Consider the following 71807-nt stretch of genomic DNA (forward strand, 5'->3'; position numbering starts at 1 on the left):
GCTACAAATGTGGCAAACCTGGCCACTTTGCCAAGGACTGCCGCAACAAGAAGAAGAAGTCGGCTGCCACGTCGTTGGGAAGGAGTTCAAGGACTGAGAAGAAAGTGACCTCATTGCTGTGGTCACTAAAGAAGATAACATTGTTGATAACAAAGGTGACTGGTATATTGACACCGGCGCTACTGCACATGTTTGTGCATGTAGAAGTATGTTTCAACCTACAACAATGTTGAAGGGAGGAAGATCAACAAGGGGAATCAAGGTTCGTCCGAAGTCCTCGGAGTTGGAGATGTAATCCTCAAGATGACGTCTGGCGTCTCAATCACTCTGAAGGATGTGCTGCACGTCCCGGACATTCGCAAGAACCTAGTGTCAGGATCAATACCAGTTAATAAGGGGTTTTAAACTTGTATTTGAGTCCGATAGGTTTGCATTGTACAAGTTTGGGAAGTCCCTCGGAAAAGGTTATGTAACCGATGGACTTTTCAAGCTTAGTGTGGATACACGCCTTGTCCCAAAGCCGTTGGCTAATAATAATAATGTATCTACTTCCTCTTACTTGACCGAGTGTTCAAATTTGTGGTATTGTAGATTGGGGCATGTAAATTCAAAAGCCATCAAAAGATTAGTAAATTTAGATTTACTAAAGACAATTGAAGTGGATAACCAAGACAAATGTGAAATATGTCTTGAAGCTAAAATGACTAAGTTACTGTTTCACTCGGTTGAACGGAAAATAAAACCCCTTGAATTAATTCACACGGATATATGTGATTTAAAGATGTTGCAAACTAGAGGTGGTAAAAAGTTCTTTATCACTTTTATAGATGATTGCACAATATATTACTATGTTTATCTTTTAAGAAGTAAAGATGAAGCAATTGAAGCGTTCAAAAATTATAAGAACGAAGTTGAGAATCAACTTGGTTGTAAAATCAAAGCGATTCGAAGTGATAGAGGAGGCGGATATGTAGCCCCGTTTAAGGAGTTATGCAACACAAGTGGTATAATTCATCAAACAACTGCTCCATACTCACCACAATTTAATGGTGTTGCAGAATGCAAAAATCGAACTCTAAAAGAGATGATGAATGCGCTGCTACTCAGTTCAGGATTGCCCCATAACGTGTGTGGGGAAGCTGTTTTGAACTGAACCGGCGGTTTGAACCGTTGAACCGCCGGTTCAAACCGGCAAACCGCCGGTTCACGGTTCATGCATCTTTCCACCCTGAACCGGCCCGTTTGAACCGGCAACCCGCCAGACGGTTCAAACCGCCGATTCCGGTCCCTGTTCCGGTTCATGAACCGGAGGGCCCGAACCGGCGGTTAACCGCCGGGCCGGTTCGGTTTGTGCACGCCTAATGTGATGCAGTACTAAGACGTGGTAGTAGGGTCAGAACACAAAAAACATTTGGTCCTGACTACATTATTTATGTTGGATGAAGAACCAACATCAATAAAAAACCCTAAACTGCAGTGCACAATCTTGAGATTCATCAAATGGATGTAAAGACTGCGTTTCTAAATGGTGAATTACAAGATGAAATCTATATGGAACAACCCGAAGGGTTTGTTGTACCTGGACAAGAGAAAAATGTATGCAAACTCGTAAAGTCCCTATATGGATTGAAACAAGCGTCGTTGCAATGGCACTTGAAATTTGATAATGTGATGTAGGCATGCACAACGGTTCCGAACCGCCGGTTCCGGTTCATGAACCAGCGGTTCACGGTTCATAATATGCATGAACCGGAACCAGCCCGCCAAGGGTCCCGGCAGTTTCGGTTCCGGTTCAAAAAACCGTCGGTTCACGAGGCGGTTCAAAATCGCCGATTTTTTGCATGGACCGGCGGTTCAACCGAAAATTTAAAAAAATATACTTTTTATTTATAAAAATTGATTTTTATACTTAAAAACAATTTTTACAAATAAATGAATACAAGAAATTCATAATAGCCCATAGATATTTGATGGGCTTGTGAATTTATGAAACCATTCTTGGTTATTTCTCTTTTATAGAGACATCCTTGAATGTTTTATGTTTCACTTTCAATGTGGGACAAAATCATTCTTGGTTGTTTCTCTTTTATAGAGACATCCTTGAATGTTTTATGTTTCACTTTCAATGTGGGACAAAATCATTCTTGGTTGTTTCTCTTTTATAGAGACAACCTTGAATGATTTATGTTTCACTTTCGATATGGGACAAAATATATTGAATTATTTTCTTTTATAACTACATGTTTAGAGTATTCATTCATCTTTTTCCAATGTGGGATACAAAACTTTCTTTTATCTTCTACTTTTCTTCATGTTTTGTATAATATATATAAACAAAATTATTATTCAAATATATTCTTGATTGATAAAAATAAAGAATTATTGAAAAATATGATTTGTATATAGAAAATATTTATTTGTATAATAATTATTGTAAGGTTTATACAATTTGTATAAGAATTATTCTTTCAATGTGTATAATATTATTTATTAGTTAACATATACAAAAATTTATAAACCTAAGCAAATCATTAATGATAAAGAACTAATGAATAATAGTTTATGTAATAATATTTATTGTTAAATTATAATAATAGAAGATAGAGTATTAATATAGATGAAGAATGATGGACGATCTATAATACTACTTTTAAATAAAGACTTTCATCCTACATTGAAATAAAGAGTAACACATCCAAAATGTGTAACTATAAAAGAGAATAATTCAATATACTCTCTTCTAAATTAAATAAAATCCAATATACTCTCATCCAAGTATTGGCATTTTAAAAATCAAATCCAACTTTAAGTATGGAGTATTTTTTTTTGTCTTTTTAGTCTTTATTATGTATAAAATGTGCTTAAACAAATTTCAAACAATAAGGTGAAAATTACAATTTTATTGATAATAAATTTGAATAAGACTAAAAATTACAACTTATAATGAATATATTTTATTTACAAAAATTAATAAACACTACTTAAAGTTAAACCTTTTGATTTTTAAAAGAGTAAAGGTCAAAATTGGTCCTGAACATATAGTCATTTTACGATTTTGGTCCTAAACATTATCTTTTGGATTTTTTGGTCCTGCACATGTGGACATTTGATCATTTTGGTCCTCCGTCAATATTTCCGTTAAAAACTAACGGTCAACATTATCTTTTGGATTTTTTGGTCCTGCACATATGGACATTTGATCATTTTGGTCCTGCACATATGGAATTTTGATCATTTTGGTCCTCCGTCAACATTTTCGTTAAAAACTAACGGTCAACGGCCGATTTTTGACTAAAACAATGGGTTGGGTCGGGTTTGGGTTATACGTTAAGAAAAAAATAATATTTTCTTAAAATCTAAGCATAATATTTTCGTTAAAATCTAAGCATAATATTCTTAAAAAATTAATTAATATTTTTTAATTAATAAAATTAAAGTATAGTATTTTTTAATTAATTTTTTCACGAATTTGAAGAAAATATTATGCTTAGATTTTATTAAAAATAATTTTTTAATTATTTAATTTTATTATATAGATTTAATATTAATATACTTTAATTTTATTATTTTGATTAAAAAATGATTATTTTAATTTGGTAATTTTTTATTTTATTGTGTAATATCATGTTTAAATCGTATAATAACATCATGTTTTAGTCGTTATAATATTTTTAATCAACAAAAATAACTAAAAATTAAAGTTTTATAATTTTTTAATTAATAAAAAATAATTATTTTTTTCTTAACGTGTAACCCAAACCCGACCCAAACACGACCCGACCCAACCCATTGTTTTAGTCAAAAATCGGTCGTTGACCGTTAGTTTTTAACGAAAATATTGACGGAGGACCAAAATGATCAAAATTCCATATGTGCAGGACCAAAATGATCAAATATCCATATGTGCAGGACCAAAAAATCCAAAAGATAATGTTGACCGTTAGTTTTTAACGAAAATGTTGACGGGGGACCAAAATGATCAAATTTCCATATGTGCAGGACCAAAATGATCAAATGTCCATATGTGCAGGACCAAAAAATTCAAAAAATAATGTTTAGGACCAAAATCGTAAAATGGCTATATGTTCAGGACCAATTTTGGCCTTTACTCTTTTTAAAATATCAATACTTAATATTGGACTTGAGCATTTAAATTGGAAGAGAGTGTATTGAATTATAGGGAAAACACTACTTGAATTATAATGTATTGAATTATAGAGAGTGTATTTCAACTTATAATGAATATATTTTATTTACAAAAATTAATAAACACTACTTAATATTTTATTTATCATTAATGATTTGCTTATGTTTATAGATTTATGTATATGTTAACTAATAAATAATATTATACACATTGAAAGAATAATTCTTATACAAATTGTATAAACCTAACAATAATTATTATACAAATAAATATTTTCTATATACAAATCATATTTCTCAATAATTCTTTATTTTTATCAATCAAGAATATATTTGAATAATAATTTTGTTTATAAATATCATACAAAACATAAAGAAAAGTAGAAGACAAAATAAAGTTTTGTATCCCACATTGGAAAAAGATGAATGAATGCTCTAAACATGTAGTTATAAAAGAAAGTACTTCAACATATTTTGACCCACATCGAAAGTGGAACATTAAACATTCAAGGATGTCTCTATAAAAGAGAAACAACCAAGAATGATTTTGTCCCACATCGAAAGTGGAACATAAAACATTCAAGGATGTCTCTATAAATGAGAAACAATCAAGAATGATTTTGTCCCACATCGAAAGTGGAACATTAAACATTCAAGGATGTCTCTATAAAAGAGAAACAACCAAGAATGATTTTGTCCCACATTGAAAGTGGAACATAAAACATTCAAGGATATCTCTATAAAAGAGAAATAACCAATAATGAGTTTGTCTCATATCGAAAGTGGAACATAAAACATTCAAGGATGTCTCTATAAAATAGAAACAACCAAGAATGAGTTTGTCCCACATCGAAAGTGGAACATAAAACATTCAAGGATGTCTCTATAAAATAGAAACAACCAAGAATGAGTTTGTCTCACATCGAAAGTGGAACACATAACATTCAAGGATGTCTCTATAAAAGAGAAACAACCAAGAATGCATCCTTCCACCCTGAACCGGCCCGTTTGAACCGGCAACCCGCCAGACGGTTCAAACCGCCGGTTCCGGTCCCTGTTCCAGTTCATGAACCGGCGGGCATGAACCGGCGGTTAACCGCCGGGCCGGTTCGGTTTGTGCACGCCTAATGTGATGTTATCAAATGGGTTTAAAATCAACGAATGCGACAAATGTGTTTATATTAAGAACACTGATAACGGACACGTTATAATGTATCTTTACGTTGATGACATGTTAATCATGGGTAGTAACACTCAAGTGATTAACGAGACAAAAACCATGTTAAAGAGAAACTTTGATATGAAAGACATAGGTGTAGCCGATGTAATTATTGGAATGAAATTTCTAAGAACATCTGATGGAATCATCTTAACCCAATCTCATTATGTTGAGAAAATATTGAAGAAATTCAAGGCCTATGATGGCGCGTCGGTTAAGACTCCAATTGAACTCGACGTTCACTTGAGCAAAAACAAAGGCGAACTCGTTGCACAAGAAAAATATGCACAGGTCATTGGGTGCATTATGTATTTAACTAATTGCACTCGACCTAACATTGCTTGTGCCGTGAACAAGTTGAGTCGTTATACGAGTAATCCAAGCAAAGACCATTGAAGAGCTCTAGTAAGGGTTTTGAGATACTTAAAACATACTCAAAACCATGAGCTACACTTTTCGAGATACCCCCGGTACTTGAAGGGTACTGTGATGCTAATTGGATATCCGACAATAAAGACTCACTTTCAACAGGTGGATACGTCTTTACTATTGGGGGTGGTGTTGTCTCGTGGAAATCCACGAAACAGACATGTATAGCCCATTCAACCATGGAATCAGAATTCATAGCTTTAGATAAAGCTGGGGAAGAAGCCGAGTGGCTTAAGAACTTCCTTGAAGATATTCCAGGTTAGTCTAAGCCAGTGCCTCCAGTGTTGATTCACTGTGATAGCCAAACTGCTATCAGAAGGGCAAACAATGGCTTTTATAACGGTAAGTCTAGACATATATCTTTCACAACAACCATGGCATGAGATGTATAGGATTCTTCCTTAACCGCTCTTTGAGTTGAACGATTGCACCAGCCATTAGCGCTCTTCTTTCCTTGCGAGCAGGAAGCACACCAGCAGGAGCTAAAATAAAAGCCATTCAAGTTATCGGAGCATCGCTCACTACCCGACAATTCACTGTGAAGGTTGCTGGTGTGCTAATGCCGGTCGCTAATCACTCAGTCCCAGTGTGGCTGATCATCCTCTCGGTGGGAAGAGGGAAATCCCACTGCCCGATTTATTCAAATGAGTGTCGACGACATAATACCGTGAGACATTTGATCTGTAGCATCCCAAAAATTCCTGCGACTTTTTGTTTTAATATGGATGTCGAGTGGAAATTTTTTCTTTATGGAATTTATTTGTTCCTATGTGATAGAGTTGATTATGTGAAATAAATTGTCTTGAGTGATGTGGAATGAAATGTTATATACTTTATATTTTCCAATGTGGGGAAATAATTAAATGAGATCATGCATTTTGTTCTAGCCAAATTCATTGGGAATTTTCGGCCCCTTCAATTATTGGAATAAATATTTTCTTCTTGGATTTAATTAATTATTTTGGGATATTTATCCAATTTAAATCCAAATCGAATTATCCCTAATTTGTGCTACCTGAAATTCGAATCATAGCCTAATCTTGTGAGTTTTCAAAAATCCTATATTCTAATTAGGAGGATGAATTCTTTTCTTTGATTTAATTGGTGCCTTGTTGATTCTCATCTTTTATTTCAAATCCAATTAAATCATGCCACATTTTGTTTCCTCACCCTAATTAAATTAAGATTTGAATTATTTCCTTGTGGAGATTAAAGCCAATTTTTGGCCCTCCCTTATTGTGGAGGAAAATATATTTGTTTCCTATTTTGTGGAATTCCTTCTATTCAAATAAGTGCCAAATTAATACCTATGTCTAATCCATTGGGGATGTGAATGATAGATAAACCCTAATTCGAAATTGTGAAGCATGAAAACTGTGGTGTTCGGACGGTAGATTCCGACGTGTGTTTGACCGACCTAACGATCTTATTTTGGCACAAATTTTTAACTGAATAAAATTTGAGATGTCTTCTGTGTTGTGTATAAATTTCAGCCTTTTTTGACGAAAGATGAATGTTTAATGAATTTTTGAAGTTAACTGCGTAGTTCTGTCAGAATTTGTATTCTCGTCCAGTGAGTCTCGTTTTTTATTTGACCGACCTAAAGATGTGATTTTGATGTGAAATTTTAACTGGATGATCTTTGATGTGTATACTGTGTTTGGGTAAATTTCATCCCCAACGGAGGTCGGATGGATTTTTAATGATTTTTACAAAACGACTGCGCAGTTCTGCCAGATTTCTGTCATGTTAAAATAATACTTGTTGTCAAGTTTGAATGAATTACATGATGCATGTGTGATTAAGGAACGTATCTTATGGCGTGGTTATGTGTTACACGTTGAGGTATACTATGGTGTGTTTCCTTATGTTGGTGAACGTTTGGGATGGGTAATTTAAGAAAACGATGAAAGGAACGATAGAACATGCATGATAAATTGTATGGATGGAAGGCTGATTGTGTTGTGGTGTTGACAAGGGTTGTTGTGCGTACGTGAGCACAAGGAACGAGGGTTGCTTTTGAGTTGTGTATTGCGTTGTCTAAGCAAGCGAGGTGGGCATTCTTTAACTAAACTCTTTTATTCTTCCAAAGTATGATTATGGAGCTATAAGGGTGGTTTAAAGTGTTATGTCATGCCATGGATTGTTTTGATTGAGATTGTGTGTCTGATGCCTAGTTCGTCTGAGTTTACTCGGTTAGGCTATATGGCTATGTGTGAAATGAATTCGGGTCTGAGTAGGACCGCAAACCCTATCAGGCTGTGTACACTGGTGGGATCGGGAGCCGTCCTTGCTAGTCGGCCGGTCTCGTGGGCGAATAGTGTGGCCACACTTTCGTCGCACTGTGGGGAATGATGATGTGATTGTTGGATTGTTGAGAAAGTGGGGAGATTGATTGTCTGGCCAGACTATGAAATGTTTTAGTGTTCTCGATGATATTTCTTAACTACATGTAAAACTCGAGTTCACTGGCATGGATGACATAACTGTTATAAAATGTTTTCGGCATGAGCCCATTGAGTACAACAAGTACTCAGCCCTGCATATGTTTTCTTTATGTGCAGGTTGAGCGGGATGTTGCAGCGGATGTTGAGTGAGCTTTAGGAATTCCCGGATGCGTCGTGTCTTCATACATGGGCGTCATCCTATGACTCTCTTTTGATAACTTATTTCGGCTGCTACTTTTGAAACTGATGTCACAAGAGTTTACTTTACTTCGTACGGTTTTTATTATGTCAAATACTTTGAGACTTTAATTCGCTGCTTATTTCGTTAAACTAAAATGTTTTTGTAGACTAAAACAAATGTTCTTTTGGGAGTTAATTAGATTTTTGCATTAAGTGTCAACTTTTATTGTGTCCCACATTTCTTCCCCGCTTCTTAGTCCTTCCCCTTGGTCGCGATTTCCCCGTCCTTGCTATCCTTAGTAAGGGCGGCCGTGACATGATCACAACATGGGTGATTACAATTGACTATGTGAAGTCAATAGATAATCTAGCGGATCCGCTAACCAAAGGGTTAAACCGTGATTAAATGAACAAGTTGTTAGAGAGAATGAGTTTGAAATCCACAAACTAAAGAATTGTCATAGTGGTAACCCAACCATGATTACTGGAGATCCCAAGAACTTGGTTTAATGGGAAAACTAAGCTATGAGAGTTCGTGTGAAACACTCATTTATATTTATTCCCTATAGAGCAATAGAGTGTTGAAAAACTTACCTTGTGCTGAGGCTAAGTCTATGACTTTTAATAATTCCTAAGGATTTCGAGGAGATTGAGTTCTCAAGGAGACCGAGTAGGGCAACATACTCGACTAGGAATCACCTATGTAAGTGTGAAGTGTGGCCGCTTCAAATTACACACTTATGAATCTAAAGTTGTATCTAAGGCCGCAAAAGGCACAAAACGTGAGAACGGATGATGTTGAGGTATTTAAGTGTTAACATCATTGTCTCGGTGCACGCCGTGGATGGATAGTTCAAAGCATCGCACTACTAGGCCGCCTGCGTATCTGATGGTGTTGACTATGAATGGTTCAAAGCAAACAACTACCTATCCTTATGCTTATATACCTCTCGAGGGTTGAACTTGTGTCTGCATACATGTGCATTTGGCTATTTCCACTCATGTGGGGGATTGTTGGAATCTTATGTTCGGTCAAGGACTTTGACCAAGAATAATTTCAATGAGATATTTAATTTTGTGAAATTAAATGATATAGCGTCGATCTACGTTCAGAGTAGATGACTGTGGTATATTCATTTTCTCAAATCCGATTCCCGGTGAGTGAGAAAAAATGGATTAAAGTTGTGTAAAATTGCAATCTAATTAAAGAGCTATGAGAGAAGTTATGGGATTAATTAAAAGAGTTAATTATCCCACATTGAAAGTAACAACCTTATTAAACTAGTATTTAATAAGAAGGATTATTACATGTAATAATTATTATAGTAGACTAAGATGGGCTATAGAGCCCACACGCGCACGCCGCGTGCCTCGTGCCCGTGCCCTTGGACTTGGATCTTGGCAATTGGTCTTTGGGTGTTCTTTGGGCCTGTTCGTGTTGCTCGGTGCTTGGGTTCGACCTAAGGCTTTTTAGACCACCACCGTTTCCACGTCAGCGAGCCAAGGGGGATGACACCTCGTCAGTATGACGCGGTAAAAGCCTGCGTGGCTGACACGTGATGAAGACCACGTCGTGAACGAACCTAGACACCTCTCAGCTCTCGTAACGCCTTGTAACGGTCGGCGGTTACAGCCTCGCAATGATGACAGCCATCATGGCTGTTTAGCCCCTGCAGTGGACTGTGCCTATAAATAGGCTAGCTATTCCATGCATTCTACACTAACTCATTCACAAGCATCACAGCATAAGCTCTCTCTCTCTCTCTCTCTGCATTGTCTTTCTGTCGAATCTCTGCCCTTTCCTCCATCCAGTTCGCCGGAGCTCTGCTATAGCGGTGCTTCTTCACCAGAGAAATAGCCGATTTATCTTTGGAGACGAAACGCCAATCCGAAGAGAACTATCGGGGCGTATCTCGTCTTGCGGAAAGATGCCTCCTCGACTCGACTTTTTCCTATTTTACGGTTACTGTTTTGAATTTGTCTTTGTCGTTTCAGTTCTTCATTTTGTATTCCTTCTTTTGGGTTGTATTACGCCTAGTTTTATCTTTTGTAATCCAGAAACCAACAAGATATAAGAAACATGTTTAGTTGCACCCGTATCTAGTGAGAGATCTTGTAATAAACATGATTGGTTGCACCAGTGTCCAGTGACGGGGCTAGGTTGGGCTGAAGGCAATGTTATGGATGGCGTATGGCGGCTTATGGCGGTGAGCCCAAAAACCACCACAGGGATATGGCGTATCAGTATGGCGGGATATGGCGGTCGATAAATAAATTAATAAAATATTAGTAATATATGTATATATAAATTCAAAAAATTAGAAAATAATAAAAAATTGTAATATATCAAGTTATCAACTATTAAAACAATAAATAAAGCATAAAGTCATAAGCAATTATATAATATGCCTACCATAATAAGTCTTAGTTCAACAATCAAAATATAAAGTCATCATCACAAATTCATAATACATATCAAATCTAAATTAAAACCATCCTCAATCATCACCATCTCCAACATAGTCATCCTCCACAAGATAGTTATCCTCATCCTCATCGATATCATCGTCCTCCAACGAAGTAGATCCTTCTTCTTCATCCCCAACTTCTTCATCTTCCAATTCTTCATCCACAAGCTCTCTTTCTTCAACCACTGTCGCCAATCTGCCTTTCCCTAATTGGCCTTTTCCTTTTCTAGATGTGTTTGTGGTTCTTGAGGCTTTCCTAGAACTTGATGATGTAGAAGCTTCTTTTCTTTTCTTAGACCTAGTATATGTGATAGGCTCTCCAATCCCCGACGACTCGTACACAGTATCCCAATCAAGTGAATCTCCATAAAAAAAAACTCTATCACTGCCTTCACCATCAACACCATCCAACTCTAATTATAAAAATCTGATCTAATTAAAAATCTGACCCTAATTCCTAATTAAAATGGCATGCAAATTAGAAAATTGATAATTAAAAGGGCATGCAAATTAGAAAATCTGGTACAATTTCGGTTACCTTCAAAATCTGGGCAGTGGGCTGCACTAGACGGACCGGCGGCGGCGGGCAGCGGCGACGTGACTAGGGCAGTGGGACTGGGGGCGCAGCAGGTAGGGTTTGTTTGAGAGGGAAAGAGATACTATGAAAAAACCCTAGATTTTGACTTAATTGGCATTTTATTTCATTATTTGGGCCGGGTTTTGGCCGGGTTAAGGGTTAAAAATCATTTGGGCCGTGTTATTTGGTAATTGGGCTGAGGTTTGGGGCAGCCCAACCAAAAGTGACGCCATAACTGCCATGGCACCGCCATGGCGCCTCATTCATGGCGGCAAATGGCGGTCGCCATAAAAAAGTTTTGTGGCAGCTCGTGGCGATGGCATTTTTTCCGAAACCCGCCACGCAATGGCGCCACGGTGGTGCCATGGCCGCTTTTTAATAACATTGGCTGAAGGGGTCGGTGGACTTCACCGCAGCCCTGAAGAATCCCAGGAAACGCCCTCTACCGACTGCTGACCCAACGGAGTCCGGGAATCTATTACATCCCCAACCCAACAGCGCCAATCCTCAATTCAGCTGAAGCAGAGCTGCCCCGATTCTATTTTCTTTTAATTAGACTTAATGTTTTGGGCCATAGCGTTGTTAATTAAAAGTTGATGTTGATGGTTGATGATGTGTTGCTTAATTTGTAGGAGACACTACCATTGGAAGGGACCTTATCAATTTTGATTTGATAGCTTTTATTTTTTTTCATCTGGAATTCATTCGCCATGATTAACAGTATCATTTCTTTTTGGTATAAATTTCTAAAAAATATGAATTAAAAAAATACATGCAATAAAATATGAATAGAAATGAGTAAATAAATGCAAGACCTATGATAAAATGAGTCTACTATTGCCGGACTGAGGTAATAATACAAAATTAAAGATCTTGTTTCACATAACTTCCTACACAATCATAAAATTCCTATTATTAGAGCGAAATGCATTCAGTATATTCATTTATTTTAATATATATATATAAAAATACTCCATCAAACCAAAAGAAATACTGTAACTTGTGGAGTAGTCAACTATTGAAGTAACTTTCAGGCTCAAAGTTGATTCAAGAAAGATGTCAAATATCTTCAGGCATACAGCCCGTTAAAAGGCTTGATTTAATACAGTCTAGTTATGAATCATAAGCATGGAGACTCTAAAAAGTTTATCCTCAATGAAAAAAAGAACAGTCAGCCACGAAACAAATTTGAATTCTGTATATCAAACTTATTAAAAATCTAGAGTAGCATATGCAGAGCATAGAGGCTTTTATTTTGATCTCTTCCCCTCCTTTTTCTTTATAACCTCATCAATGTACATAATACCTTTGCCTTTGTAAACCTCAGGAGGCTTACAACTCCGAACAGCAGCAGCAAATTGATGCACCCTATCCTTGTCAATCCCAGTGCAGCATACTACGTTGTTTTTGAAGCAGAATACACGAACTGCAGGGGGCACAGCCAATTCCACTTCATGGCTATAACCAAGTTTTAGGTAAAGGAGACGCCCTTCAGCCTCTGCTCTAGCTTTGAAACCGACTCCGACAATCTTAAGAAAGCGGAAGAACTTGGCCTCCATGTATATTATCAATCGCCTACCAAGTCGAGAATAAGTATGAACAACAGTGTACAAAAGAATTTTTTTTTTTTACGCAAGTTGACTGCTGATGATGCCTATTGGGGAGAGAGCTGAAATGAAGCATGAGAAATGGCCTTTTCATGAGGCTGCTGGTGCATATGAAATTTAATATACTATTTCATTTAAACAAGGCTTTGTTTTTGGGCACACACCGAAAATAGAAAAGATGTGTCAGTATATATACACTTATACAGTTGACACACACACAGAGTGACCAGCATGTAAAAATTTAACTGCAGCAATTCAGATTAGAGGGATACACTTGTATAGCCTAATACATATACTATCTAAATGCTCCATCATTTGTTGTTCTAAACTATTTAAACTGACATGGCCTACACAAAGTTTGCATAGGCCATGTAAGTGAAATCAAACCTAGATTAACTTAAATTGTATACTGCTAGTTTTTCATAATGTGAAATGACAGTCTACTAGCCTTGTACGCCAGGAAACTTGGTATCAGTTATGTGCAAGCCTAGGTTTATTATGGTAGCCCAAACGGTTGGTCGAGTTTGACAAAAACTGCTTAAAATTCAAGACATCAGAAAAAGTTTGTATTCTTAGGCCCATTAAGGATTTACAAACTCAGAACTTTTTGGTCAGTCTAGTGACGTGCGAGTGCTCATTGTTAATGTAGAGAAGATATCTTCAATGACATGGTGCGATGATTTATAAACATATAAGCAGAGTACTCATGAAGATATAACAGTAATTTTCAGGATTTCTTTTTAATACTGCCTCCGTTCCCTCATAGTTGAGTCATTTTTCCATTTCGGGAAGTTTCCTTATAGTTGAGTCATTTCCATATATAGTACTAACTTTTTTCTCTATCTTACTTTACTCTATCTTACTTTATTCTCTCTACTCTATTCACTTTCTACTTTATTCTCTTTACCTTTTTCTTTCACTTACTTTTTTATCTATTTATTTAACACACTCAACATCCTTTTCTTAAACTCCATGCCGAAAAGTTTCGCCTCAACTATGAGGGATCAGAGGGAGTACCACTTTTGGTTGCCCGGTTAAAATTTTCATATTGTGAAGATATGATCTTGGTTGCAGACAATGCCTCGAGTGCTCAAAGACTGTTGCAATGAATTGGAGTATTAGATAACTATTCTTTACATTGTTTGAAGTTATCCCTAATTGGTAATTTAATGCTAGACGGATTTCTTGTTTAAAACCATATCCTTTATCAATTTGAAATCATTTCAGTTTGTATTCTATTTTTATAAAATTGTGATATTGCACCAACTTGAGAAGTTAAGGTGATCATTACAACATTCTCTTTTCTGTTACAACTTACAACTGAGAGCTAAATATTTACCTAAGGAAAGACTCTGCAGTCTAATAAGCATTGGGAAGGTTAAAGTGCTTCTAGCATATTTTATCAAGCAAGTTTGTCAGTCAAAAATACCAAAGCTTCGCAAAGTACAAAAAATCAATTTAACCAATTAGGTTCGCAAAAGGAACAGGAAGAGCAGCAAGCAAAAGCATGTTCTTGCTATGATTTCCTAACAGTAGTGGCAGTAGAGGCTTAACCGGAGAGCTGCTTCCCAGTAATTGATCTAAATCAAGAAGATATAACTGAACTTACAGACCAACAACTAGGCTATTGATATTCAAGCTCCCTTACTTCCCTACTGCCTCAAATGAGATAATTCAATAAATTATTGAACATTGCTTAACCTAACTCGAGAAGTAAATCAACAAGTTGCGTCCAGCTTCCAAACCATTCCGTTTTAATGAAAACCCATCTATTGTTAACAGAAAGCTTTTATCAAACAGTTAATCTGCATATAAGTTTCGCACTAAATCTACGAGCCATCGCAACAAATGTCTCCGTATCAGCACATTTTAAGTGGCCTTCACATCAAACGCACACACCAAACAAGGGGATTGTGAATTTACCTAGAATCCTGTGTATGAGTTGGAGGAAATTCCTGAAAATAATACAGAGATTCTTTGGTAAAGAAATAAAATTTGAGAAGTTGAAGGAAAATTGGAATATGGTAGATGTTAAACTATGCAGCTAATAAACTCTTAGGAGCCAAAATATTAAACTCCGATGTCGATAAACAACTTAGTTAAGAGCAGAGGGAGAGAAGAGCATACTCGGCGGCGGCGATACGCGATAGGAGGCAGTCGGAGAGCGGATGAGAGGAAGAATTAGAGCATTTTCAATGTACTGTAAAATGGGGAATTTGCAAAACCTTACCCACCTCAATTATACTAATGTATTTTAAATTGGAGGCTAAATTGCTAAAAAGTCACAAATTTGGGGAAAGTTTAGTTTTTCCCACAAACTATAAAGTTGCGCATAAAGTCATGAACTTTATCGGATCGTGCAAATTTCCCAAACTACCCACCTGACGGCGTATTTCCGTTAAAAACTTATCCCACGTGGCATGCCGGAGGCGTAAATTGGCAAAATTTCTAAACTCAGGTAATATAACCTCTTTTTGGCTGATTTCAAAAGCGCAACTCCAATTCAATCGACGGAAAACGTAATTGATAAAAGTGAAATCGTCGACAAACGGTTTATGGATGAAATTGACGACGTGTAAAGAAAATTCAATAAAAAAGAGCATAAAAAGACGTCGTTTTGTGCCCAGTCAGAAATTTTGCCAAGTCACGCCTCCGGCATGCCACGTGGGATAAGTTTTTAACGGAAATATGTCGTCAGGTCGGGTAGTTTGGAAAATTTGCACGATCCGATAAAGTTCGTGACTTTAGGCGCAACTTTTATAGTTTGTGGGAAAAACAAACTTTTCCCAATGTTTGTGACTTTTTAGGCAATTTGCCTTAAATTTAATTCAAGTTTTCCTACGTATTAAATATCTCAAATTTTTTAATTTTAGAATAGAATGTGTATTATAAAGTTTTTGAATTTTTTTATTTTTTATAAATAGCATCATATTCCACCAGCTTTTTTAATCCAACTTCATTTACATTTTTAAGACTTGTTCCAAGTTAAAGTTGAGAATATTAATTTGATGGTTTCAACATATTATCATGTATTATGTCTAATCAAATCATAATTGCAAAAACCTCTCCTTCTCTCAATTTCATTTTTCACTCTCTTTCCTCATTAACCAAATAAGTATATTTGCGAGATGGATGAATCAGAATAGATACTACACGATATACTAAAAGTAACAATATATTCCGTTTTATGGTATATATTAATGTTGGCATATACACGATATACCATAAATAATTGTATATAACAAAAATTTGGTATTCTTACTGAAATCTTCGATAAAGTACCATATTATACATAAAAATCAGTATTTGATATATATTTTCAGTATTATAAATTCTAGTATTATATACTAGTATTTCGGTTCTACCCGTACCCATAAATATGATCAAGTACAAGTGTGCAACTTCATTGGTAGATTTTTCTTTTTAATCTAATAAGTCGAGATTCAAGTTGCCATGAAGTAAATGGAGAATCATTATTGATTCAAGAGACATAATGATATTGGTTGGCAATAATAATACCAATCCCAATAAATGGCAAGCAAAGGCCCTTATGCCACCTACTATAAGACCATCCACAATAGGAATAGCCCAGCAATAGCCTAGCCACTGTCACATCATCAGCACTAAAAATCCTCCTGCCACATCATCAAAACAAGCAAATAGCCCAGCAATAGCCCAGCCATAGCCTAGCCACATAATATCCACATCAGTATTAACAAATATATACAAAATGAAATAATTAACAATCACACAATATACGGAATTAAATTTACGACACAAAAACAAGAAAATTCACTAATATTAATAAAATTTAAAAAGTACATTAATTAAAAAAAATACATAATTAAAAAAAACTAACGGCGGTCAATCCTCCGTGCCCATAACTATTCAATTAAATCCTTTTGGAGTCGAATATGAGCCGTCGTTTGGCGCATGTCGGCATGTGCTTGTAGGAGGCCGGCTTCATCGTGAGGTGCCCCACTCCGTACGTTGGGGGCGGCCACGCCGTGGCTTGGACCGGCTTCATTATCGTCGTTGACCCAATTGGTCAGTTCGCCACCTTCATCTTCGACAATCATGTTGTGCATGATAATACAGGCGTACATTATATCAGCAATGCATTGGACATTCCACAAACGCGTTGGACCCTTAATTGCCGCCCATCGAGACTGGAGCACACCAAATGCGCGCTCCACGTCCTTGCGCGCCGACTCCTGCCGTGCCGCAAAGTAGGCCTTCTTCTCATCTCCTGGGCATCGGATCGTCTTCACAAAGACGGGCCACCTAGGGTATATCCCATCCGCCAAGTAGTAGTCCATATCATGTTGGTTGCCGTTGGCGACAAAACTAATGGCCGGACCGACGCCCTGGCACTGCTCGTTGAAAAGTGGCGACGAGTTGAGGACGTTGAGGTCGTTGTTCGAACCAGCTATCCCAAAATACGCGTGCCAAATCCAAAGCCGGTAATCGGCTACGGCCTCCAGGATCATCGTGGGATTCTTTCCCTTGTAGCCGGACGTGTAGAACCCCTTCCAGGCTGCGGGACAGTTCTTCCACTCCCAATGCATACAATCTATGCTGCCTAACATACCCGGGAACCCATGCTGACTCCCGTGCATCCGCAACAGATCTTGGCAGCCTTCGGGGGTAGGCGTTCGGAGATACTGATCACCGAATACTTCTATCACTCCCAGACAGAAATTCTTCAGACATTGCAGGGCAGTCGTCTCACCGATGTGGAGATACTCGTCCCACATGTCTGCCGCGCCTCCGTAGGCCAACTGCCGGATTGCCGCAGTGCACTTTTGAATAGGTGTGTGGCCGGGTCTGCCAGCCGCATCGTGCCTGAAGCGGAAATACAGATATCGAGACTCCAATGCGTTGACAATACGCATAAACAGGTCTCTGCTCATCCTAAAACGACGCCTGAAAAGGTTGGCGTTGAACCGAGGCTCCTGTGCGAAGTAGTCTTCGTATAGGCGCTGATGTGCAGCTACGTGATCCCGATCAATCACACTGCGGCGGTGGACCACTGGGGGAGGTCGAGGTATCGTCGGCTGCAAGGCCATTTCCATCCATTGGTTTATCGCGTTGGTCGTATAGGCGTCCAACGCTTCGGCCATTCGACGTTCGTACTCCTCAGCATCCCCATCGCTACCACCACTACCACCACCATCGTTACTCATTTCGCGTTGTTGCTCTTGTACAGAAATTAAGATAGAGAGAGTACTCGTTAAAACAAGTGGTGCGAATGAAAATGACGAGCAAAGCGCGTATGTTTCGGAAAAAAAAAATTTTAATTTCGCGCTAGGCGGTGCGCTGGGCGATCCGGGCGCTGCAATAGCGCCGAGCGGATCGCCCAGCGCCACGCGACCGCCCAGCGCTGCGCGGTTTCTCTCTCCATTCGCCCGCTGGGCGACTGCAATAGACCGCCCAGCGAACCGCCCAGCGCCGGCGCTCGGCTGGGCGGTCAGCTGGGCGGCATTGTGGATGGTCTAATGGTACTTAGTCTGAACAATGCCTTATTCAATAACATGTCTCCACATAATTGTGATGTTCGTGCAAACCCCTTTCTCTCAGTATTTGTATGCATTTACATCATTTAAGTATGCCATGGAATTGGATAAGGGGACTCCACCTTGTTCCTTTCTAAGTTTGGGGGAAACCCATCAAATTGAGTATCATTTAAGTATGCCATGGAATTGGATAAGACCATCCACAATGCCGTCCAGCCGACCGCCGGCGCTGGGCGGTCTATTGCAGTCGCCCAGCGGGCGAATGGAGAGAGAAACCGCGCAGCGCTGGGCGGTCGCGTGGCGCTGGGCGATCCGCTCGGCGCTATTGCAGCGCCCGGATCGCCCAGCGCACCGCCTAGCGCGAAATTAAAATTTTTTTTTTCCGAAACACTATATATACACGCTTTGCTCGTCATTTTCATTCGCACCACTTGTTTTAACGAGTACTCTCTCTATCTTAATTTCTGTACAAGAGCAACAACGCGAAATGAGTAACACTGGTGGTGTTAGTGGTGGTAGCGGAGGGGTTGCTGAGGAGTACGAACGTCGAATGGCCGAAGCGTTGGACGCCCATATGACCAAAGCGATAAACCAATGGATGGAAATGGCCTTGCAGCCGGCGATACCTCGACCTCCCCCAGTGGTCCACCGCCGCAGTGTGATTGATCGGGATCACGTAGCTGCACATCAGCGCCTATACGAAGACTACTTCGCACAGGAGCCTCGGTTCAACGCCAACCTTTTCAGGCGTCGTTTTAGGATGAGCAGGGACCTGTTTATGCGTATTGTCAACGCATTGGAGTCTCGATATCTGTATTTCCGCTTCAGGCACGATGCGGCTGGCAGACCCGACCACACACCTATTCAAAAGTGCACTGCGGCAATCCGGCAGTTGGCCTACGGAGGCGCGGCAGACATGTGGGACGAGTATCTCCACATCGGTGAGACGACTGCCCTGCAATGTCTGAAGAATTTCTGTCTGGGAGTGATAGAAGTATTCGGTGATCAGTATCTCCGAACGCCTACCCCCGAAGACTGCCAAGATCTGTTGCGGATGCACGGGAGTCAGCATGGGTTCCCGGGTATGTTAGGCAGCATAGATTGTATGCATTGGGAGTGGAAGAACTGTCCCGCAGCCTGGAAGGGGTTCTACACGTCCGGCTTTAAGGGAAAGAATCCCACGATGATCCTGGAGGCCGTAGCTGATTACCGGCTTTGGATTTGGCACGCGTATTTTGGGATAGCTGGTTCGAACAACGACCTCAACGTCCTCAACTCGTCGCCACTTTTCAACGAGCAGTGCCAGGGCGTCGGTCCGGCCATCAGTTTTGTCGCCAACGGCAACCAACATGATATGGGCTACTACTTGGCGGATAGGATATACCTTAGGTGGCCCGTCTTTGTGAAGACGATCCGATGCCCAGGAGATGAGAAGAAGGCCTACTTTGCGGCACGACAGGAGTCGGCGTGCAAGGACGTGGAGCGCGCATTTGGTGTGCTCCAGTCTCGATGGGCGGCAATTAAGGGTCCAACGCGTTTGTGGAATGTCCAATGCATTGCTGATATAATGTACGCATGTATTATCATGCACAACATAATTGTCGAAGATGAAGGTGGCGAACTGACCAATTGGGTCAACGACGATAATGAAGCCGGTCCAAGCCACAGCGTGGCCGCCCCCAACGTACGGAGTGAGGTACCTCACGATGAAGCCTGCCTCCTACAAGCACATGCCGACATGCGCCAAACGACGGCTCATATTCGACTCCAAAAGGATTTAATTGAAGAGTTATGGGCGCGGATGATTGACCGCCGTTAGTTTTTTTTAATTATGTAATTTTTTTTAATTAATGTACTTTTTAAATTTTATTAATATTAGTGAATTTTCTTGTTTTTGTGTCGTAAATTTAATTCCGTATATTGTGTGATTGTTAATTATTTCATTTTGTATATATTTGTTAATAGTGATGTGGATATTATGTGGATAGGCTATGACTGGGCTATTTGCTTGTTTTGATGATGTGGAAGGAGAATTTTTAGTGCTGATGATGTGGCAGTGGCTAGGCTATGGCTGGGCTATTGCTGGGCTATTCCTATTGTGGATGGTCTAAAGGGGACTCCACCTTGTTCCTTTCTAAGTTTGGGGGAAACCCATCAAATCAAGATACTCAATGCATCTGGATATATGGTGCAGAGTGAGACAGACTAAGGGATGTGTAATATATATTTATTCAAAACAACATTATTTTAATTGCCACCTTAGTTTCAATTTTGCCATCTTAAAATCGATTCACGGAGTGTGCAAAATCAGCAAATTTCACTAATATCCACTTTTTGTATTTTGCAAAAAGTGAAAAATGACTAGTTAGTTTCCTTAGATATTGATTCTCTTGGGGCACCCGCAACGCGTTACGCGGTCCTGCATTCCGTCACGGAGGGACGGGACGACGGCGACGCGTTGCGGCGCCCTGTCTCGTCCCCAGCCCGTCCTGATCCCGTCCCGTATCCCGTCACGGCGTGACGAGTGACGAGCCGTTTCGCCACGCGCCGAGGCGACGTGGCGCGCCCAGGCGCCATGCGTGATGCCCACTCGTCGGCCAGCGAGTGGCCATCGTCACACTGACGCAATAAATCATTTTTTAAAAAAATTCAAATTTTAAAAAAAAATAAAAATAAAAATTGTAAACGGTAATATTACCGTTTAATTTGCCGTTTTTTATTATTTTTATTTTTTTACTCTATAAATACTCCTAATTCATCTCCATTTCACACACAACTACACACCTTCTCTCCCCAAATCATCTCCATTTCCTCTCCAATTTTCATCTAACATCTCATCACAAAATGTCCGGCGACGGAAACTCCGGCGGTGGCGACTCCGGCGGGTGGGATCTCAACGCGTTGGGCGACTGGGCGAGCATGTACAACACATTGGGTGGTTACGGTTCGTCGACGCCAGGGGGTACCAACCACCCAATTTTGAAGTGGATGCATACGCCCGTCCCTCTGCCCCGCGGTATTCGCAGGGATTATCCCAGATTCGGGAGGATTATTCCGTTGAACCCACTCCGGGAGGAGGCCGAGGCGGGGGAGGAGGCCGAGGCGGTGGAAGCTCTAGGGCGGAGGCGGAGGCGGGCGAGGAGGAGGAGGAGGAAGATCTAGGTCGGCATCCGTACAACAACAATGAAACGATGGCGGTGTACAACGCCTGGATCGGTGTTTCATACGATCCCATCGTCGGGAATCAACAAACCCGGAAGTGTTTCTGGGAAAGGTCTCCGAGGCCTACCACCAGATTAAGCCGAAGGGGTCCCGCCGCCGCACATATAAGATGATTCGCGCTCACTTTGACCGAGTCGACAGAGAGGTCAAAAGATTATGCGGCATCTACACGAACAAAGCGGCTCAGTACCGAAGATGATCCACGGGCGCCGACATTCTGAGGTCGGCTTTGCGCGTCTACTACGACGACACCGGCAAACAATTCAAATTTGTTGATGTTTGGCAGGTCGTCAAGGACGAGGAAAGGTGGGCCGGCGTGTCCGCTCCAGCTCGGGCTCAACCTCCAAGCGCATGAAGCACACGGCGAGTGGCCAATACTCGTCTGGTGACGCCGGTGAGGGCAATGGCGCACAAGAGGGTGCCTCGCAGGAGGTTGAGGGCACGGCCGGCGATGCCGGGGGATCCTCCCCTGGGCGCTGTCGGCCGCAAGGGACCAAGGCGGCGAAGGCGGCTAGAGCGAGGAAGGGCCGAGGCGAATCAAGCCAGGCGGGCTCGGGGGAGGGGGAGGCTCGAACTCCCTTATGGCCATGTACATGACCGCCACAATGGCGGACACTTCCTGCTTTACGCCCGCCCAGTACCATGCCTGGTGGAACGGAATTGTCTTTATGGCAGCACAACTTGGCCTTCCGCCTAGCACCTCCACCGCCTTCGGGAGATGATTCGCCGGCGGAGTAGTGTTTTTATTTTCTATAAAATTGAATTTAAATTATGCCACGTTTATTTTTTTATGATTTTAATTGTATGTTTTTTAATTTTTTAAATTTTAAGTTGTATTTTTATTTCATGTTGTAATGTTATTTTATTGTTAATGAAATGTGTTTTTTATTAATTGAATTTGTTGGAAAAAAATAAAAAAATGAAATTGAATGAATAGTAATTTAAGGGACGGTTAAGGGACGTGGGGTTGCAGGTTTCGTCCCTTAGTTAAGGGATTGAGTAAAAAAGTACAGTGAGGCCCGCAAATAATGTTTTAAGGGACGGTATAGTGAAAGCGTCGTGGATGGCCTTAGATATTTGACTCTCTTTTAGTTCAAATTTGAACAAGCGACCGCGCGGATCATGTGAGGAAATTTTCAACTAGGAGAAAAATAAATTTTAAATCTATTGGATTTAATCAAGATAATCAACTTGTATATCAAAAAGAATTTCAAAATGTTATGGAATAGATGTATGTAGGCAGATTTCGTTTTGAAGCAACTATTCCCTACTAGATGCACACAAGGTGAAAATAAAAAGATCTAAAATTAGAGATTTAAATTCTAACCAATTACACAAGCTACGCATGTATCTAATTTTTTTCATTTTCCAATAAGAAACTATATCTATGGCAAGAGTGCAAAATATGAAATCTTTTAGCAATGAGGTATTTTAACATTGACGGGAAAGAGGTGAAGTTGAAGTAGCACTGCATTTCAACAGCAAACTCAAGTCTTTTTGCAAAGAATACATGGCCACTTGCATTCTACATATTTGCTACTAGCCTACTACTATAACATTTGACAATTTTTCCTTGCATTGGATTTGTAGATCAACCAATCCCTTTTTCTTGATGCTTATGGCATCCACAAAGCTGCCTGGCCACGATTTCATTGCAATGCGGAAATCGGCAAGGCTTTATGCCGATCGGTCCCCTATCCAGCTGAAAGCCCGGGCCTGCCGTCAGGCTACATACACTCATTTCCTACTCTTTTTTCACATTCACTCACTCTTCTTATTACACTCTCTCTTTTTATCTTTCTACAAATTATCAGAAATGGATTCAAGTGCTCAGACAATTTTCATGGCCTACGCATAAGCAGTAGGGTGGGATCCCAACAATTCAACGACTTGCATCGAATTGGCCGGGGCAACTGTGACATTGTTTGGAACCACCCAAAGTTTTCAGGTGGTTATTTAGGCGGTCCCAAGAAATGAAAGATCAATTCTTCGGAGACATACAAGACGAGACATTTGGCATCAACACTCCTTTGGGTGAGAGTTTTAGCACACGAATGCCTTCCGACTTTCGTCCCATGGGCCATAAAACAACAAGAGGAATGGCAAGGGTGGAATGCACCTCCCCCTGCAAGTGAATTTTTTTGGGAAAGCGATGTTTCTGACGTACAAGTCATCCATTTTTATGGACCCTTCGACATTGCACGAGGCCGAGCGTCTCCACCTTGGAAAGATGACTGTGGAGCTTGAAAATAACCTAGGGGCTTACTTAAATTTTAGTTTTGAAATTATGTTCTTTTAATTGTAATTTTTTACTTCAAATTATTTCAAGTTTTTCATTTTAAAGTTATATGAAGTAACTTTTCTTTTTTTAAAATAATAATTCTCAAATTAATTTATGGCTTAAATAGGATTGATCACATTGCAATTGTAGTGATTGAAATGAAAATTATTAACGTGACAACTAAAATTGCAGCTGAAATTAAAATGAAAAATATTATAGTGACAACTGAAATTGCAGCTGAAATAAAGTTGTTTTTTAGGTAGCATTGTGGATGCCCATATAAACCTTTCTTTGTATTGCTCTGTGACTTCTTGCAGCTGAAAGAGCTTTCTTGACCATTCTATACTGAATATAGTTTCCAGAAAAAGAGAAAAACAAAAGAAAAAAGAAGTCCAGTCCAGTCCAGTGTCCACCACTATACATTTTCAGCTTTTTTTTCTTGTAAATTCCAGAACAGAGTGCTTGGATCATTTACCCAAAAGTCCAAAACAGAGTCTCCCTAAATGAAACCGCATATATTCAACAGATACCTTTCCAATAACATTTTTAAGCATATATGCATTTTCTTTTGTTGCAGAATATGAATTATTTTATCACTATCTTTTATAGAAAAATATATCATCACATCAATACCCATTATAATATTTTAATGAATGGAATTGAAAATGGCAAAATAGACTGCTCACGAAAAAATAGTGAACAAAATGATGCAAAGATAATAACTTTAAAACTAGATCCATAAATATTACTAGTAAAACATAAAATATTTACACAAGCTGTGCCACATAAAAGGATAATATTTCGACAGCGACTAGATCTCACTTAGTAACTATTCTGTGAATGTTGTCATATCCAAACTCATAACAAGGAAGAATTGCACAATTGATGCTCATGTACCAATTTAACAATGCACAGTAATTTTATGGAGTATTAATTGAGGTTACGGAAATTTCCAATATAGAGTGTATTTGAATTCCCTATGCAAAATTATTTAGCTACCACATTTACCAATCGAATAAGAATAAATTGATGCAAACATTGATGGATGTCGACAGCCTCAAATTCTCCAATTTCATTTGCTCCAATCGCCAATATTATAATTACAAATGTTGTTTTTCCCCTTTGGAAGAAAGTAGGTTTTGAAGCGCCAATTATTGATCAATATCCACCAAAAATCAAATTTCACACAGCAATCAATGAACAAAAGAAAGAGATAAACTAGTTCCAAACAAAACTCAAAAAACCCCAATATTAAGTCCTTTTTCTTCGAATCTTATTTCCAGATTTCGAATCGCAGAAATTGTGAGCAGATCGATCGTTGATAGCTACTGCAGGCGTGCATATCACACGACTTAGCGACAGAAAATAGGAATTAATTAATTACCTGTAATTTCAATCGATTGTAGCCCTAGCTTCGGCGACGGATGCGAGCTTCTGGAGGTTGAGCTTCACGACCGTGTCGGCGAAGAGGCGCGTGTCCTCCTCCGTGTTCCCCTCCGGCACGTCCACCGCGTACGACTCCAGCACGATGGTGGAGTTTCCACCGGGAAGCTCGTGCACGGACGTCACCGAGCGGTAGTTCCTGAGGCGGTGGTCCCCGCCGATGATGCTGAATCCGGTCACGCGCCGTTCGTCGTCGAGGATATCGAGGCGCTCGGTGCTGGTGGCCGCCGGCAGCCCCGATATGACGGCGACGTCGCGCAGCTCGCCGACGCGCACGGTGAAGCCCTCCCGCACGCTGCAGCTCTTGATGAAGTGCTTGTACGTCTGCGGCTTGTCGAAGCGGCGGACGATGGACCAGACGTCCTGCGGAGGCGCGTGGACGCGCTGCGCAAGTATGGAGGAGCATTGGCCGGCGTTGACCCTGTAATTGTGGAATTCCGCCACCGCGGGTTTGAGATCCTCGAACTCCTCCGGTGTCAGTCCCGGAGGAACTGCTACGTGGTGCGATTCCACAGTTGATTCTGATGCTGGCTGTTCCGTTGTTGGAATCGCATCTTCGATTGGCTCCATGGAATTGGGGGAGACTGGAGAGAGAGAGAGATTTGTTAATTAATCTGAAAATAGAGTTGAATTTGAGAAGTGCTAATTTTTTTTCAATTTTCTAAAGTTTATGTACTCCATATAATTAATGGTGGGAGGTTGAGGGTAGAATGGGAATAAGAATATGGTGAATAATGGAGGGTCAGTGTATGGGAGCACAATAATACTCAAACTACTTTTGACAATCTTTTTTGGGTAAGGCATCACATTGTTTTTATATTTTGTCATTTCTTTTTCATGCAAAATCTTAAATTCAATACTTTGAGTATTTAATTATATTATGAAGGTGGAGCGTGAGATGTTATTTAGAGCATCTCCAATGGCGGCGAGCGGACAGGCTAGCCGATTCCCGGCGCTGGCCGGTCCGCTCGCCGAACCATTGGAACCGGCGAGGGCCATTTCGGCTTAAAAAAATCGACGACCTGACGCCGATTTTCGGGCGCTCGCCGGTCGGCTGGCCACCATTGCAAGCTCCCGATCGGCCAGCTCAATTTTTTTTAATTTTTCGAAACACTATATATACGCGATTTGCACGTCATTTTCATTCGCACCACTTGTTTTAACGAGTTTTCTCTCCATCTTAATTTTTGTACAAGAGCAACAACGTGAAATGAGTAACGCGGGTGGTAGTAGTGGTGGTGATGCTGAGGAGTACGAACGGCAAATGAACGAAGCATGGGTTCCCCGGGATGTTGGGCAGCATAGATTGTATGCATTGGGAGTGGAAGAACTGCCCCGCTGCCTGGAAAGGGTTCTACACGACCGGCTACAAGGGAAAGAATCCCACGATGATCCTCGAGGCCGTAGCTGATTACCGGCTGTGGATTTGGCATGCATATTTTGGGGTAGCCGGGTCGAACAACGACCTCAACGTCCTCAACTCGTCGGTCCGGCCATCAATTTTATCGCCAATTGGAACCAGCATGATATGGGCTACTACTTGGCGGATGGGATATACCCTAGGTGGCCCGTCTTTGTGAAGACGATCAGATGCGCATCAGATGAGAGGAAGACCTACTTTGCGGAACGGCAGGAGTCGGCGCGCAAGGACGTGGAGCGCGCATTTGGTGTGCTCCAGTCTCGATGGGTAGCAATTAGGGGTCCAACGCGTTTGTGGCATGTCGACTGCATTGCTGATATAATGTACGCCCGTATTATCCTGCACAACATGATTGTCGAAGATGAAGGTGTACAACTGACTAGTTGGGCCAGTGACGATGCTAATGAAGCCGGCCAAAGCCACGGCGTGGCCGCTTCCAACGTACGAAGGGGGGGTACCTCACGATGAAGTCGGCCGCCTCAAGGCACATGCCGACATGTGCCAAGTGGATGCTCATATTCGACTCCAAAAGGATTTAATTGAAGAGTTGTGGGCGCGGAGGACTGCACGTCGTTAGATTTTTTTTAATTAATGTAATTTTTTTAATTAATGTACTTTTTTAAATATAAATATTATTATTGAATTTTCCCGTATCTGTGTCGTAAATTTAATTTCGTATTTTGTGTGATTGTTAATTATTTGTTTTTTATAATTTGTTTATTGTGGCTAGCCTATTGTTTGTCCAGTTGCTTGTCCTGATGATGTGGCAGGAGGAGTTTTTAGTGCTGATGATGTGGCAGGAGGAGCCTATGGCTGGCCTATTACCATTGGAGATGCTCTTAGAAGGTATAAGTTTAGTTATAAATGTAAGCACACAAACTCACTACTTTCACATCACTCGGTTAAGTCTTAAAAGATAACTCATGCACTCAAGTATTTTTTAGACCAATCATAATTTGCTTTCTAAATAGGTTAAGTCTTAAAAGATAACTCATGCACTCAAGTATGTTTTAGACCAATCATAATTTGCTTTCTAAATAGGTTGAATATAAGTCTTAAAAGATAACTCATGCACTCAAGTATGTTTTAGACCAATCATAATTTGCTTTCTAAATAGGTTGAATATAACTTATGGGACACGTTGTGGTGATAGACAGCTAATCTCCTTAAATAATTGTGGTATGAATTCATTTAATGTAAAAATTCTCCTTGCATAAAATGATTAGGCATTTAGGGCGTGTTCAAGTTACAATAGATGTGTAGATATGAGCAGATATGGGTGTAATTCTTTGAGTTGGTGGTTGTTCAAGTTACCCCATTAATTTTTGTGAAGCCGCTGGTAATATATGGGCCCGCACTGTTTAAGTGAAGAATGCGCCTAATTCAAAACAGCCGAATAAGCTGCTTTTTATTTCTTGTCTTGGATTTCGGATCCAGATTTGTACTGAAGATTACACTTTTGCCCCTGTTATTTTCAAATCACCCCCAAAATTGATACAACTCCTCCTCATTTGCAGGTGCTTTCAAAACAATGGCACGCCAACCCTAGATCTCCGATTCGCCTCATTCAACAGCGGAAAAAATTGGTCCAGTGAAATTCAAAGTTGTCGAAGTTTTGCTTTCCCCCGACGTCACAGGTTTACCGAGTGGCGCTGACGGCCATTGTTCCCCTCTGATTAGTTGTGTAAGTAAGGCCTTGGTCACCTAACGGAAAATATGAATTCTTTTAACTATTCCTTTGAAAATATGATTTCTTTTAGCTATTCCTTTGAAATATAATTTGGTCGAATTCTGTTTTAACACTTCCCACAATTTTTTAGTGTTTCTCGACATGTGAAATAGATCTCACTCGCAGCCGTTCAGGAAAGTTTACAAAGTGCTGGCCTCGATCACATCATTGCTGCTACTTACTCATCCCTTGGTACCCAGGTACAAATTATTTTTTAAATTTCATTACTTGTATAAAAATTGATGCCACCGCGTTGATTTCTCGGTTATTATCATTTTCTTGCATATCATATATGCACTTGTGATGTCTAATTGGGATACTACATGACCCCACTTTGGGTAGATCTGAAATTACAGTTTGTATTCAGCCCACAATCCACTGCCAACGAGTTTTTATATATGGGTGGAAGAGTATTTTGTTGTTGTGTTGAAATTATACAATTTGCATGTACTTTGTTTTTATATAAGGCCAGTTGCTTACTCGTTCGATGTCGACGAGTCCTTTGTCCACCAAATATATGCGACTATGTTTGTTGCTCGAGGACATTATACTCCTCTATCGTACAGAAACCACAGGATTGTTACATCGTTACATCGGTGCCCGGCCTAGACATGAAAGGCACCAAATTGTTGAGGATGCTCGGCGACACAGCGTTCTAACTGGATCCCTACCCAACTGAAGTATTTAGATAGACTTTTGCACTTGAAAAATTATGCATGTGTATCCAATCTACGCATGGACCGTAACACGTTTGGTAGGTTGTGTCGTTTACTTTCTCAGAGGGGGGCCTGACCGTAGGAAAATGCCTCGGTGTCGAGGAGCAGACCGCTATATTTTTGTCTGCATTGGCACACCATAAAAAGAATCGAGTTGTTGGGACTACTTTTTGGCGTTCGGGTGGAACTGTATCGTATTATGTCCACAAGGTTCTTGCTGCTGTACTTAGCCTGTATTCTGTACTTCTTTCAAGCCAGTACCTGTTCCAGAAGATTGCACCGACAATCGCTGGAAGTGGTTTAAGGTATTACAATGACAAGTGTTTATTTTGCGTACAATTTCCAATTGGGTGATATAACCATGACGTACCACCGGCTTATTTGTTAATGTCTAACTGTGTTTTATTTTTTTAAACTCAGGGCTGTCTCACTGCCCTTGACGGCACCCATATTAATGTCTTAGTCCGCAACGGTGACAAACCACGGTATAGAACAAGGAAGGGTCAAATAGCAACTAATGTTCTTGCTGTGTGTGATCGTCAAATGCAGTTTGTGTACTTGCTCCCAGGTTGGGAAGGCTCCGCAGACGACTCTCGTGTTCTGAGGGATGCAGTTTCACATCCCGGTGGGCTTAAAGTACCTCAAGGTAGCACTTCCATTCAAGTCATTCTTGGATGAATTCAGTTTACCTAACCACAATCTGTAACTTCAAGTCCTTTCCACTTTATGTTTTGTAGGTTGCTATTACCTTTGCGATAATGCTTACGCGAATTGCAATGGATTCCTAACGCCATATAAGGGAGTACGCTATCATCTGAAAGAGTGGGGTCCCGGCACTGAGACTCCCCAAAACACGAAGGAAATATTCAACAGGCGGCATACCAAGGCACGAAATGTGATCGAACGTGCCTTTGGAGTCTTAAAAATTCGGTGGGGAATTATAAGGAGCGCTTCCTTTATCCTTTACCGACACAAATCTGCCTAATCATGGCTTGTTTTTTGTTCCACAATTTCATCCGACGTGAAATGGAGGTGGATCCGGTAGAACTTGAACTAGACACAAACAACGTTGCCGCGAACACAGAGGAAGACAACATCGGCGGGGAGTATGTTGAATATATCGAGCCGTCTTCAGAATGGACCCAGTTCCGAGATAGTGTAGCACTCAGCATGTGGAATAACAGATGAATAACTTGTTTCAAAACAAGTGACTTGGATGACTTGTTAAACTATTTTTAAATGATCTATTTGTATCCCTAGGCACTATATAATTTAGTGATTATGTCATTTGCTGCTCTATGAACCCCTACTCATTAGCTTAAATTAATTATTGATGATGATCTAGATATATGGTTCTATCTGACTTTTTTACAGCACGATGAATCCCAAAGGAGAAACGCTGGAATGTGTTTGCGGTTGAGGGAGGATGGTACTTAGGTGTGCTGGGAAGTCAGCCCAGAATGCTGGACGATATTACTTGAAGTGTTCAGTGAACGGGAAGCATCCGGGGTCTTTTAAGTGGTATGACGAGGTGGCCTCAGACACTATGTTTCAAACCTGCAATCTCCAGACTGAAAGAGGTAAACAAGCTCAAGATGTACCTGGAACAGATTCAAGGTCTGAGCCGAAAACCAGCGCCCTCATTACTGGACTGGAAGTCTACACCATACGCATGTTGGAGTGGAAGACGAATGTGTTGATTTTGTTTACTGGACTGTTGTTATTCATGGTTGAGATGTTGATTGGGAAAATTATCTAAAATGTGGTAGTTGTATGATCACAACCGATGTGATCAGTGTGTTGGAATCTACATATATAACTATTTTGTATGAACATCATTTGTGGTGCCTCAACTATTTTGGTATATAATAATATAGAATATATAATATTATTATTTTATATTTATTGGAGCTGCATTAAATAATGTTGTAGTAGTTATTGTAATTGGAATCTATATATGTTGTAGTAGTTATTATAATTGAAATCTATATATGTGAGTGAATTCATTTCATTTGTTAATATATGTTTGCATAATTTTTTTGATTAAATTCCCAAAGTCTATTAACCACTCAGAGCAGCACTTGCATTATCTCACACACTCATTTATTTACTTGATTTGAAATTTCATTGAAGTGAATCTAGACCAAATAAACTCCATTAGTCGGGGGAAATCTCAATGACTATTGGTTGCAGGTGACGCGATCCTCCTTATTAATAAAGGGTATGGCGATGCAAAGCTGGAAAGGGTAGATAAATGTCAATCAATATTAATCACATGCATCCTTTTTAAATACAAAAGTTTTTTAGCTAATTTCATACACTTGAGCACGATTCACACCAACGCTAAACACAAAGATGAGCATCCCACCTCAATCAGATTTCTTCTACAAAGGAAAATGGTCTGCGGCATGTGACGGTGTATTGGTGGACTGCCTCATCATGTTTAAGGGAGAGACGCAATGGCCGAAGTCCGCCGTCCCTTCGTGGTTCCTACCTACGGACGCGGAGTAGATAAAGGACAAAGCATGCGTCATATTCTCCGAGCTTGAGCTTAAGGATCGGGTGGACCTTTTGCGGAAGCAGTACTATGAAGGGGCTGGCAGCGGAAGCGTGCGTTCAAAACGGATCACATGAATTTGATCTATTTAACAGATTATTTAGACAAAATCTATTCACGTAATTATCACATGTATCATGCTCATAACTTGAATTAAAACATGCTTTAGCACATAAAATCCCTAAAACATGCTTACTACGGAATTAGCCAATTTACCTTGTTGATTCAATCAAGAATCGATGATGGCTTGCTCCGTCTCCACGTGAAGATCTTCAATACAAGACCTCGGATCTTCTGACTGGTGTCCCGGACTATACGCTGATATTTGTGTGGGCAAATCTCACCAACGTACTAGGACTCGAATAATGGAAGACAGAACTCAGCTCACAGAGGAGGCACAAATTTCGAGCTCTCTCTTTAGAGGGGGACGAAAATTTTGATAGTAATTTGTTATATTTTCTGTCTCCTTTATTCTCCTTTTTATATAAGTCACATATTGGGCCCAGTCAGGGATCTAAGGAAGAATTTGGAACATGCCTCACCCAATTAGCTTTTTACTAATTAAATTGAACCCACAATTTAATATAAGCTTATATTGGAATATTACGAGCAGCCACTACAGAAGTAATATTGCACTGCCTTCCAAATCCGAAATTACAAGTATTCCGGGTTTCCTTTAATTGCATTTGATTCATTTCCCGCGCTTAAGATGGAAACATCCATTAATTAATTAATGTCTGCTATAGACTTAATTAATTAACATATTTCGAATTCCAAGAGTGGACTTAGCAAGAAACTCTTATTTATTATTCATAGAGTAATCAAACTCCAACTAGCTAGATTCCGAATAATAAAACCTCGTTTCGAGCTCCTCTTGTGGATGTTATCAAACGAGACTCTCCTCGCGCACGTTTCAACATAATAGCAATCCTAGCACCTCTAGATAATGATCACCACTACCCAATATACCTGGATCGTTGAGTTACGAAAAACCCGCACCTTTGGTAAGTCAAAGTAGTGGATCCTCAATATCGTATGCTCAATGCTAACGTACATTGATTAAGAAATTAATTTTCAAGACCTCGTCTTTCAGTAGATAGCATAAAGACTCGTCTTGCTGTTAGATTCATTCAGTGCTATACCACACCAACGTCATCTTATTTCAATAAGGTTTAGAAATAATCGGACTGACATTGCAACCTTTCGGGATAGGTAGTCTAGGCCTATCTAGGTTGTGAAATTCTTATTTTTCTTTGTTTAGAACTAACCGTGTTACCTTAAATTGGACGACGCCCACAACCGGTCTACTAAAACAAAGACTTAGACTTTGTTACGTTTGCTCATACATTTAAATATGTAATAAACAACCATTAAATGTAAAACATAACAACATTATGACAAAAATAATCTGTTGCATTTATTGGAAAATAACCATTAGAGTTTTACAGTATCCAATCACTCGAAAGGTGATTTCTAGTATACAAAACCCTAACATACTACACGTTCAAAATTGTCCTCCGCATCTGAGGTGCGTACCTGGACGCACCAACGAAAGCTGTCGTGGCACCGGCTGATTCATGGGAGAAGATGTTGAAGGTATTGTTTCTTTTGCACTTGTCAAGTCTGTATACAAAATCACCTAATCCCCAAAGCTGTAACATATTGTTGAATGTAGATGAACGCCTTCGCGAGTGGTATTTCTATCAGGAAGAACCCATTTACGCACGCCTCGCATGTGTGTTTGGATTAGACGACGTGAAGGTTAAGGGACAGACAACGGTGGTCGTCATGTCTGACAACACCAAAGAGGTACATTCTGATTCGATCAAAATCAACGATGTCATCGAAGGAGAAGAAGAGGTTAACTCTCCGGTCGTGTTCCCTGGGCCAAAAGTTCACCGAAAGTTGTTCGACGAAGACGCAGAGCCCAATGATCGCGAGTCCACTACCGAGGATGGAGATAGGTTCATAGACCTAGGGTCGGACGGGTATATGCGATATCGGGAGGAGAAGGGAAGGATGCTTCCCAAACCACCCGGACCATCTCACAAAGTCTCCGGTCCTTAAACCTTGAAGTTACCTTTTGTAAGTTCCTGGGGGTCAAACTCACCGATGAAGTGGTGGTCTCATAATGTTAAATGGCCATGAGCTCCCACAAGTTGGGTGGGTGAAGTCCTTCTGTTATGATCCGTGAAACAATGGTTTTGGTAGTTCAAAGTGTGCAAGGGCTTCCGTTTTGTGTGTTTCGATATATTTAGGTATGTTATAATGGTGTCTATGATGTGTGATGTTATGATGTGGTTCTAAGTTTCATTACTTGCTGCACGGTAGGGTACTATATTATGGTATTGTTGTAGTTTTTGTAGTTTTATTTTAACACACTTCACGAATGGACACCATTGTAGTCATTGGACCTCGATGTTTGTTTGTGTATGGTAGGGTGTTGTTGTTAGCTCCTTAATTAAACTGTGTTGTGAATTAAACTTTCATCTCCTTTGTTTAACAAGCCAATACTTCTTATTGGATCAAGGATGTCTCCGTTGCTGCCATTTCTCAACACAAGGCACTGCAATATCCATTTTTGGAGATTGACAAAATTTGCAATCTAATCAAATACAAAAAAAAACAAGATCGAGGTTCATAGTCTGATCCACACACATTAAGTTATCAGTGCAGTAGCACTGGAAATAAAAAGTGGATACATACACAAAAACTAAGTTATCCAGGCACTAGCACTGGAAATAAGGTTAATACATACACAAAAACTAAGTTGTCCGTGCACTAACACTGAAATTAAGGTTAATACATACCCAAAAATACCAGCAGTGTGCCTGTGAAAATCACACTCCACTATGAATATATATAAAACAGTGGTAGCGTTTCAAAGCCAAAATAAAAGTATGTGATTCAGGCACCCAACCTTTTGTTCGTCATCATTAAGGCACAAAAGATAACCGAGACGAGCATTGGGTAGCATGCCAATAAAAACTTCAAGACGCTGATGCTTGTCACCTAAAATATTGCACAACTTATAACGTTGAGCCAAGGTAAGTCCCTCAACAGTGGAGCTTGTCAATGATTTCCTGCCATGCTTTACCCATGTCAAACTCATATCCAATGCGGGTCGAAATCATCTCAAGACGGGAGTTTGTTTCAGCGTGGAGGTTGCCAAGGAAATTCATAAGCTCAGAGTCGCGGGACCTCTTTTTTCCCTTACCTTCAGAAGTTTTGGTAGTAGACGTCTGCTTACCCTGTAGTGCCAGAGCTATTCTCGTTTGCTTCATTGGTGTCTGCCACCGGTGTGTATGGTTCTGGGATGAAATCTTCAAAGGATGGGTGGTAGTCATTTTTGTTAACTTGACTGCATCCGGATACCTGTGCACGCAAACGAACTACAACTGTTTGTAACTGCTCAACACCTCCCCAGATGTGCGATCTTTGCCAAATATAGACTTCCATGTCTTCCATAATGGCCACGACTTGTTTCGCATAAATTTGGCATCTTTGTATGCCTACGTTGTTGTCGAATTGGTTAGTAAAATTGACGACGTGAAGAATAGCAACTGAATCATACATGTACTATCTGGTCCCATTGGTCGCCATTGCAATCAATCTGGTAATAACCGTGATTGTTGAACCATACCCCACTTCGACCCAAAATCAATCGTAGACTGGTATAACTCTTCTTCCATGCTGAGATTTTTGAGTTTATGTGCGGTGTGCCCTTCAAGTCCGTATTGGGGAATTCTGTATGGAGACTATCCTCTATCTTACTTAGGTAACCCGCCCTGAATCCGTTGTCTGATTTCCAGCCTGTTGCAGTGAATTCTAGTAGTGTCGGGGCTAGTATGTCCTCCTCCTTAGGAGTCCACATCCGTCGCGATCTTTCCCCCTTGCGAAATTTATTTCTCCCCAACTCAGTGACAATTGGAACAAAAAATGCATCATCCCAAACAGAATTTAATTACAAAAGATTGAACAATCCAAAGAAGCGTTGCAACAATCATCACTCATCTTGTAAAGATGTGTTAAACATACCGTCAGTACCAAAGCTATTTGAACTTTCCCCAGGTGGACGATTCATTGAGTTGTTAACACCTACATTCGAACCTCCACAGAGATGAATTAGATGCCCACCGAGTAAGATTCACTTCAAACATCCACGTAATCAAAATGGCCGCATAAAAGTGAGATGAAAATAGCAACTGAATCACATTCAAACTACAATTTTAGCACAAATATGACAGTTGATGCAATAATAATTAGCATACACGTATCATCGGCCGACGACACATCAAGCATAGCAAACGATAACAGAAACCAAAAATTAAATTCAATGACCCACAAATTGGGTTTAACCCAAGAATCGAACAAACCACAATCATTGTAAGGCGAAGAATACATTCCTTTTCGTACCCCCAAACATGGAGAGAGTCGTCCATACCTTTGCCATGTTGATGTCCCGATTGCATCGTTCCGTTCCGCTTCTCCAATTTCAGAAATAAGATGAGCACGTCTTTTGAAGAACCCCAAATTGAAATGAAATTTAATTCACCCTTTTGGAGCGTAGTAAATTCAGCAAGGGCGAGATATAATTTTGAGAAGGGCAATTTGGACATAATACAGAGTGGGGTGCATCAAATAAATGAAAATAAATAAATGAAAATTCCATTTATTGACTTATCTATGAGAACTTGAACGCTAGAAACACTCCATAAATAACTAATTGGAACAGTACCAAATCTTGACAAGATTATATTTCGGACTTCCCATATGAATTAACCTGAACACGCCCTTAAGCTATTCAGGAATGTACTCGTAATAAATATTACGCATTATTAGGTGTCAATCCTTTATCATTTTGCTTAACTCAAAGTTAATTAATTCTAAACTATAAAATTAAATTATATTAACTCTAATAATTTTTGTGTGTTAATGAACAATTTGACTCATAAATTTAACAAAAATTAAAAAAGCTGGAGAATAGGAAAGGAAATAAAATACTACGAGTGCCATATGAACATCTCACAACTATTTTGACATAACGTATTCCTATCGTGGAACACTATAAAGTGCAATACATTTCTCTAGTTGGTTAGCTTAAAATAAACTATTTTTCGGCCATTCTTGAAAGTATAAATTTTGGCACCGACATGTCACCGATGGGGTTTTTAAATTCAAATTTGCACCTTGTTCTTTCAGCTGATTCTGAAAGCATATAACTGGCTGGAATTTATTTAATTTAGAATTAATTATATTTTCAATCATGCTAACCACATGGAGTCATGATTTAATATAAGCTGAAAAACGAAGTAAAATAGTACTTCCCTCCGTTCCAAAATAGTGAAGTCATTTTATCATTTTGGTACTTTTCATAGCAGTGAAGTCATTTCCATTTTTTAGTAAAAGTCAACATATTTCTTCTCACTTATTTTACTATCTCTTACTTTTTTCTCTCTTCATCTCTCTACCTTCTTTTCATTTCCTACTTTATTGTTCCTTTACTTAACTTGCTTAACACAATTTTTTTCTTAAATCGCATGCCGAAAAGAAATGCCCACTTGTGCTTATAAACGCCTGCCAATCAATCATGACCGCAAGACGAGATACTATTGCTTGTTGTTGAGTAATTGTGCAAACCACATTGTATATTTCAAACAAGAGCAAAAGTCATTTGTGATCCTAAATCTATGACGTTTTTATGAATTTGATCAAGAACATTATCTTTTGAATTATTACATTTCGAATAAATGAAAATGGTCTAGATTTGATCCATTTTGGACGGCGCCGTTAAAATTTGATGGTCAACGCCAGTTATCTCAATTTTGACTGAATTAACGATTTTAACTCAACAATGTATTCTACCTTTTCGGTCCTAAACATATTTCTTTATTCATCCACCATCACCATCACCATCCCCTCCATCCCAGAAACGGCCCCCAATCCACAGATATTCGACCGTGGTGTAGTGGAAGTTGCTGACGTCATGAACAAGTACTCCCATTTCAACATGATATGGCTCGACTTTATCCTCATCGTGGCTCTCCACTTCTACCCCTCGAATGCTCTCAGTGTCATTTTTTCAACACCATCGTTGTCTAGATCAAGAACTCCCACACCCTCTCACTCCAACACTTTTACCCTCTAACATCCAACATCATCTCCCCCCCTTCACCCCATCCGCCAAACCCGTCGCTGCTGACCTGGCCCTCCCAACCTCCACCTCTGACGCCGACTTCTTCCCCTAGTCTCCAACACCCCTAACCTGATACGAGTATATCTACAGAATATCCTCATATCTCTATTATTTCATATATTATTGATTTAGCATATCTTTCCTATTTCTTGATCATTATGTAAGGTTATTCCTATTATAAATAGGAGTCTTTGTTATCTTTTGAATTAATCATTGAAGAAATATCAATTCAGTTTATCATTTATCGTTCTTTATCTTTTATCGTTCCTTTATCTTTTCTTGCAAGTTTTCTCCTACAGTCAAACCCTAGTTGAAAGATAATTTAGCTGCTTGACGGGACCAATCCCGTGAACGATCCAATATCATCTCAACGATATCTCGTTATTATCCTTCGATACGAGTCACCTCCTGCGTTGATGAACGACGGTCGCTGCCCCGCTTCCCAAACCAGACTTGCCCTATGAGCAGCCACCTTATAGCTTTGAACCAGCGCTAACCTGTGGTCTGGAACCCTACTACACTCTGTCGGGGCAGCAAGACCATGCGTGGAGCTACCATCTGGATTGCCCAAGCCTCCAACCGCTGCCAATAATCAAGTTGTCGTCGTGTTGGGGCCCACCGGGACAATGCGATCACTTCGGCCCTCTACAATTTGATTTACATAAGTCGTCGTCGCTGCCTATATACTGCCCTACCTGCTGGGACCCATCGGGACAACAAGGATACACGTCATGTGAGCAACCACCACCTATCAACTGGCCGTCGAGTCAAGGTCCTCCGGCAACACCGCTGACTGTTGCGGCTATCCCAAGTTCAATGAGAATGGAAGATCTAGGTTACAAAGGAGGAAAGATCTTATGGAGATGACTTTGTTTGTTCGTCCAAACTTGACGGGAGTTTTGATAGGTATGTGTGTGGGAAAGTGCATGAAGTGAGAGACCAAAGAGGAGAAGATTTTAATTCGTTGAGTTTAGTTGCACAGATTGGGCATTCATATGATAATGCGGGAGATTTTGAATGCTTTTCAGAGTGCCAGATGGTGAAAAAAGAGCATTGTGATGCACCGGAAAGAGTGCCATCAACGAACTCTATATTTGAGACGGAAGCAAAGGAAACCATAGATCGCGATGTTGCTATTTCAGATAGAGGGAACAGATCAAATCCAACCATTGGCTTGCCTAGAAATATTAGTAGGGAGTAGACATGCACAAACCGAACCGGCCCGGTGGTTAACCGCCGGTTCGGGCCCGCCGGTTCATGACCGGAACCGGAACCGGCGGTTTGAACCGTCCTGAGGGTTGCCGGTTAACACGGGCCGGTTCAGGGTCGGCGAATTGTGAACCGTGAACCGGCGGTTCGGCGGTTTGAACCGCCGGTTCAACCGAATTTTTTTTAAAAAAAATTATTTATAAAAATTGATTTTTATATTTAAAATCAATTTTTACAAACAAATGAATACAAGAAATTCGTAATAGCCGATATATATTTGATGGGCTTGCGAATTTATGAAACCATTCTTGGTTGTTTCTCTTTTATAGAGACATTCTTGAATGTTTTATGTTCCACTTTCGATGTGGGACAAACTCATTCTTGGTTGTTTCTCTTTTATAGAGACATCCTTGAATGTTTTATGTTCCACTTTCGATGTGAGACAAAATCATTCTTGGTTGTTTCTCTTTTATAGAGACATCCTTGAATGTTTTATGTTCCACTTTCGATGTGGGACAAACTCATTCTTGGTTGTTTCTATTTTATAGAGACATTCTTGAATGTTTTATGTTCCACTTTCGATGTGGGACAAACTCATTCTTGGTTGTTTCTATTTTATAGAGACATCCTTGAATGTTTTATGTTCCACTTTCAATGTGGGACAAAATATGTTGAAGTACTTTCTTTTATAACTACATGTTTAGAGCATTCATTCATCTTTTTCTAATGTGGGATACAAAACTTTCTTTTGTCTTCTACTTTTTTCTTCATGTTTTGTATGATATATATAAACAAAATTATTATTCAAATATATTCTTGATTGATAAAAATATAGAATTATTGAGAAATATGATTTGTATATAGAAAATATTTATTTGTATAATAATTATTGTTAGGTTTATACAATTTGTATAAGAATTATTCTGTCAATGTGTATAATATTATTTATTAGTAACATATACATAAATTTATAAACATAAGCAAATCATTAATGATAAATAACTAATGAATAATAGTTTATGTAATAATATTTGTTATTATTATATAAACTATTATGTCCTATTAAGTATTGATATTTTATCTTCCAATCAAGGGTCAACCGATTCCTATGAATAGAATAATTTGCTTTGATCATCAACCATTTGGATTTTTGTGATCACTGTAGTGGGAATCACTATATATATTTTTTCTTTGTATATATGCGGTATGTCCAATATTATTTATGTATTTATAAACTATTATGTCCAATATTATTCTATAATAAATTTATGTATTTATGGTCAAAGCAAATTATTCTATTTCATTAGTTATTTATGTATATGTTTATAAAATATCAATACTTAATATTGGACATAATAGTTTATGTAATAATAACAATTATTATTACATAAATTATTATTCATTAGTTATTTATCATTAATGATTTGCTTATATTTATAAATTTATGTATATGTTAACTAATAAATAATATTATACACATTAAAAGAATAATTCTTATACAAATTGTATAAACCTAACCAATAATATTATACAAATAAATATTTTCTATATACAAATCATATTTCTCAATAATTCATTATTTTTATCAATCAAGAATATATTTGAATAATAATTTTGTTTATATATATATTATACAAAACATGAAGAAAAATAGAAGACAAAAGAAAGTTTTGTATCCCACATTGGAAAAAGATGAATGAATGCTCTAAACATGTAGTTATAAAAGAAAATACTTCAATATATTTTGTCCTACATCAAAAGTGAAATATAAAACATTCAAGGATGTCTCTATAAAAGAGAAACATCCAAGAATGATTTTGTCCCACATCGAAAGTGAAACATAAAACATTCAAGGATGTCTCTATAAAAGAGAAACAACCAAGAATGATTTTGTCCCACATCGAAAGTGGAACATAAAACATACAAGGATGTCTCTATAAAAGAGAAACAACCAAGAATGATTTTTTCCCACATCGAAAGTGGAACATAAAACATTCAAGGATGTCTCTATAAAAGAGAAACAACCAAGAATGATTTTGTCCCACATCGAAAGTGGAACATAAAACATTCAAGGATGTCTCTATAAAAGAGAAACAACCAAGAATTAGTTTGTCCCACATCGAAAGTGGAAAATAAAACATTCAAGGATGTCTCTATAAAAGAGAAACAACCAAGAATGGTTTCTTAAATTCGCAATCCCATCAAATATATATGGGCTATTATGAATTTCTTGTATTCATTTGTTTGTAAAAATTGATTTTAAATATAAAAATCAATTTTTATAAATAATTTTTTTTTTAATTTCGGTTGAACCGCCGGTTCATGAACCGGAACCGGCGGTTCAGGCCAAAAACCGGCGGTTTTTGAACAGGAACCGGAACCGCCGGGACCCTTGGCGGGCCGGTTCCGGTTCATGCGTATGATGAACCGAGAACCGCCGGTTCATGAACCGGAACCGGCTGTTCGGAACCGTTGTGCATGCCTAGTAGGGAGGAGGATGGTTCCATTGACGAAAGTGAAGAGAGAAGGGAGATTCAAAGCACGGTAGAGGAACACAAGGTTGTAGATGAGTGAGACGCTCGGATTTTGCACTATTTTAAGGCAATTGTTTGGTCCGTTTTGAGTGTCAAAGTTGCATTACATGTCCATTATTTGCATATTTTATCCATTTTGGTATTTTGACGTGTTTTGTGAGAAATGTGCAAAATAGAGCTGAAAATGGGCATAAAAACGTCAAATCTGGAAGCTGGAACTGAAGCACAACTCAGCGGCCCACTGGACCCATGCCAGCGGTCGCTACAACGAGTCCAGAGAGTTCTGGAGCTGTCCAGCGGCCCGCTGGGCTTATTCGCGCACGACAGCCTCTGTTCAAACTCATTTTTCCAGCGATTCTGAATTCTGGTCAGGGCGTTTTATATACCATTCTCTTCATCTTTGAAAGAATTTCGCGTTGGTACCTTGATCATCTCAATTGGAGTTCTGTGAAGAAAGTTATGTCTGTTCTACCAAAGTCACGCAAAGCTGTCAAGTATAGAATTTTAGGCGGAAATTCAAAGAAGGAAAGAAGACATTACCTTATGAAGCCAAATCTTTTCCTTAACCTATGGGGCACGAAAATTCCATATTTGCTATTGCTTGGAGGAAACTTTTTAGCAAATTTAAATTATTTTCAAGTCTATATATACCCCATAACCTAATTCATAATATTCACCCTTCCATAGCCCCAAAAGGGGAGCCTCCAAGGCTCCTCCCTCTCCACTCATAACCTAATCCTTCCACCATTATTGGAGATTAAAGCAAGGCAAGAGGATCATGAAGACTTCAAGATTCAACCTTGGGTTTTGTTTGTTTATTTCATGTCTCATACTTTAATTATTGTTTTAGTTCATCTGTCCATGGATTGCTAAACAATAGAATTTTGAGGCTTGATAGTAATTGATATTTTGTGTAGTTCTTTTTATGTTTAATGTTCAGAACTCGTTCCACTTGATTTTTCTTGAGCTTTTGTTCAACTAATTGGCCGTTACCTTGATTATTGTCAATCTTTGATCGGTGATAGCTTTGATTGGTTTATCTTATATGTTCATACAATAATTGTGACATGAGTATTGATGCATGATATGGAAAAATCGTGGTAAAACTTGAGTCAGATGAACGTAGAACTAATTAGAATAACTAAAGAATTAGTGAAATCATTGTCCTTGAAATTTCTCTATTTGCCTAATTCTATCTTATTTGTTTTGTTTCTTTTATTATATTTATTTTTATTTAGTTTCTTCGTTTAAAACTCAAAACTCTTGTTTCTCTAGATAGTATATGACGCTTAGTATATGATAGCCAGTTGCAATTATATTCCCCGTGTTCGATATCTCTGTACTGACCTTTAGCTATACTAAATCTACCATGTATACTTGCAGGTATTTTTAGTGCTAATAAAAAGTGCATCAATGAGCACGAGGTTGCATTTGAGGCAATAAATATGGACCTCAAGGTCGAAAGAGATGTGCGGAGAAGGTGTTTGAGGATGAGCTGCGATTAAAATAAAAAACAATTGGGTAATAGAGGAGGTGCTTACACCAGCTTGAAGATAATTGCCTATGTCTATGGGGATTTACAGGTCGCTGATGCTACAAGTTTTGATAATCAATCGTCATCTTTCGACTATGATTCACGGTGGATTCCTCCGCGTAAGGACACGCCGTGTTTGAGCATTATGGGACGCGTGGACAAGCTTCCCGTTTTAACATTGAATTTTGGCAACCACAATGGTCATCCTTTGATGATTTTTTATGGTGGTGATGGAGGGAGATGCTCAACTGTTCGATGTGCGTTTGATCTGGGAAGAGATACCTCCCCAAAGCTTCTGCTTTTAACTCTCCTCGTGGCTTCATGATTTCCACCTTGGGACAAGGTGGATTTTAACCGTGGGAGAGTTGATACGAGTATATCTACAGAATATCCCCATATCTCTATTATTTCATATATTATTGATTTAGCATATCTTTCCTATTTCTTGATCATTAAGTAAGGTTATTCCTATTATAAATAGGAGTCTTTGTTATCTTTTGAATTAATCATTGAAGAAATATCAATTCAGTTTATCATTTATCGTTCTTTATCTTTTATCGTTCCTTTATCTTTTCTAGCAAGTTTTCTCCTACACTCAAACCGTAGTTGAAAGATAATTTGACTGCTCGACGGGACCAATCCCGCAAACGATCCAATATCATCTCAACGATATCTCGTTATTATCCTTCGATACGAGTCACCTCGTATCATAACTCGTCGCTGAATTCCATCAATTCGTCCCACAAATGCCGCTGCCACATCAGATTTAGCGTCTGCTCCGCGACGACGACTACTAAAGACGACCCGCTGCCTTTGTAATGTCCTCCACTGCCAAGATTGAGCTTTGCGTGAGAGCCACATAGAATGAAGGCGACGAGTTTGTAGGGACGGGTTGCGTACTTGGCGGTGGCGAAGGTGTTGAGCCAGCGCCGCGTTTGCTTTTGCGGCTCGCGGATATCCGCCACCCACTTCCCCAGTCCCGCTATCGGATGCCTCTGTTGATTGGGGGCCGTTTTCTGGGGATGGAGGGGATGATTGTAGTGGATGAACAAAGACAATATGATTATGACAAAAAAGGTAGAATATATTATTGTGTTAAAATTGTTAATCTAGACAAAATTGAGTTAATTGGCATTGACCGTCAAATTATTGACGGCGCAGTACAAAATGGATCAAATTCAGACTGTTTTCATTTATTCGAGATGCAATAATTCAAAAGTTAATGTTCTGGACTAAAATCAAAATCATTTGGGATGCAATAATTCTGGAGTAAATTTTTCATATGCTTAGGACCACAAATAATCTTTAACTAAAATTGCAACTTATATGGAGTATAAGTGTTATCCAACTAATATCGGTATTACATATTTTGAGAAGCAATCCAATAATGAAATCATAGAAATTTAGTGTAAACCAGACAATATCACACTACTATAAAGTTTGAATATGTATCAACATATCCAATAATAACATTTTCATCTATAAATTGAGTATTTAGTTACCTTAAGTATTTATTTGGCCGTTTAGTGGGGCTGAAAATCTCTCATAAGTTTGCCAAGTTATCGGTATATATAAGGCGAAATGATGAATACAACAATAGTAACCTATTATAGAAAATGACATAATAACATCTTGAACAAATTAGAAGACTTTTATATAGTCGTACACCACTTTATAAATCATCTACCATACTCAATATACCTCAGTTCATATTAAGAGTTGAAGTATTAATTCAAGCAATAAAGCTTCATTGAAGATGGAAGACAACGAATTGTACCTCATTGGTTTTGTTTCATTGTTTATCTGTTTTAGGTTATATTCCCCCCGTACGTCTCACTCTAAGTGAAACATTTTCTAATTCGGCACGAGATTTTATGTAGTGTTGTTTTGTGAGTAAAATAGAGAGAATAAAGTAAGACTGATGGAAAAAAATAGAAATAGATATTTTTATATTTAAAAATGTCATTTAAAGTGGGATATCCTAAAAGGAAAATATGTTAATTAAAAGTGGATGGAGAGAGTATGTCATATGAATAGTTAAACTTAATAGTAGAATTCTAGAGGCTGAGAGTACTTGACTAAAGAATATTTTTCTAATTATTTATTCAATTCTAGACTTCATTTTGTTTTAATGACTTCTTTTATCTAAACTGACTATGTGACTGATAGTTGGATGCTTTGAATTATCTGATAAGTAATTGAATGCTATTATTTTGTTTTTGTGAAACTCGAGAGATGAGCCTCTATAAATCAAGTCAATAATAACCAGTAATATTTGAACCAAGTGTAAGGACATTTGAAGAGTAAAAGTTAATTTTGATCCTAAATATATGATAAAAATATAAATTTGGTTCAAAATATCCATTTTTTGAAAAACAGATTCATAAAAATGAAATCCTTGTCGGATTGGTTTTTTTTACGGTTCCGTAAAAAAACTAATGGTGATGTCATTGTGCAATTAGCGTTGACCGTTAGTTTTTTGACAGAGCAGTAAAAAAAGGACTACTTCATGTGTTATGGACCCGTTTTTCAAAAAATAAATATTTTAGGCTAAATTTATATTTTGGTTATATGTTTAAGACAAAAATTAACTTTTACTAAGATCAAAAGTGCTTTTATGAGTTGTATAATGTCAAGACTACAGTCAACAATCTAATGGGAGTTAGTGATTTATATGAACTAACTAGCCAAACATGATGTCATAATTGGAGTATGAAATTATAATCTGAATCAATGAAATCAATGTCATAGAATTCCCTTTCTCAACTTGGATCTTTTATTACTTTAACTACTGGTAATCAAAACCAATTCAAAACAATGTGGCCTAAATTGTATTTGAGGTTTTGTTCCAATACTTTTAGTTATATCATAATTACATTGTATATTTGCTGTTGATTATTAGGACTTATAAAAAGTGCATCAGTCATCATCGCTTACCATTTTCCTTACTCCACATAATTATATTACACATAATATGGAAATTGTGGAGGAGTTTTTGCTGTTCTTTCTTTTGGGGAAAAAAGCACAGACACACAATATACGTAAAAATTAAGTGAAAATATTTATGCATTAATTGACAATTAATCCTTTGGGAAGGGCATATACTTTGAGAATAGTATTATCAGTTACAACTTACAACAATACACAACTACCTTTCACTCTGTGATGCAAGTGTTGCAACAATAAATAAAAATTCAGTGGTTCGGACATATTGACATGGTGTGCTCAGCCAGGCACAAATGCGGTTGACTCTTACAATACTGCTTTGTTTGCTTTGCTGGTAAGTGCTGAACCCAAGCAATATTAGTTCTTTTGTGTTGCAAACATAGGTAGACAGTAGACTCGATATCTTGATCATTTTGTTGCATAACAAGATCAAGTAGAACATCTTTTGTCCTTATTACACAAGCTTGTTGCATGAATCTTGATACATTTATTGACTACTTGTGCAGCCTGGTACAAAAGGAGGCAAACGAATAGAAGAGATATATTCTCCTCTCTTAGAGCCACTTCTGGCGCTGTATCTCGGATTTGAATGGGTCCAAGTTTGTATAAACCATTATTCGGTAATGCACTTAACCGAATTTCGTGCTGTGTGTGCCTATCATACACACGGGATATACTCCTCTGTGGTTCTGGGTCATGGCCTCTGAAAAATACACGACTGTCAATGGATACTACGCCAGAGAGTTCACAAGCTCACATGCTCAAGGCAAATCTTCGAGGAAGCTGTAAATATTACATAAAAATACTGTTAGTCTTTCTTGTACATAAGATATTAGGAAAATTATCTTTCTGTTATGGAATAATAATACTTTTTCTTGGAGTTTTTAACATGTACAGATAATAATGATCTTGCACAATATGTTGTTATGCACTGTCCAGTGTCCATCTTGTTTGATGGTGTATTTTCCCATTTGATAGGATGATATTGTAAAAAATGATCTCATTGAATAAATGCAATATTCCCAAAAACATGGTGCATATATATCTACTAAAGATATCAATGGTCCACAGATATATTCTCCCAAGAAAAGCCAAGGAAGAAGGAAAGTGCAGTTCCAATCTCGAGATAAACCTAACTTTTGGTATGTTTCAATTTCAAAATGAGATGGAAAGGGCCAAAAAGTGAAAAAACATGTCCCCATATGCTTAAAGATTGTAGAAAATAACAATATTGTCGCATTCAAACATAAATTCATAAGTAGGACAAGATTGAAAAATTCTCCAGTCCAATTAGCAATATATACCAAAAGATCACAAGATTCAGGAACCTAATACTCATTTATTCATCATTTTGATATATTATGCTCAAAACCCTATGCAACATAACCAATATTAAGATTCACTCTTCCAACTGCGCAATGATGCTAGCAAAGACCCGGTAGCCTTGGGCCATGTCGGAAAGAAGGCAGTACTCATTCTTCGCATGATACGTGGCCATTAAGCCTGCACATCCAAGACAAAATAACCGAATGAATATCAATGACTGAGCGCAATTGCACATACATACTTTCATAAAATAATGTCTATGTGAAAGCCTACACATGCTAAATGTGAAATAAAAAGGTCTTCTTTAGCTAAAAGTTTACTGCTATATGATTTCCATCAATGAGCCGACTGTTATTATACAGCTTTGTGATCTATGCCTGTGTCTCAATACCATAGGACGAGTCTAAAGAAAAGAAATTGAAAACTTCCATTCACCATAATCTTCAAGGTCAGACAAAATCAGAACTTCAAACTACTACCGCTATTTAACCTTCAGTTGTACTAACCATACTATTGAGTCTATTACGCAGTTTCCACATCTAGGAGCGTATTTGCAATGCATGGCACTGTAGAGCCATTAATCTTGAAAAACTAGTAAACAAACTATAGTGAATCTCCATGATCAAATTAGAAGAATCAATCGTTTTCTTCTTTCTCTTTCAATTACAATATCTCCAGCAATACTAGTGGTCAAACTCAGTAAACTTAAGTTATCTTACCTAGGTGTATGAAAGGCACAATCAAAAGTATGAAATCATGTGTTCCTGCCTTTAAACCGTTTAAGATACTACTATACTATTCGAGTAGAAAGAGCATAAACAGCTAAGATGTAGATCTAGTGATTTACAATTCACAGGTATAATATACATGCTCATAGCCGAAGTGTTGTTCCCATTCATAATTATCATTAAGAACTGATTCCTTTAACATAATATCACAATATATTTGTTCTTTGCATTGTTACATAATGCCTACAACCCCTAATAGCCAGAAGGTATTCTTTTGTAATATGGATTGGTGATGATGTTCAAGTTAGCGAGCAGCAGTGTTGTCAAAATGTCGTTCGGGGCGCTCGGGTCGCCCGGGTCACCTGGGTCGAGACCATCACCGCCCCAACATGGGTGGGTTGATCGAGATACAGGGTCGCCGTTGGGTCGCCTGGGTCGAGTGGGTCGCCTGGGTCGCCTGCTATCTCTGATTTTCTCAAATCTCTCACATGTTTTCTGACTATCTCAATCATGATTCTCTATATATATATGCATGCACCACATCAAACTTTTCAAACCTACTTTCTACACTTTAGAATTCGGCCTCTTCACTCCTAAACAAATAAACAATTCAAAGATCTTTTGCTGCCACCCTTCATATATTCCTTTGTTTTGATATTTTCAGACAATGGTTTCAATTATTTATTGTGTTATGACTTATGAACTGTTTTGATATTTTGATCATTTCTATTTTCCACTTTATCTGTATTCACATGAATTGCGTCTACATTTATATTATTTGATATATTATAAACATTAGAGCAATATATTTATTTTATTTAATATTAAAAGGCAAAAAAATTAGCCTAGATTTGTGGGTCTCTCGACCCCGTCGACTCGTCGACCCGCGACCCAAATTTTCACCTCATCGACCCGGTGCGCCCCGCGACCCTAACAACACTGGCGAGCAGTGAGAAAGAAAATAAGTAATCGAAGGCATCACTCATCACAGCTATAATCCAAAGGTTACCATCAACTACCAAGGGACTAAAATCACTCTGGTCTTCTAATCTGGTCATAGTATAACATAGACTGTCAAGTATTTCTGTATTTTTAAAGATGAAAGATTTATATGCTTGCTTATAGTTCTTATGCAAAACTTAACAGATATTCTATGACATGAAATCCAAGTCTTATGCACAACACATTATAGTGCTTCAGGATTTCAGTGTGACAGTTAAGTCGACAAAATATTATGCAAAACTTTATTTTTCTAGCTTTCAAATTTACTTATTAGGTTTCGTCTCTCAGGTTAGAATAGTTGATGTACAATCTTGTAGGGAGCCGAGTGTACGTTGCACCTACCAGACATTATACGACATTTTAAGCCAAGTATCCAAAAAAAAAGTCATACCCATTTGGACATGTAGAAAGACCAACTTATCCCCACAATTTATATGAGCCAAGTATTTATGTGGTTTAAAATTCATTTTTGCACAAGTTCCTAATTCAAAAACTGATCAAGCAACTGATTGAGATTGACACTGCATATTAAAGGCTGCGTCACGGTGGACTCGAACCCGAGACCTTTGGCCAAAGAAGTGCTCTAGCTTAAATACAGTGATGTTGGGGCAGAAGGACACAAGAATTGGTTTCAAATACTAAACATTTTTGTTAGAAATGATTGAGAAAAAGCATGAGCTTGTGCGACATGTTTCAAGCTTAGTTACAAGATACTATCTGCTTTAGACACACAAATGGAAGCATGTGATTGTTATGATACGAGCTATGTTCCTTGGCATAAAACTTAACGGCAACTGAAATTAATTAATAAATGAGTTAGGAAGCATATATACCATAGCCGGCGGTTTGCACATCAAAACCCTCCTCCTACAGTTTAATAATAAAGCAACAGTCAATTCATGATATCTTTTGCACAGAATAAGCTAAGTAAATATGAGAGTATGAGTACCACCTGCAACTCACGTATAAGAGGCAAACTACCCGTGATAGAATAGGGTTTTACATGACCAACCACCTCTTCAGTAGCTTTGCATAGGACATGGAAGCCCCGAGAGTCAAGATTGCAAGCCACTCCAGACATTGCTTCATCAAAGGTAATATCCAACCTGGCAATCAAAAGACAAGTTTATAAATAACCAAAAAAAACTAATAAGAACAGAAGGCTGGACTTAAAAACTCTGGAACTGGATTAAGATCCAAAACACATGCCATCGTGAAATTAAAGGACTGGGAAGTATGACCACGTTAAAACCTTTCTCAACTTTGAAAGGATACACACTAAAAGTAAGATATCCAATTGGTGTGGGAGGAAAAACTGACCTTCCCCTGAGGTTCTCATCTGGTAAAACATATTTAGAAACAGGGCCACGTGTATCCAGTTTTTCTATGTTCGTGTTCAGGTCTTCAACATATGCCTCAAGCTTCTTGATTACATCAGTTACACTGGAACATCAATTTGTAGGTATTTAATTGAATGCTTCACAGAATCGAAGTCAATGTGACAGCTTGAACAAGTCAAACTCATAGAAAGTAGGCCAATAAAGGATAATATGTGCATCCATACCTATAAAATGGTGTCAATCTGCAATAGTAAAGAGGAAAAACATTATTACTCAATGATGCGGCAAAACTTACAAAATAGGCACTAAAAGAAACAAACATAACCTAACATCTCCGGAAACTGTACACTCGGCAGGAATTTGATTGATCCCACCTCCTGGATCTGTCAATGACAGTTTACAAAAAAACTCAGCATACTAGACAAGCATCCATGAATTTACCGACTTATGTTTAGTATCCAATACGTACAAAACCACTGAGTTGGTTTCATGGTTGATGGTGTTGCAAATCCATATACTTGTTCCTTTGGATGGGGTGGAAAATCTTCATAGAAACGTGATTGTATGACTTTTAATGCTTCCATGGCTAGCTCCAAGGGGTTAATAGCCTGCAATCACCCGGAAGAAAGAATAATGTTATACTCCATATACATACACACACACACACCTATGAATGATTAAAAGAATAATAAATTGATCTACAATGAATGGTATGTTGGATGGCAGAGGCAGAGCCTTGCCAAAATCAAAAAATCATAGATACTAATGCAATCCAGAAATATTAGACTGATTTCTTCAGCACATAAGAAATCGTTCAATGCTACTTTAAGCTAAAGCCTAAAAGGGGTCTTTAAGAAGATCAATTGAACAGCTATGTGTTCTGCGAGCAATATTATAGTGGGAGACTCAAGAGTCAAAGGTGAGGCTTCTCTTCTTGCAGTGTTTTTCCTCAATGAGCCTCAAATTAAAAAACAGACACAGAAGGGGGAATACTAGTGCTTAGCACTTGATTTACCATAGGTTTCAGTTCTTGAAAAAGACAGATCACTTGCAACAGAAAGTATTTCTCTGAAGGCAAAATAGAAGAGGCAGAGAGTTCTACTAGAGATCATGAGGAAATCTACTCTATGATTTTAAGTTCTGCAATATCCTTTTTTTTTTTTGCTTCCAGGAAATTAACTGATTCGTAGTTCCCTAAAAAGAGGTTGTTGGTGGGGAGTGAGGGGTATAGGTAATTATAAAGGTACTTAATCAACCAATTACTACATGTTTAGTAACTGGCCATTTGTAGACAAAAAAAAAGCCACCTTTTCCCTGGTTGTAGAATTACTTTGGTTTCATACCGGAATTGTTAAATTATCTGATATTTCATTCGTACTTATTCTCCGAATGTAGATCTAACAAGATTGGATAACTATAACGATCATAAAGAGCATCAATCAAATCTCTCTCAAGTCTCTACCAGATAAAACATAGCTTCTATACTTTTCTTCTACAACTATATTTTAGAATTAAGAATCTCAATAAATAATTAAAATAAAAAAAAATCCTCAAAAACTGGATGATAAAATATGCATATCAACACCTCAAAGTTAAAGGCACAGAAATTAATGAAGTTGCTACCAAAACATGACCCCATAAAAAAACATTGTCATATATCATGCTCTATAGCCCCACCAATAAAATTGAACTCATTTTTCTGCACTACTGGCGTGTGAGACCTTCTATAACACTAATTCTCATACTAGAAATTGCTTTTACTCAAGAGATCATAAAAGAATCTACCTTGTGGGCTAGACCACTGTGAAATAGCTTTCCAGTAGCATGAAGCTTCCACGGTATCATACCCCCAGTTCCGATGCAAGGCTGTTTATCTGCAGTATCAATCCAAAACCTGGAAAAGGGAGAACACCACAAACCATAAAGAGAAATCTTTCACCATTTCAATATAAATTCAGCTTCCTATTCAATTTAAACATTATACAGGTTTGTCACACATACAGTGGCCCCTCCTTCAAGTTGTTGAGCAATCCATCCTTCACCAATGCATCGACCCCTACTCCAGGTATGGATGAATTCTCTTCACTGGCAATAAAGACAGCAACAACAGTAGACTTCAACTGAGGCTTTGTTTCTGCCAGTCTCCTCATCAATTCAGCCACCAAGGCGACGTGCCCCAAACAATCAGTAGTTCCACGCCCTTTTAGCATGTCACCATCGATACCCAAACTAAAAGGATCAAAATCCTGAAAAACACCTTGTTTATAAATCAGCACACAAATATAGAATGACCTTGTTCTAATAGCTCAACCTATTCACCAATCTGTTTAATTCTGAAATCATCACAATCAAAATCAACATTTCCTCACAGTTACACATAACTAAGCAATCCGCAAAAAAAACAAAAAAAAAAAACTTGATTCCCAAAAAAAAGGAAAGGCGCAATAAAAAGTACTCCCTCCGTCTCATTTCCGTCCCATTGAAGCACTTTCCTTTTTGGTTTGTACCAACTAAGATGAACCATTACTAAAAATGAAAACATCTTTCTTTCTACTTTATTCCATCTCTCTTACTTTACTCTCTCCATTTTCCACACAAAATAAAATTGCATAAATTCTCGGGCCGTCCAAGGAAAGGGCCATCTTCCTTGGAACGGAGGTAGTAGCAAAATACTCAGTAGAAAACACTGGTAGTAGAATAAATATATAAATACCCAATCAGAAGGGTTGGCGGTGACGACGTCCATGTGCATTCCAACGAAGGAGAGGATTTTGCCGGGCTGAGTGCCGGGATACTCGACGATGAGATTACCGCGGTTGGGCTTGTAGGTGACGTGGTTGATTCGGAGGGGTCCGCCGGTGGCGGTGCTGTAGGGGCGGAGGACATTGAGTACGTGGTTCACAATCCTGTCCTCCTCCGGGATGAGCTCCGGCGGGTTGTTCTGCACGAACTTGGACTCACCGATCAGCTTGGAAAGAAGTCCCACGAACGACTCCTTGTTTAGGTCTCCTAGAGTCTGCTTTAGGGTTGCCATTTCTGCAAATCAATTTGGTGCTGAGATTGATTAGGTTGAATATCAGTTTTCACTCCACTACTTATTGTGGAGTATACTTATTGTGCAGTAAAGGGTTTTTTCTTTTTTTTTGTTTTAGGATGCATTTATCATTCCTCGAGTGTATTGGACTTTTTTTTTATTCCGCCTTTAGGAGAATTGGACTTTTTTTTTATTCCGCCTTTAGGAGAGACGCATGACCCTTATGCGTATCATTTTAATGAAACGCATGACGATTATGCGTCTTTAAGGGAGACGCATGAGGGACATGTGTCTCTCAATTTTTTCAAATTTTTTTAACGATGCATGATGCTCATGCGTCTCCGTCTAAGACGCATCTTCCTCATGCGTTTGTTATTTTTTTTAAATTTCACGGACGAGGCGGAGACTCATGAGCATCATGCGTCTCTAATTTGCTTAAATCAGTAGCGAGGGAGGCAGAATACGCGAGAGAAGAGAGGCAGACAAAACTCAACGATTTCCTTGGAGATTTCTTGTCGATTTTCCGTCATATTCCGGTAAGTTTCCGTCAATCTTTCAACATTCCTCCCTTATTTATAGTTTATTGCATATTATTGGGGTTTTTGATAAATTTATTTTAAACTTACTAAATTATGGCTTATAGAAAAAAAATTGTCTATAATTATTGTTGGTTTATATATATATATTTGCAGAAATCATGCCAGTATTCGTGAGTTTATATTGGAGTGGTAGAATAGTTCAACTTCCTCAAGTGGATATTGGTTATGACCCACCTCGTGCGAGAGCTTCCATCGTATTGAATTTGTGTATTTCATTTTCTGAATTAGTTGCAATGATATATGCTAAGATAAAGATAGATTCAAATCAACACTCCATCGATATATCATGGAGGCATTGTTTCTTGGGTACCGCGAGTTATATATGCACTGGGGTTGACAGTGATGACAGTGTGATGTTTATGTTCAATGAGGCTTTAAATTCTACTCGTCATATTGAATTATTTGTTGAATATGCGTCTGTTGGAAATGCCTTAATCCCACCAGTTGTTGATTATAGTGTTGGATCATCTACAAGGGTTGAACTTATGAGCATTGATTGCGGTATGAATGAGCAAACAGATGTTGCAGATGCTGTTGATGTTGGATTGAATACTCAAGAGAATGTTCAAGAGCATATTGATGTTCATGTTGTACGAGGAGACCTTGATCCACCATTGTCGTCATCATCATCTGATGATATTTTAAGTAGGGGTGGGTAGGTACGGTATACCTTACCGAAACCACCATACCGTATACCTTACCGTAAATTCGGTATGCGAAAAAATCATACCTTTATCTTACCAAAATTTTCGGTATACCGAACTTCGATATGCCTTAGTTTCAGTATGGAGAATTTTCATACCGATATCGTACCTCATTTTCGGTATGTCGTACCAAAGTTCGGTATACCATACTTTTACGGTATACCTTACTTTCAATATCAATGAAAATTGAATATTTGACTTTTTAGAATACTATTTATATTTTATAGTAATTTAAATAATATACGAGGTATTAAATACTAGTATATTTTATTCATATTATATTATATTTCACAATAAATTTTATAATTTTAAAATGTATAAAATACTTTATATATTATTATATTCATATTTTACGGTATATACCTTAAATTACGGTATATACCGAATTTCGGTATATCGCGGTATATAAAAATTCATACTTTTACCTTATCGAAATATTTCAGAAAGGTATCATACCGTACCGAAAATCACGGTATACCGAAAATTCGGTATTTTTGGTATTTTTTCGGTACAATAAGGCCGGTATTTCGGCATTTCGGTATTTTTCCCCAGCCCTAATTTTAAGTGATGATTCATGTGATCTTTCTAGTGATGAGGAGATAGTATGTAAACCCGTCTTGCAAGGTGAATAACCACTTCCAGAATACGTTCACAGTGGGTTGAAATATTTTCGCAGACTGCCGAGTGGTCCTTCTGAGGTACCTGAAGTTGGTAATGAACTCAGTACTATGTACTGGGATGAAGAACACCCGTATCGGATTAATGCGGGAACAAAATTTGATAGCAAGCTGCATGTGAAGACTGGTATTACTATGTGGAGTCTGAGGCAACACCGACAATTTAGGGTGGTTGAGAGCAAATTAAGAAGGTGGCATGCCGTATGCAAATATCCAGTAGGGAGGACAAAAGATGGGATAGCTATTATCAGCAAGACCGACGCTGAAAAAGCGAATGAATGTCGGTGGGAAGTTTCTGTTACACAAATGGCCCATGATGATATGTGGGAGATTAGGAAGTGGGTGGGACGCCATAGTTGTGAAGGCCATCGTAATGATAGAGGATATGCTAACTTTTCATCACCAATGATTGCTTTGTGTATTCGCCATCAGTTGCTAAAAAATGTCGAGTTCAAAGCCGCAACCGTAAGAAATTTTGTTCATGACAAATTTCATGTGGTAATCAGTTATAAGGGCTTTAGAGATTGTATTTGGTGGATGGGAGGAGTCATTTAGGAATTTGCCAAGCTACATGCTTGAACTGCAGCCTACGAATCCAGGCACAATCGTTGAGTGGAGGCATAACGAGTTGTTGAGCCAGGGCCGTAATAAAGTCTTCTATTACGTTTTCTGGGCACTTGGGCCTGCTATACATGCTTTCCAAGAGTGCCAACCAGTTTTAACAATAGACGGGACTCACATTCGAGGAAGATTTAAAGGTAAGTTGCTTGTTGCTTGTGGTGTTGATACTAACAAGAAATGTCTGCCTATTGCATATGTTGTTGTTGATGAAGAAACTGGCGACAGTTGGGAGTGGTTTTTGGATCATGTCAGAATTCATGTGGTGAAATACCAAAGGGAGGTGTGCATCATTTCGGATAGGCATAAAGGAATCCTTAAGGCTATGCGTTCTGATGAATGGAAAAAGCCGTCGATATGTCACCACAAATTTTGTTTGATCAATGTGAGGAAAAATATCTTGACGAAACTTAAGGGTAAGAGAGCTAGAGTGAAAGGCATGGTATGGGCATTGGGTGTCACAACTCAAGTATGCAAATACATGCGAAGGCGACGTGCACTACGGAAGGAAAGTCTTGTTGCAATACACGAGCTCAACAAAGCCAAAAAAGAAAACTGGTCTCTTTGTTACGATGATGAACTGAGATGGGGGTGCCCTCAACAAACATATCAGAGAGGTACAACAACGTGTTGAGAGGTATACGAGAGTTGCCAATTAGAGCTTTGGTTGATCTGACATTTTGGAGAACAGTGCAATGGTGGGCAGATAGAAAGACAGAAATACAACATACCGAAGGTCGGTTGACCCCGTGGGCGAGGGACAAACTTGCTGCAAATGATGCGAAGGGGCAACTACATTACTGTTTAGTACTTGCCCGAGAACTAGGTCATTACCAAATTCTAAGTCATCCACGTGTCGAAAAGGGACAGGCAAAGGGCAATAACAAACAAGACGTCGAGTTTATGGATTCAAAGTGCAGTTGTGGGAAGTGGCAAATGTGGAGAGTTCCTTGTTCACATGCGTGCGCCGTTGCCAGAGATAGAGGTAACTCTATGTTTGAACTCATTGATAAACACAACCACAAAGCTACATGTGAAGCACAATACTATGGTGGCTCATTTCAAGCACCAAGACACGAAGACTATTAGGCTAAACCTGGATGGAAATTGTGTATCACCCCTGAGCAGTTGCTTCCTCGAAAGCGCGGACGAGGCAGAAAAATGAGGATTCCTAATAAAATGGATGTCCATGGAAGCCTCGCACAAATAATGATAAAGGTAGGACAAAGCCGCACTTCCCCAACTAATATTCTTCACCTCTTCCGGATCCTCAAACGCATTCAACCACATAAATGGAACCTTACACCCCGTGGTGTCTGGTAGAATGAGACCTCCTAACAAAATTAGGGCATGGATACGTGCCATTTGGATGTATACGTACGTAGGTAGGTCATCACCCAGAGGTATCCTCGTCTGATTGATCAGCGCGGTCATCAGCAAACCGTCTTGCTTTGTCTCTGTGGATGTATCCGGTATCCATCCCAACAAATCGCGGCTCTTGCTAGTCCAATCTGGATAGTCGACATGATAGTCACGCCCTGTGAAAACGTGACCGTCCGCCCTTAAGCCCCAAATGGCTTGCATATCTTCCAAGGTGATCGTCGCCTCTCCGATCGGTAGATGGAAAGTGTGCGTCTCCGGCCTCCGACGCTCAATCAAAGTCGTGATCAGCTCATTGTCGACCTTCATCGACCTCCCACAATCCACCACGCCTTTGAAACCAAAGGCGTCAAGCCAATACCTAACATCCTCATGAATGTCGACGTCCCAAGTCTTACTTTTTGTCCTTCGGACTTTAAATATTTGTGTTGTGCCCTCTTTCATTAGTTTATTTGAAATGTGATGTTTCTGCAGATATAGCACGAACGGGTCTTCGGGCCCATATAATAATTGTCCGCTTGAACTTGAAGTCTCCATCTAATCTAAGTACATATTCACTAAACAACAATTACAAACTCACATTTACAATACAAATAACATATACATTCAAATTCATCGTCAAAATAACAAAAAATCATAAACCAAATGATTCACTCCAATTCAATACAATTCATGATTTATAATGCCTAATTTATATATAACTACTAAATTAGAAGGTTAAATTAAAAGATACATTTCAACCCATACTCTATTCTCCAATAACAACCAAAATCACAATACCAAGCATCTCAAACATATCAAAAACTATACAATAGAATGAATTTCACCAATAATATCCATAACAATTAAAAAACAACAAAACATCGGCTAAAATTGAGCAATTTGTTGTAAACCCTAATTTACAAAATTGAGAGAAATCTAAACAAAATATGCAAATTAACAACAAATAAGGGAGGAATGTTAAAAGATTGAAGGAAACTTATCGGAATACGAGGGGAAATCGTCGGATTCGCCGGAATTGCCAATGAAAAATCGCAGAATTCGCCTTTCTCTCTTTTGTCGCGTCCGAATGAGGCTACTGCCTCTCCCTCGTCAGATTTATGCGAATTAGAGACGCATGAGCCTCATGCGTCTCCCCCTAAGACGCATGACTCTTATGCGTCGTCTAATAAAATTTTAAAACAAATAGCGACGCATGACTTTTATGCGTCGTTAAAAAATTTCGAACAAACTCTCTAAAAGACGCATAATTGTCACGCGTTTCATTAAAAGGAGGCCCATGAGGGCCATGCGTCACTCCTAAAGGCGGAATAAAAAAAAAGTTCAGTACACTCGAGGAATGATAAATGCATCCTAGAATAAAAAAAAAAAGAAAAAACCCGTGGAGTAAATTAGAAAAATATTTGCAACGATTATAGCATTCGTTAAAGCAGAAGCCCAAAACTACTACTGTAAAACTAGCCCAATCAATAAATAAAAAACTGATGACCTAAAAGGGCAAAAAAATTGTCTTTTGCATTCTCTATGTAATTCATTTTCTCATAAAACCCGACCAGCACAGCAATTTAGCTCCCTGTCGCTGCCGTTAAAATTCGATTCTGTTATTTTGCATACCAATTCCGAAGTGGATAAACCAATTGCTCGATTGCTATGGAGCAGCGCTTTGCCAATTCGTGGCGGATGACCGTCAATGAGAAGAAGTTTATTGAGACAGCACTGCTGTCTGACCTCCGAACCGACGGCCGTGGCCCTTTTGATTACCGGAACCTAACTATCCAATTTGGAAGGTAAGATATCAACTTCGCTATTTTCTCTTGTAATCTCTTTGACAGTTGTTCGTGTCTTCAAGAATGGGTAAATTAAGGAATATAGGTTGTTATTTTGTAAATTTACATGGTAAGATTCGTGGATACCACTTATAGATACTCTAAGTTGTTTACTCATATATTGTTGGTCTCTGTGCTCTTCAATTGAAATTCATATGATGGTTATGATTTAGTAAGAATTGTAGGTGTGTGGGTCTAAAATCTAAAAAAATTGTTAATCTTTTGGTGTCTGAACAGTGAAGATGGCTCATCAGAAGTCCAGCTGGGCCAGACTCGTGTAATGGGGTTTGTAACATCACAGCTAGTGCAACCTTACCGTGATCGCCCCAATGAGGGTACTCTTGCCATATTTACTGAGTTCTCTCCAATGGCAGATCCATCTTTTGAAGTTGGTCGTCCTGGGGAATCTGCTGTTGAGTTGGGACGGATAGTTGATCGTGGGTTAAGGTAATTTGTAACTCAGCATTTGTTTATTAATTTGCTTATTTCCAGGACAACATTTTGCTTGTCTAGTTGAAGACTTGAACTTAATCATAGATGATAGAACTAGGAGATAGCTCGAAATTGATATTTTGTTTTATGCTGAATTTTAAACTAAAAATGGACTTTACAGAGAAAGTAAGGCCATCGACACAGAATCACTTTGTGTTATTGCGGGGAAATGGGTGTGGTCTGTCCGTATTGATCTTCACATTCTAGACAATGGCGGGTAATTTGTGCATCTATGTCTTAATTCGATTAGATTATCTACGTTCTTCTGCTGATCATTATAAAATTTTTATCGGCATCTCTCTTTTTCCCTGAAAATAGGAATCTTATTGATGCCGCCAATATTGCAGCCTTGGCTGCTCTACTGACATTCAGAAGGCCAGAGTGCACACTGGGAGGAGAAGATGGTCAGGAAGTTATAATGCATCCGCCAGAAGTTTGTTCCCTCCCTTTCATAGATGATCTCAAATATTTTTTATCTGATGACTGATGTAACGGATTTCTCCCTTAGCTATTGTGGAATCTATGAAGACTCATGGATTATATAAGTTCTCAGATAATCAATATATGAGCTTACTGTGATACATAGCATGCGTAATATGTACTGTAGGCCCTTGTAAATAATTATGTTATTAAGTCAGTAGCTTTGTCACCTTGCGTCGTTGCCTCGCTTACCCATAAGAAGGGGGGGGGGGGGTTGGTGGGTTTATTTTGCTTGGCAGCCCTGTGTGAAAACTAGATACTGAAGTTCAATTTATTTCGTAATATGGCAGGTCAGGGAGCCCTTACCATTGATTGTACACCATCTCCCCATAGCAGTAACATTTGCATTTATTGGTAACCAGAGCATAGTGGTAAGCTTATCATAAATACAAGTCGTTTTCCCTGAGTTTCACATGTTTGTTATCTCATAGCAATTGATTACTGATCAGTTACATTTCTGATGCACTACTCCCCACATATGTTGCTAGATTATTGACCCATCACACTTAGAAGAAGCTGTTATGGGTGGAAAATTGACTGCTACTTTGAATACAAATGGTGATGTATGTGCAATTCAAAAGGCCGGAGGAGAAGGTGTGCTGCAAAGTGTTGTTATGCAATGCTTGCGGATTGCATCTGTGAAGGCTGCTGATATTACTGGAAAAATTAAAAAAGCTGTCAGTACATATGCTTGAGCAGTTGCTGGCATTTAATTTACTTGTTTATATCTCGCAATGATTCATATAACCTGGCTTCGTGACATATTTTGCAAATATTTATCTGTACTGCAGGTTGAATTATATAAAACAAGTAGAGATTTGAAAAAAATCAAAAGACATCCTGATTCAGTTAATATCAGCAATAAATTGAAGGACATGGAGAAGCCTAAACTGAAACTAGAGAAAACAAGTGGCAGTCAAAGTGATGATATGGAAGTTGAGAGCCACTCGTCAAAGAAAGATGAACACAAATGTAAAGCCGTCATTGGTGGAACGTCTAGTTGGTAAACTCTAATTTCATGACTTTGTCAATGAGTGAAATTGCTCTTACAATAAAAAGCCCGTTTAGTTGTTAATTATTCTACCGGCTTTGTCAGTGAGTGAAATTACGTACAATCAAAATCCATTTTTATGTTCAAGTATTATTGGTATGAACGCGAGTCTCTCCCTTTATTGCTCTATGTGATTATATATAATCCTGGTTGGACGTTCATGTACACCACTTGGCAACTTATGTTTGTTATGCTACTAAAATGAAGATCCCAGTAAAGTGTTACACCAAATGAATGGATGCCTGCAGTAACTGCAAAATCATCAAATTAGTTACTATGTGGTCCAATTTATGATTGCTATAAAGGAATCAGTATATCCAAATCTCCAAAAAAAAGTCCTCAAAATGTGTCTGGTCTGAATTATTAGTCACAGGCGTGTTCTTAATGTATGTTATTTTTGCTTGCAGGGATCCATACTCCAAGGTTGCTGATGCTGATGAATTGAAAGAAAGTCTAGCTTCACAAGGTATTCTATTGGTAGTTCTGTCACCTTTGTGTGTTTTCTTGGACCAGTGACGACATAGCCACATCGTCACTGACAAGATCTCCGCAGATTTTCAAGCCATATGGACATTTACTGTGAAACATCTTAGGATGAATGGATAGTTATGGGAATTTGATTAAAAGAGATGAAATTCTGATATTGGCTGTAAAAGTTCAATAGTAAATTCAATTATGTCAATATCTATGCATTGGATTCACTTTTTTATCTATTATTCTTTTGATATTGGCAATGTAGGTTTTAGACTAAAAGAATCAAGAATCTCCTAGGTACTTAATTCTTGCTGGTTTATTATTCTCTTCTTGATGGTGAGATGCCATCTCACTTCTTCCTAGGAGTTTCTCATTCTTGATCTTTTGATCAGTGAATTTTTTTTCTTGTCATCACTGTCATATTTCTCATTGTTCAGGAGACTTTCTTTTCTTATCATTTGTGTCATATTTCTCATTGTTCAGGAGTATGAATTTTCTTATTTTTGGGTACCCAAATAAACTATATCTGGCTCTTAATCACATAAGTCCGTCGGTTTTTGTGCTTCAGTTATTCGTGGCTCTATATTTTAAAGTTCTGGCAATTTTCAATCTACTTCTTTCACAAGACACTGATGCAGTAGACACCATCTCGGTTTCTCCTCAATTGCTATTCATATTACTTTCAGCATTTAAGCATGTGTACTATATGCATTTAGATCCATAGCAGCTCAGAGCTATTTGTTTTCTGCCAGTTATTTAGTTTCCATATTGCATGTGCAGATATGATAATCGTTTTCCTAATCTTAATTCTTAATGTTGGGTTGCTTAATGTTCTTTAATATAACCTAGAGCTAATTTGACCCTTAGTATCATCAGACCACTTTATTTTGTTTGGTCCTTGTTTTGTAGATCAGAGATATAACTCATTCAAATTTCGCAGATGTAGAAACACCAGATCAGAAGATGGATGTAACGCCACATGAAAAGCAACAGTTGAATGTAATAGATGAATCCCTTAGAGATGCAGATCCATCACCTTCATTATCAGTGGCAGCTGAAGCTGGAGAAGTGAAAAACAAAGCCGAGTCATTATCAGATGCCGTGAAACCTAAGCATAAGAGAAAGAAGAAGAATTTATCAAATTCAGACGGAAGTTAAAACAATGTATTTCAAGACTATCATGCTTCGGACTTGGTGGATGGAGTTTTAAGATCTTCTACCTAAGATCAAAATTTTCATATGACGTACTCCTGAGAAGTTCTCGAAAGATATATTCATGGTGTGAAGACACCAGGCAGCATCCAGAAAGAAAGTTGTCATGGTTCCCTCCCGTGGCTGAAACTGCTAATGTTCTTTTTCGAAGATGGCACATGTAAATTTCCTTTTTGTGCCTCTGCAGGTGCAATCTTTTGAGATGCCTTTGATGATGAGGTCGCTGACTTGTAATTTGTCATATGCTGTCTCAAACTCGAACTAGCTGCAACATCTCTTCAGACTGCAGTTAGACACCGGTATGTCTTATTATTCAGAACACAATGGCACCTTTACAGCCCTCTACAAAACATGACTCTTTTAGAGCAATGTAGTTGGGATATTGGTTTGATTAGTTGTTCTAAATCTGAAATTGGAAAACATTTGCCATTTGTTATCATTTGTACACAAATGAGAGTGAATTTGATTAGAAAGTCAAGATATCCCTAACGACATTGATGATATTTATTGATCCTTTCTACTTATTTATAACATTTTTGTCTTCCAAATCACCAAATGAACAAAATTTTCTTGATCAACTTGTTAGTGATATTCCAAATTTATCAACTTGTTACAAAATCGATGTTGTTGTATATAGCAGGATATTTTTTTAAAAGACATGATAAATCTTTATTTATGGCATAAAGATTATGGGTTCAAAACGGAAAAAAACGATAATTCAATAATAAACGAGATAATCTTGTTGGATTTATTAGGATTTAACTTAACTCAATTTTAGGATTTAATTTAATTCAATTCTAGAAGTAACTCAACTTTCATGATGTAATCATTAATGATAAATATTAAAAAATGTACACCTTTTTCAGCTATGTAGTATGACTGCATCAATTCAATTGGGTTTGGTTTAAATAATTTAGATAGGTTTGACATATTATTACAAAAAAATTGAAAAGCGGATATTTTTGATTTTTTGTCTCCAATAAAATAATAGCCGATGCGATTTTATTCTTACACCCTTTTTCTGAAAAATGGTATCAATGTTTCTTTTATAAAGAAAATCTGTCTTAACTTGCTGACTCACATCCCTATACTTTTCTTCTTTCCTATAACAAGAATGACACGTATCCATTTTTCCCCAATGAATTTAGAGTCTGTACAGCTGAAGATAGATAAAATTTGACCAAATTGACAAATTGCAGATAAAAAACAGTATTACTAGAACTGCACACCTTCCTATAATAATGATTACTACTACTATACTAGGATATCAGTTAGGCCCTTCAACGAATCAAAGTGTGCATAAACCAAATTTGTCTTGTCTCTCTACATAGTAACTTACCTGTTTTCTTGAAATAGCTACACTGCCATACACATGTTTCAATAATCATCTTCATAATTAGTCAGAAAAGAGCACATTCAAGAATCAGCAAGAACATGGTTTGACACTCTTGACCAACTCCAGTTATGTTACTATATGAGAACTCAATAGCAAAAGATTGTGGAAAAAACTGAAGGTAATGGAACATATATAGATGAAACAATAAAGTTATGAGGCAACATACATAACTTTGCAAATTCTACAACACTATCAGCTTCGTCTAAACACTAGAGTTGGCTTTGAAATCATCTAAACACTAGAATTACAAAGAATCCAGTTAAGTAGCTGTTGCATAGTTTGCACACGAAGAAGACAAAAAGCTGTGTAAAAGAGTGAATACAAAAAAAAGGTAAAAAGAAAAGTACAAAGACTCGAACATTTTCAAGACTAAGTTTGGTATCGCAGCTTACATCACAATTCCTGAGATTCACCTGGACTTGTAGCTTGCGCTCGACTGAACCGTTATTGGTTCCTCCATCTTGGACTTGGCACAGGGAAAAACCCGGAAGGGGGCAAAGGAAATCCATAACCAGGGGAGGGAGGTGGATGAGGTCCGGGACCTAAAACTCCAGACTGGCCCATAGAAGCGAACGAGAAATTGGGTGAGATCGGGGGATAATCAAACCCTGGAGAAAGCAACGGATAAGGTGATCTAGGAGATAACAGGTTGATGAAGCCAGTAGGCGAAGGTAAGAGGAACTGGGAAGTTGGAGAGGGTAAAAGGCGTGGAGGGCCATTTGCCCTAGGTGAAGGAAGAGGGGGCATTGGCCCACTCATACGAGGTGATGCAAGAAGGGGTGGAGGGCCATTTGCCCTAGGTGAAGGAAGAAGGGGTGGAGGACCATTGAAACGAGGAGATGGAAGATTTGTGGGAGGTCCATTTCCTCTTGGAGGCATGGCTGGGTTAGGAAATGCATGAGGATGTGGTAGATTTTGTGCAGGAACTTGATGCTGCATATGACCTTGTGGGAAAGGGTGGGGTTGTCTGGGACCCGAATCTATGATTGAGTTCTGAAGGTATCTCATGTAGGCAGAAATGGGAGACTCAGCAGTGTTTCCCCATACATCAGGAGGAGGGGAAGGTAGCAGCATGTTGGGGGAGTGCTGATCATATTGGACCGGAGGAGGAGGCCACCCTAGGTTATTTGGGTAAGGCATCAGACCTGGTGCAGGCATTCGCATAGGGACATGAGGATTAGTGGGGAGCTGAGGCCTACCAGTCGAAGCCAGAGGTGGGGGGCGAACTCTCTGTAACCGGTTATTGGGGGGTCTCAGGTGGGTTTGGGGAGGCCTAGGAGGCTGGTCGCGTAATGGTGAACCAGTAAGCTGCTGAACTATGTCACGGAAATCGTTCTTGTTGATATTGTAGACTTGGGGTTGAGGCTGCTGCCTTCCAGCAGCAGTAGCAAAGTTAGGCTGATGCAAGGGGCTTTTCTTGATGTTTTTGCCCATCTTGTTTACACCCAAATGATCCGTTTGTCTATTCGTAGGAGGCTGATTTGAATCCATTTTTTCAAGACTAAAAACTCTACTTTTTCCCAGCAAAAACCTAGCCACTCACTCCCCTTCTCGTCAACAAAATACCCCAATTTCAGTGATCAAATCAATCCAAAACATCAATCACCACTACACTTTTTCCAGCGAAAACCTAGCTACTTCTTCTTCAACTAGAAACCCCCCAATTTCAGTAGTCAAAACCTCAATCATCAAACAAAATCACAACTCAAGAGTAGAATTCAAGAATCTTGAATTTTCCACCAAAAAAGCGAAATCTTTAGATCTTCCTTGGCAAACCTCAAACCCCTCAAAAGACAGATTACACCTGAATCTATCTGCTGAAGCCCAAAACCTTGATTCTATAACCAAATCCTAAAAACCACCCACAACTCCTCAATCTTTCACTCAAATCCCAATATCAAAGGAATAAAATTTATAGATATGGAAATCACAAAAAAAGGAGAAGAATCATAAATGGAATTGAGACCTTGAGCATGGCGAGTGGAGTCTAGCGATTACTCGTCTCATCTGCAGCTGGAAAAGCTCCGGGGTGTGAATTGGTAAAAGGATGAATGAAATGGAAAGGGAAGTGGAATGTAAGAAATGATATTTTATTGAGAATTGAAGGCAGCGGAGACCGGTGGTGGCTACGGCAAGTGCGTCACCACCCACTTTGAATATTGTTTGAATATTATACTCCTATAATTTAACCATTTTCCTATTCGTACATGTCAACTGAAAACGTATTGAAATTCTGTGAATTACTATATCTCTAATTATTTATTCCACGATATATGCAACTGTTAGCCTATGATCTCAATCGAAAATTACACAAACACGGAATCGAAATAAAAAATTAATCTTTCTGTCCCATTCCCCATTTACGATGACTATTTTCTTTGCATGATCATATATAAGCTATATCAATAACGCAGGCTAATTATTAGTAGTATTTCAATATATGCTTTGTATCTAAAGGCTTGCTTGCGGCTGAGTAAGTGCGAAATGTAGTATAAATATGCAGTGGAGGGAATTAGTTTTTGAGCAACTCCAACTCCAATTCCAATTGCATTTCTCGATTTCCATCTCCTCTTCAATCTTCCAGCTACGGAGGTGGTGTTTTCATTGGAAAATCTTCAACCAGGTGCTGCATTTTCTCTTCTATTTCCAACCATTTTTTTCTTCATTTCTTGTTGTGGAATTAGGGTGTTTTGTGATTTCTTTATAAGGCATAGAAGAGGTAATGTCGATTGATTGCTAAAATTTGTTGATTAACATGTAAACACACCTTGTGAGTCGTGAATGGATTGTTGTGTGTTCTTTGTTAAAGGATACTAGTTCTTCCAATGGATTGATTGCTCTCCCCTTTCTTGACGTTCTTTGTTTTCTTTAAATCACTTGAAAAATAGTGTCAAGAATTGATAATTTACTCAGTAAATCAAATCAGAGAAACTTAGGTAAGAAATGTCTATTTGTCTTTGCTAAATTGGGAATGAATATATCACACCAGAAATGTTGTAACTTCCGGCTAATTCTCAACAAATTATTGCTTTTAATAATTCTTGACTTCAACTCCTCCAGCATTTTTTGTTATTAGCTAACATTGCTAAAGATATCTGTTAATCTGGTACCATCTTCATTTTTACCCTTTTTTACGCCTTCTGATGGATCCAATATCTGTTAGAGCATCTATATTTATGTTTAGCTGTTGCAGTTCAAGAATTTATAGGCATGATTCAGAAAAAATGTAATTAAGTTAACAATTTGCTTTGTGAGTTGCAGTTGTGCATGTTAATGTGTTTGTATCTGGTGTTTCTTATAAGCTCAAATATACTGTGAGTTAGTTAAACTGGTTTAAATCCCTGCACTGGAATACATGTCTTTCTAACCAGTTAATTTGGTTGTGGTTGTTCCAGGATGGATGACTCTATGGTGTTGCATCAAGAAGCTGCATATGATGAAAAAGAAGTTGAGAATGAAGGAAAAGAAGCTGCTACTGATGAAAGAGAAGAAGCTGCTAATGATAAAGAAGAAGTTGTGAAAGATGATAAAGAAGCTGCTAAGGATGAAGAAACTGCTACTGATGAAAAAGAAGCTGCTAGAAATGCTGAAATTTTGGAACGTCATCTTAGGAGGAACAGGGACAAGAACCGTAGATATAGAGCTCGTAAGCGACAACTAGCTGAATTGGAAAAGGCATCAAGTGTTGAGAAAGAAGGTGCTAAGGATGAAAAAGAATCTGCTAGAATTGCTGAAATTTTGGATCGTAGATATACAGCTCGTAAGCGACAACAAGCTGAATTGAGAAAGGCACCAAGTGGTGAAAAAGAGGCTGCTAAGGATGAAAATGAAACTGCTACAATTGCTGAAAAAGTGGAACATCTTCGTAGGAAGAAAAGGGAGGGCCAACGTAGATATAGAGCTCGTAAGCGACAAGAAGCTGAATTGAGAAAGGCACCAAGTGTTGATCAACCAGCCAGTATTCAATGTCTGAGAGATTGGAAGAAAGATGCCAGGAGAGGCCATATGCACAAGAAACAAGAAACATGTCCTTCACATAGTGGTGGGATTGCAAGCTTAGCCAGCCAAAGCCAAAATCATTTTTCTGAATTTGTTGACTGAATCTTACTTCCAGCTACTTTTGAAAGAAGGAAACGAATAGTCAATGCAGTTGACAAAATTTGAAAACTCATTGAAACTGCCATACTACTATATTGCAAGATGATTGGGCAGAGGGTATTCCTATACGTTGAAAGTGAAAAGAACATTGACAGCTCATTTTATCTTGCATGCATGTAGCTTTTGGTCAATCCCTCCTTTATTACATGTTCTCGTTATAACCTAATCATGAAATCTTGAAATAATTCGATTATATACATATTTAAATGTTTGTGTGTAGTTTAAGACTTTTAAGTATAAGTCTCTTTTTCTTTTGGAGAGCTTAGTACTATTATGTATTCTTTAAAAGAAGAGATTAGGCACATCACCAATATGCCCTACCTAATTGTCTTTGTCTTACAAACACCATTTCAACCGTGTAACATACCCCCATTTTTCCAAGATTGTGATGTTTTTGTGTTATTTTCTTTCTTATGTGTAATGTGGGAATTATATTCATTTGATTTGCATTTCCACTGGAAATATTTCCAATTGTCTCTGAATAAAAGAATATATTTCGAAAAGAAAAAAATCTTTTGCAAATAATTCATTCTTGACACTTCACATCATCATCAATATCATGCACCGAACGCAACATGTAATTGTCCCATTATCTTAGTTTAGGAACAGAGTTACATAGGTGAAGTTACATAGGTGAAGCTGTAACAAATTACATAGATTCAACTAGATTCAATGCTGTAACAAATTACTCAGATTCAACTAGATTCAATGCACCTAACATTTACACACACGCACAAATGTTGGTGTGTGTGTGATTGATACTCCACATTTCCATGTCCACAAATGAATCCAAGAAAGTTCAATTATAAGTCATGGAATAATCCTCAAATACATTTATTCAGAAAAAAAAACACGTGACCAAATGATCAGTAGACACCAGTCCTAATCATACAAGACAGGGAAAACAAAATCCCATGTTTTATCATGTAAAAATCAGCCTCATACGACTAGCTTGGATTCACAAATATATACACAAACACACAAACATAGAGGCTTCAGCTAAACAATAAAAACTACAAGCGATGCCAATCAGTTTGCATCCAGCATCCAACATTCAGCTTAATCTTGAATCTACTCAACAAGTTATATACTTAAAACTATAGCCAAAGCACATATCTACTATTAAAAAAGGTATTACAGCATTCCAACCTCGAAAATGGCTACCGAGCTTCAGCAACTTTGGATATCAACGCTACCTTGAGCTGGTCTTGGGTGAAAATCCGGCCCTCCATTTTCACCGTCGCTTGCTGGATCATCAGATCGTTCACCACCGACACACTGGCATGGTGCACTTCGAGGTCCAACTCCATGAGCGCCACCATCAGCTTTGCAGCGGGGTGGTTCTTCTTGCTGCACTGGATGCGTATCATCGCGTCCCACCCAATGATCTTCACGTCCACGTCTATGTCCACCATGGTGTGGCCCTGCTCCGGAGGGGCGGAGTGGCGGCCCCCTTCCTTCTTGAAGGACTCGACCTGCCTCCTCAGATCATCTCTAGCGATCTCCAAATTCTGGAGCTTCGACTTGAGCTCGTTTATGTAAGCAATGGCATCTCCGAGGAGGGAGGCTTTGTCCATCTTTGACACATTTGGGACTACAGCTCTGAGAGCGTAGAACCTCTGGTTGAGCTTCTCCCTTCTCTGCCTCTCCGCCTCCACGTGGTTGAGAGGCTCCTCGCGCCCGTTGGCAGGCTTCCTCCCACGTTTTCTAGGCCGTTTCTCGGGGTCAACCACGGTGCTGGACTCGATCTCCTTGACAACGGATGCCTCGAGATCGGAGTGATCGGATTCGATGCCAACATCGGTCTTCGTCGGGGCGGATGAGAAGGAAAGCATGCCTTCCTCGTTACTACCTCTACAAGTTGGGGATTTTTTCTTCATCTTATTGTTCTTGCTGCTGTCAGTCTCAACTCCAAACAGATTCACATTGCTATTTGCAGTATTAATCTTGGAGCTCTCTCCGAAATTAAGTATCTCTCCCGATTCAGGCATAAAAAGAGGTTGATTGCTACCACCATGATTTTTGGTATTGCTACCATCGAAACCGAATTCGGAGAATTTCAACTCTCTAGAAACATATGCCTGGTTTTGGTTCTCATTCATAGTGGTGGAATTGATGGAATTAGGGTTTTCCTTAACTAAAAGAGGTTGATTGCTAGTGATACGAGAGGGGATTGAACTTCCCTGATTAGTGTTGGCGTTGTTGATCGCCGAATCCTTGACATCCACAGCGGAGGAAGACGGCTCCGTCAGCCACATCGCGGCAGGATCGTTCTCCGGCAAGGACCAGGAGCTTGGCCCGGAGGCGGAGCCCGTTTCCGGCCCGTTGAAATTGAACAAGGATTTGACCTTTTTCATGAGATCCGAGCTCTGGAAAATCACCTCCGTGGATCCAAGCTCAACGACGCCGTTTGGGGAGGGGATGCACACCAGCGTCTGAAGGCCGAAACCCTGGGCCTGGCGGGCCCGTTCACAGTGAGAAGAGGCGAGCCTGTCCGGGCCGATGACCCAGACCGGGCTGGAGGTGAATAAGGCCTGGCCCGGGAGACCCGAGCCGTTGACAAAATTCTGAGTCATGGAAATCAGAAAGAACCACTCGGTGTCGGTGACTTCCTCATCGACGGCATCGACGGCTTCGTCGGGGACAGCCTGAGGGCCGGCAATCAGCGAATTGAGATCGCGGAGGACCTTCTTCCGGTGCTCCTGCTCGGCCGGGGAGGAGGCCGTGCGGCGCTTGGCCTTGTCGTCCTCGCCTTTGTAGTAGCCGTCGCCCCAGCCGAGGACCGGCGCGCCGCCGTAGTCGAGGACGGAGGACTGCCAGAAAATGGCGTAGGTCCAGCTCTCGTGGGCGGCGTCCTCGATGAGGGAGAGCAGGCGCTGCTGGAGAGTCTCCTGGTTGAAAAATTGGGGGAGGGGAGGGGAGGGAGGGGTGAGG

General features: G+C 38.9%; 7 protein-coding genes and 3 long non-coding RNA genes across 16 annotated transcripts in view; 3 read left to right on the forward strand and 7 right to left on the reverse strand.

The window, feature by feature from the left end:
• Nucleotides 1–13029: 13029 nt before the first annotated feature.
• On the reverse strand, nt 13030–15297 carry LOC121759691. Its single transcript, XR_006041702.1, has 3 exons — nt 15201–15297; nt 14997–15028; nt 13030–13135 (listed from the first exon to the last, which is right to left on the reverse strand). It is a non-coding gene; the product is annotated as an uncharacterized LOC121759691 (long non-coding RNA).
• A 9514-nt stretch (nt 15298–24811) lies between these two features.
• On the reverse strand, nt 24812–26245 carry LOC121756793 (abscisic acid receptor PYR1-like). The gene has a single exon (XM_042152186.1). The coding sequence runs from the start codon at nt 26103–26105 to the stop codon at nt 25485–25487; it is 621 nt and encodes a 206-aa protein (XP_042008120.1). The 5' UTR covers nt 26106–26245; the 3' UTR covers nt 24812–25484.
• Nucleotides 26246–28117: 1872 nt separating this feature from the next.
• On the forward strand, nt 28118–31303 carry LOC121759496. 6 transcript variants are annotated; one of them, XR_006041675.1, is made up of 5 exons: nt 28118–28134; nt 28473–28639; nt 28776–29705; nt 29821–30046; nt 30138–31303. It is a non-coding gene; the product is annotated as an uncharacterized LOC121759496 (long non-coding RNA). The 6 variants fall into 6 exon arrangements; XR_006041673.1 differs by lacking the exon at nt 28118–28134 and adding an exon at nt 28171–28294; XR_006041676.1 differs by lacking the exon at nt 28118–28134 and having other exon boundaries at nt 28329–28639; nt 28776–28884; nt 29443–29705.
• Nucleotides 31304–34571: 3268 nt separating this feature from the next.
• Nucleotides 34572–36546, reverse strand: LOC121758946. Of its 2 annotated transcripts, none has more exons than XR_006041586.1 (2): nt 36402–36546; nt 34572–36055 (listed from the first exon to the last, which is right to left on the reverse strand). It is a non-coding gene; the product is annotated as an uncharacterized LOC121758946 (long non-coding RNA). The 2 variants fall into 2 exon arrangements; XR_006041585.1 differs by having other exon boundaries at nt 34572–36162.
• Nucleotides 36547–47559: 11013 nt separating this feature from the next.
• Nucleotides 47560–53862, reverse strand: LOC121759435 (acetylornithine deacetylase-like). The gene is made up of 10 exons (XM_042155011.1): nt 53486–53862; nt 52774–53018; nt 52558–52666; nt 51242–51380; nt 51098–51155; nt 50997–51014; nt 50753–50875; nt 50385–50538; nt 50266–50299; nt 47560–47879 (listed from the first exon to the last, which is right to left on the reverse strand). Exons 1-10 carry the CDS (start codon nt 53804–53806, stop codon nt 47776–47778), a joined length of 1305 nt encoding a protein of 434 aa, XP_042010945.1. The 5' UTR covers nt 53807–53862; the 3' UTR covers nt 47560–47775.
• A 3598-nt stretch (nt 53863–57460) lies between these two features.
• Nucleotides 57461–58321, reverse strand: LOC121757459 (protein MAIN-LIKE 2-like). Its single transcript, XM_042153001.1, has one exon. The coding sequence runs from the start codon at nt 58319–58321 to the stop codon at nt 57461–57463; it is 861 nt and encodes a 286-aa protein (XP_042008935.1).
• A 979-nt stretch (nt 58322–59300) lies between these two features.
• Nucleotides 59301–63822, forward strand: LOC121758048 (exosome complex component RRP45A-like). Its single transcript, XM_042153486.1, has 9 exons — nt 59301–59571; nt 59848–60057; nt 60224–60319; nt 60421–60535; nt 60873–60953; nt 61071–61259; nt 61374–61585; nt 62041–62099; nt 63048–63822. Exons 1-9 carry the CDS (start codon nt 59435–59437, stop codon nt 63263–63265), a joined length of 1317 nt encoding a protein of 438 aa, XP_042009420.1. The 5' UTR covers nt 59301–59434; the 3' UTR covers nt 63266–63822.
• Nucleotides 63823–64828: 1006 nt separating this feature from the next.
• On the reverse strand, nt 64829–66837 carry LOC121757249 (protein HAIKU1-like). The gene has a single exon (XM_042152775.1). The coding sequence runs from the start codon at nt 66204–66206 to the stop codon at nt 65160–65162; it is 1047 nt and encodes a 348-aa protein (XP_042008709.1). The 5' UTR covers nt 66207–66837; the 3' UTR covers nt 64829–65159.
• Nucleotides 66838–67018: 181 nt separating this feature from the next.
• LOC121757250 (translation initiation factor IF-2-like) lies at nt 67019–69039 on the forward strand. The gene is made up of 2 exons (XM_042152776.1): nt 67019–67338; nt 68111–69039. The coding sequence occupies exon 2, from the start codon at nt 68112–68114 to the stop codon at nt 68814–68816; it is 705 nt and encodes a 234-aa protein (XP_042008710.1). The 5' UTR covers nt 67019–67338; nt 68111; the 3' UTR covers nt 68817–69039.
• A 637-nt stretch (nt 69040–69676) lies between these two features.
• The window catches only part of LOC121759337 (transcription factor MYC2-like), a 2424-nt gene continuing 293 nt past the window's right edge, over nt 69677–71807 (reverse strand). The window contains exon 1 of the mRNA XM_042154892.1: nt 69677–71807. This exon is cut by the window's right edge and continues 293 nt beyond it. Within this exon, the coding sequence (XP_042010826.1) occupies nt 70034–71807 (1774 nt within the window). The 3' untranslated portion in view covers nt 69677–70033.

This window comes from Salvia splendens, chromosome 12 (genome assembly GCF_004379255.2).
Source record: "Salvia splendens isolate huo1 chromosome 12, SspV2, whole genome shotgun sequence".
Taxonomy (NCBI): domain Eukaryota; kingdom Viridiplantae; phylum Streptophyta; class Magnoliopsida; order Lamiales; family Lamiaceae; genus Salvia; species Salvia splendens.

Coding starts and splice junctions, on each gene's coding strand:
- LOC121756793 (XM_042152186.1), bottom strand. CDS start 26,105: ATGGAGCCAATCGAAGATGCGATTCCAACAACGGAACAGCCAGCATCA.
- LOC121759435 (XM_042155011.1), bottom strand. CDS start 53,806: ATGGCAACCCTAAAGCAGACTCTAGGAGACCTAAACAAGGAGTCGTTC. Junction 50,539..50,752: donor GATGAGAACCTCAGGGGAAG/GTCAGTTTTTCC, acceptor TTTGATTGCCAG/GTTGGATATTACCTTTGATG. Junction 47,880..50,265: donor TGTGCAAACCGCCGGCTATG/GTATATATGCTT, acceptor TTGGATGTGCAG/GCTTAATGGCCACGTATCAT.
- LOC121757459 (XM_042153001.1), bottom strand. CDS start 58,321: ATGGAGACTTCAAGTTCAAGCGGACAATTATTATATGGGCCCGAAGAC.
- LOC121758048 (XM_042153486.1), top strand. CDS start 59,435: ATGGAGCAGCGCTTTGCCAATTCGTGGCGGATGACCGTCAATGAGAAG. Junction 61,260..61,373: donor CTGGAAAAATTAAAAAAGCT/GTCAGTACATAT, acceptor TCTGTACTGCAG/GTTGAATTATATAAAACAAG. Junction 62,100..63,047: donor AGAAAGTCTAGCTTCACAAG/GTATTCTATTGG, acceptor CAAATTTCGCAG/ATGTAGAAACACCAGATCAG.
- LOC121757249 (XM_042152775.1), bottom strand. CDS start 66,206: ATGGATTCAAATCAGCCTCCTACGAATAGACAAACGGATCATTTGGGT.
- LOC121757250 (XM_042152776.1), top strand. CDS start 68,112: ATGGATGACTCTATGGTGTTGCATCAAGAAGCTGCATATGATGAAAAA.